At 27.1% G+C, this 72,089-nt stretch overlaps 3 protein-coding genes and 2 pseudogenes across 3 annotated transcripts; 3 read left to right on the top strand and 2 right to left on the bottom strand.

Annotated features, from left to right (window-relative positions):
• Positions 1-1,486: 1,486 nt before the first annotated feature.
• LOC112601028 lies at positions 1,487-6,599 on the top strand (annotated as a pseudogene).
• Positions 6,600-7,288: 689 nt separating this feature from the next.
• On the top strand, positions 7,289-9,974 carry LOC112601027 (ABC transporter G family member 20-like). The gene is made up of 5 exons (XM_025348422.1): positions 7,289-7,358; positions 9,045-9,221; positions 9,282-9,368; positions 9,439-9,583; positions 9,947-9,974. Exons 1-5 carry the CDS (start codon positions 7,289-7,291, stop codon positions 9,972-9,974), a joined length of 507 nt encoding a protein of 168 aa, XP_025204207.1.
• A 1,162-nt stretch (positions 9,975-11,136) lies between these two features.
• On the bottom strand, positions 11,137-11,257 carry LOC112601141 (annotated as a pseudogene).
• Positions 11,258-14,439: 3,182 nt separating this feature from the next.
• On the top strand, positions 14,440-20,264 carry LOC112601104 (protein RCC2 homolog). The gene is made up of 8 exons (XM_025348535.1): positions 14,440-14,970; positions 15,604-15,832; positions 15,893-16,024; positions 16,228-16,316; positions 18,855-19,133; positions 19,195-19,375; positions 19,507-19,685; positions 19,751-20,264. Exons 1-8 carry the CDS (start codon positions 14,806-14,808, stop codon positions 19,928-19,930), a joined length of 1,434 nt encoding a protein of 477 aa, XP_025204320.1. The 5' UTR covers positions 14,440-14,805; the 3' UTR covers positions 19,931-20,264.
• An 11,830-nt stretch (positions 20,265-32,094) lies between these two features.
• On the bottom strand, positions 32,095-63,396 carry LOC112601101. Its single transcript, XM_025348531.1, is given in 9 exon segments — positions 32,095-32,881; positions 32,883-33,017; positions 33,129-33,310; positions 34,239-34,692; positions 34,763-34,869; positions 35,415-35,513; positions 35,942-36,789; positions 36,867-37,100; positions 63,267-63,396. Coding segments are annotated over 9 exon segments (2,331 nt in total). The 5' UTR covers positions 63,382-63,396; the 3' UTR covers positions 32,095-32,724.
• Between the last annotated feature and the right edge of the window lie 8,693 nt (positions 63,397-72,089).

Raw genomic sequence — 72,089 nt, 5'->3', positions numbered from 1 at the left:
CAAAAAGGCAACTATAGTTCCTTGTCCATAATTAATATTTAAAAATAGATTAAATTATTATTATTATTTTAATAGAGCTCAAATTGCTTTTAATTTTATAATTATGTACCTCATTTTATACATACCTATGTAAATATAAAATAATTATTTAACTAACTAACTAAATTTATCGGGAATTAATTGACTCATACTTTCTGTTATTTAAATCCAGTTAATAAATTTTAAACTATAATTACAATACAAACTTATATACTATTTTAATTATTTTTAAATTTGTTTAATTTATTGATGTACAATAATTAAAAACATATTTTATCTAGAAACCAATTAAATGTGTAGATCTTATTAATTTATCAATGGTTAAAATAAATAATAGTTCATTAATAAATCACTACTTCAACCACAGCTTGTACAGTTTATTAATAGTTAGTACCTGCAGTATAAATAAATATCAAATAAAAGTATGGGTGAGAAAATGTTCTAAGTTATGTAACTTAATGGTAACTTTATACATTGAATAGAGCATAATTATGGAAGTTCAGTATTATATTGCTAACAAGCACCAATAATGACCCTAAATAACTTATTTAAGAGTACCTATATAAAATCAGTATTTATATAAGTCATACCAGTTATAGCAAGATATAAGATTATAAGATGATAAGACTTAAGTATTTTAATTTTTCTTTTTCTTTATGTTGTGAATAATTATTTTATTTTATTCAAAAATACTTTGGTAACTATTACCATTAGATATGCGCTAGACTAAATATAATAATAATTTATGACATGTATGACCATATTTATTTTTAACAACATTAAATAGGTAGCTCTTATACTAATGTATATACAATTTAATAATGCAATATTTTGCTTATGTTTAATATAAATATAATTTTTACCATTTAGTCAGTCATTCACAATCTAAAATACATATTTTAATAGAAGGTTAAACTTGCTTCTCACTGAAATATTTTATAAAAATTTTCTTAAGTTTAGTATATACTATATATATTATATAATTTATAACTTTTATTTGTGATTTATATTGATTGTGTTTATAACCTAGCCTTCACATATTTATTATCTATGTACGTACCTGTAAAATACTCAATATTTCTATGATGTATAATGTTTCATATTTATGATACTCTGAGCTTTCTTTCGTTATAAATACTATACACGATGTCTCATGGTAATATAACAATTTGTATCATTATGATACACTCTGTATATATATATATATATATATATATATTTAATATTATAAGAGATAATCTAAAAACCTATAATGGTACAAAATTTAACTCTAATTTAATTGATTGATAAATCCTATGTCTAAACATTTAATTGCTGTAATGGCACTATATCGATTTATTAAATTTTATGCCTCATCTATTAGCGTGTAAAGCTTGGTAAAAATGTTTGTAATGTTTAAATATGAAATTTAAAATATTTTATTTCAGCTGGTACTATACAATGGTAAATGAAGTCGTTTAAACCAGGAATATATTTATCTCAAAGTCCTTCGAAATGTTCTATAGTACTCAATAATGTGTTTAAAACATAATAACCGAAATATTTTTCAATGGAGTGAATTTAATTACACATAGCGGTAAATGTAATTGTATCTTTTGATACTTCTCATGAGTTATGTAGAAATTGTATCGATTTAATTGTATTTTACTATTTAAACGACCAAATCGACAATTAATACTTTATTTAATTGATAACAATTTTTTATTAATTGTTTTCAAAGATGTGCTATACTTGTGAAATTAACAGCGCAAATCTATGCTGCTTTGTTTAGTTGGAGGAGATAAAGTTGACAAAGGTCATATATGGTTCTGGCGTCAGCCAAGAACAAAAGCAGTAAAACCTTAACTAAATACACCGGTTATATGCCTCAGGTACTATATTAATTATAGTTTCTGCGGCAATAAGATAATATTATGAAATATACACAATATAATGTATAGATAAAATTATTACACATATATCAAATAATACAATTAATTTAAAACTTACAAGTTAATTAAGAATTTATTTTAGAATTATGTTTGTATAAAACCATGACGATTCTAGAATTGTTCGCATATTTTGGAAATTTGTATAATATTAATCACAAATTTATTCTGTGGAGAATCAGCTATTACAAACACATTTTTACCTTACCCCCAATTAATTCCACTATTAAAAAATTAAGGTATATAACTACTTACATTAAATTAATATTGATAATATTTTATTTCATATAATGATATGGCTTAATTAAATTATAAAATATTTAGTTTCAGTGAAAAACGAATGATATCATTTATGATAGCCGTATTTCACAGACCTCGATTAGTGGTATTAGACGAGCCTACTATAGGACTAGACTTATTAAAAAAAAATCAGTATATTAAATTTTTTAAAAAATGTTTACTTAACATAATTATTTGTTCTCTCTGCAGAATTTGGAAATACTTGTATCACGTGATTTCTACTTGGAAACCAACAGTAATTGTAGCCACAAATAATATTGAAGAAGCATTTTTAGCAACTAAGGTTTTAATTATAATTAATAACATTTTATAAACAGTTAAAATTAAATTATTTTTTATATATTTTAGATAGCGTATTTAAAAAATGGAAAAATTATATTTGAAAGAGAAGTAGAAGAATTATATCGAACGAACCCAAATAAGTCTATAGATGCAATCATAAAAGACCTTTACACCAGTTTAATGTCTATTAATATTGATGTACACAACATAATATTATCTACTTATACAAACAGTAGTTTTTATATTATGTATTATCATAAGTGTCCAGAAATGTATGCATTTACATGTTTTTATTAAATGATCCAAAAAGTGGCTTATGAATTTAAGCTATAGACTTAACTAAATTTAAGGATATATTTCCATTTTTTTATATAAGCATGAAATACATACCTATTTCTAATCTTTAAATTTCATATCTATAATTACTAATTAGGTATAATTAATTTTTAAAATGATTAGTTAAATCAATATTTCATTTTTCCTCAAAAAATGGTGATATGCCTTACTTGAACCTCAAAAGCCCTAAATTTAATTTTACAATTAATGTCGATTCTGAGTGAAGATAAAAAATATTAAAAAGATTAATTATGATGATATCCCTGTTTTTTATTGTTATATAGTCACATTATTTTATCTGAATGTTATAATTTCATCTAATGATTCTACGTATTGTCATGTTCTCAAAAGTTTTCTTACGCACAAAATTTAAACTAAAATAACGTAAAATAAATCACAGTTTAAAAAATTATATTAAATTTATTTTTATTTTAAAGGAAATTATGTTCCTCGCATACTTAACTTATTTTCAGAGAACGACTTTCGGCCACTAATGATAATACTAATTTAATAATGCATTTTTACATTATACTAATTATCAAATAATATAAATGCTTTAAAAAAAAAAGTAAATTTACAATATTAATTGTTTAATTTAAATTTAGAAAAACTCTTGGATCAATTCAAATCAATCTGAGACACCGCATAATAAAAAGGTAATGCTGTTATTTATACAAAAATAAATATCTAACCTTGTTACTATAGCCTTGGTGATTTTACGAGACACTAGCATACTATATTTGAAGCCAGTAGTATTTCAATTATTTATTTATTATTTTTTTTTTTACTTTTAACTAAAAAATATGTGACAAAGTTAAGAATTATTTAAAGTAGGAACATTTTAACCGTATTATCAACCAAACTTTTTAAAACGATTACGTCATTTACTTATACAAATATTAACAGACTTATTTACAACCGATATGAACAAAAACAGTTGTACAAAGATTGTTTAGTATAATAATGACTGAATAACAATTACAGATAACTTAATGTATGCTAATACTTTTAGTTACATAAATACTACTTTAATAGTAATGTATCACCTGGAATCTGAAGAATTATTTTCAGAACAGTAATAGATATTAATTAAATTTAAAATAATAAAAATTTGGTAACTTATTACTTAGTATAAGAATGTTTTAAATTGTACGTTTAAAAAATTACCAATTTAAATTTACCTTCTTTAATTTAGAAATGTACATATTTTTAACAATAAATATAAATTATATTTAAAAAATAATAACATAAAATTAAAATTATTATATTTTTATACTATTTTTATAATATAAAAACAAAATATTTTTATCATTCAATATTTCAATAAAATTTCTAAAATGTTACTCCTATTTTCTTTAAGTATACAAATTAATACGCTAGAGTACTAGACTGACGTTACATTACATAATATGTATACGTATCATTATCTTATTAAAGTACTTCCATACATTTTTATAACTTTATCATATTAAAAGTAACATGAATTCTTGTTTCAAGACTTAAATGTTAATACATAATAAAAAATTCAACATTTATCCAAATAAAATAATAAATGATAAATATAACTTATTATTTTAAGTCATTGTTAACAATTTCTGCAACTATCAACATTTTTAAATTGTTTAATATTTAAAAAATAACATGTGCGTTTGTATAATCGGTTCAAAATAATGTTTTAAAATAAATTTAACCATATTCTTATTATTATTTTATTACTTAAATAATAAAATAATATATAATCTAATATTTAAAAATATATGATATAATTATTACATAAAGTAATACATATTATCCATTCAACATTCATCGGTTTTATAATTTTTTTACTATTTATCCATTAAATTCTACCCTGATGTATACTATCTTATAACATCGTCTAAATTGTCTAATAATTACTATTTTTTTTTCAGCTAAGCATCTATAAAAAATTCTATCCAAGATCAAATATTTGGAAGTTCAAAACCATTATTATTCAAAATATTACATTTTTAACTAGAAATTTTTGGTATGTTATTGTAAGAATTAAGAAGAGTTGAAGTTGAGATAAATATATCACAAAATATTTTTTTTTGCAAGGTTATCTTATGTAATAATTAATTGACAAAGAATCGTAGATAAAACACTTGGTAACTACAAACTACATTTAGGCAATCGGCTAACGAAACAAAGAATTATATTTGTTTGACAAAAAATATAATTTTTTGTTTCTGGTAGTATGAGACGAGTAATATCTCTATAGAATTAAAATTTGATATTAATTATTGTATTCTACAGTAAACCAATGGTCATTTGTAGGAACTATATTGATGTATTGTTTCTATAAATCAAGAACTTTAATTCATTTAAATAAGTTTTTTGTCAAATGTATTTATAACAAGCCAATGCCACTATAACCACTAATCTAACCGTGAAGTTAACGTTACAAGATGACTGACAAGCATCCAACAAACTTATCTATATCTTTTCCTGCTTGACTTCCTTTGCTTACTGCTCACTATTAATCTAATCTACTCGTTAACTCCCTTGATCTATATTAATATACTAAATAATTTTCTCACTTTCTTTTATTCTATTTTAATCTTCAATTTGTAATTTTGTGACTTGATCTATACTTTTCTATATTTCTGTCTATTTTAAGTGCATTATTTAATTTTTTTATTTTATATAATTTATAAAGTAATGGATTTGGTTTTGATTAATCGTATCAAATAAATTCAAATAAATGTGCTATAACCCGAAATTTATACTCTTATCGTTTACAGAATACTTTATTATTACCGATTTTAAACTATATAATTTAATTATAGTTATAATAATATATCATAAATAATTATCATTATGCTATGCTGAGGAGAATAAAGAAAAAATAATGCTTATAAAACACTAACCGAGCAACTATTTTTAATTATTTTTGTATTCATGAGGTATATACATATACGTTTTTTTCTAACCTTGAACATATTTTCTAGGCTTGTCGCTAATTACTGGTTGTTACTAATAATAAATAACTCATCGCAATGTTATAAAAATACGATCATGTTAATTTTAGGATGTTTATGTTGTTATGCGTGATCCCAATACTACAAGTATACTTGCATTGTGCCTACTATGGAAAATATCCTAAATCCATACCTATTGCAGTTTATAACCAAGAAACTGATTGTGGTATTCTCCCATGTAAACATATTGAAAATTGTTCTTATTTCTCGTGTCATTTTTTATATGTTTTAAACCAAAACGGTGTTAAAGTAGTGAGTAAAAAAAACAATGTTTCATTAAAACTTATCTATTTAAAACCTTAATATGTTATAATAGAATGATTATGGTTCAGAAGTTTTAGCTGAAAATTCCATAACAAAAGGTTCAACACTAGGACTTATGAAAGTTTCTAAAAACTACACAGTAGCAATAGTTAATAGTATAACAAAAAGCTCGTCAAAAGAACGTGACGAACTGTTAAAATCGAATATACATTTTGAAATAGACTTGTCAAGTAACTTATACATAAACAAACATCATTGTCACTAAAATAAAATTTTATTTAATCAAATCCAAATTTACCTGGTGTTCATAGACTTCGAATTTGGGAAACATCTTAAACAAAGTATATTTAATGCTCATAAACTACATCTGATTGACATTTATAAACAATTCAATCTGTCAACAAAATACGCCGATATCCCATTTAAGGTTAATAATGATAAATTAATTTAAATATATTTCATACAGTGTATATATTTTATTTATTTATAAGTTTTCAGATATACGAATACAAAAATTTAAATCTCACTGAAAACACAGCATCCGAAATAATATCATGGTAATTTAACATTAATTTATTCAATTATTTATAATAATTTTTAAAACATAAAATTATCAATAATAAATATCAGAAATCATTGGTGTATTTTATGAAAGTTTGAGAATAATTAAAACCAACAGAATTATTTAATTGGAATGGTAAATATATCAAAGAGCCCCGATTACTTATTTAATATACTTGTTTAGCACATGAATGACTATAGTAATAAATTTGAATATTATGAACTAAATATTAGCTGTTGACACGAAAACTTAAGTGTAACGATTTTATATATCATATATATATATATTTAATAAGATTATTATTTTAATCTTTCCATTGTAAAATATTTATACTCCCTTTAGTTTCTATCCCACAGAAAATATTACTCCAATATAGAACTGCTTTCATATTATGTAATACCTAGTATCTTTTATTATATTATTATTGAGCATCAACATATTTCTTCTGACAGTAGATTTAAAATACATCGATTTTATTTTTTATTTTAGTATTTTTTTATTTTTTTTTATTCAAGTATTTTATTTCATTATAATTACTATTTAATTTTCATTAATTTAGTACTATATTTTCATCGGCGATGTTTTATTTTTCATTATTATTGAAAAGTGAAATTCAAAATGGATACTTGATGAGAAGCATGATTGCAGGTATTTAAGATTGAAATATATTTTCGGTATACTCAGATAGATTCTATAGGTTAAATAATATCCGAAAAAAAATAGATTTAACAAATAATAATTAGATAAATAAGATTTAGGAAAATCAGAAAATAGTAATTAAACTTAAAATCTCCGAGATAGCTCCAAGGTAGCTCTAAAAGTAGTTCGTACTTATTTTTTTAAACTTATTATTATTATACTATAACATTACAAGTTACAACATAAAATAAATGAACAATTTTATTTTAAATGAAATTTATAATTTAAACATACTAAGCATTTTTCAATAAAATATACTTATATAAACAATGTCAACAATTTCTTTAAAAAAATACCTACTTTTTCATTGCTGTATGTGTTATACTCGAGTCTTACAACTGTAATTAAATTTTAAATTTTAAATTTTAAGCTCCCTATAAATATATTTATTTTCAATGATATACTTTTTTAATTTCAACAAAAAATTACCAAGAAAATCCAAATTCTTTTATAAAGAATCCAGATAAAAAAAATTGATAATATCGAAAAAATTGAAATTTTTAAGCAATACCAAAATTTTCAAATAAAATTGATTTTGTTTTTCTGTTGTATCTACCTTATGTGATCAAAAAAGAATAACCATAGAAACTTGAAATTAAACTAATATTTTTTAAAAATTATATAATCCTGGTTGTGCGTACTTTATGTTTATTAGCTTTCGTATTAAATTGTATTTACTTTTAAACTAAAATGTCTATAAAACTTGAAAGCATAATACAAAGTTTTTCATAAGCTGATCCTTCGATAATTGAAAAATATTAAAAATACAAAATCAAAAATATTTATATATCTACAATATTTTAAGTTAATGTTTGACAAAATAGGATATTCAAATAAAAAATAAAGATTTATCCTTTAATGATTTTAATTTTTTGTAACAATTCAGAAATATTAATCGAGATAGTAATATTTTTGTTTATACATTGACATTTTCAGTATATTTAAATTAATTTTTTCAATCAATATTTTACATACACTATCAAATATTCAAATGACTAATAAATCCTTAAAAGGACACTAGTTTTTGACGCCTGAAAACATGTCTTTAGAGGATAGCTCTCATTTGGGCTGAAGGTACTCAACTGTAGTAATCCCACAAAAACTAAATTTTGTCATTTATAGATAACAATATTATAAGTGTTCCTATATTGAATAATTTGTATACGTTTACTCAGTGACTTATTCTGGGTTGTAAAATAAATTTAAAAAAAAAAAATCAAATATTCAATATTTAAAAAAATTACAATGTATATGATATAAAAAAAAAAACCAACATATAAATATACATAATAATATTCTCACCGTTATGTGAACGAAATTTGGTTTTTGTTCAATTAATGTACCCAAAATGAGAGTGATTATCCTGAAATACAGGTTTTAAGAAAAAAAATTAATACTTGTCACTGTACAGAGCTGCTCTAGTGGTTACAGCGATAGTGTTAGTGATATTTTTTCTCATACGCTTTTTCTAGACTTATAATATTACCAAGAATATGTAAGCTCCTAAACATTGTTTTTCCTTAGATATATTTTCCTTTGATTTTTTCCTTAAATAATATTGAACTGAAATAGTTACTATCTATATCACTTATTTTAAATTTTAAGCTATAAAAAATTTTTAAATTCAAATTACAGGAGTTACGATTTTTGAAATTGTATTGAGCTTTGTTATAATTCAAGTAATATTTTCAATAATTCAAGCATTTTCTTTATTTTTTCTGGCGGATTTTCTACTGTATATTAGCTGGGAAAGTTCCTTGTTACTAATTATCCAGTTAAATATTGCCATCGGTATCTGTGGAATGAGCATTGGTAATTATTATACAAAACGTTAATAATTCACGAGGCCTACATTTTTATTTCATAATACAGGTTTACTCATCGGTTCATTCACTAACAGTTCAATCCAATCATTTTATATAACACTGTTGGTGTGCTTAGTGAATATAATGTTGAGTGGTAAATGTTTGATAGTTACGTGTTAATGTTGTTTATTTTATTATTTAATAATATTTTCGAATGATTTCAGGTATTTTTTGGCCAATAAAAAATACAGAATTGGCTCTACTACCTATTTCAATCATATTACCATTATCTATGCCGATTCAAGCAGTTAAAGCTATATTGATCCAAGGACATAAATTTGATTCAAACGATATTCTTTTAGCAGGAATGTTTATTACATTTTGGACACTCATTTCTTTTGTATCATTAATTTTAAGACTAAAAAACAAAATAAACTTTATTATTTAATGATTTTTCTTTTTTTTTTAGTTTCTAAGTTACTTATATGTATTTGATTTTTTAGCTTAACATTACAATTTTTATAGTATAAATACATTTTTTTTCAACTTCCGGTAAGATTTCTAGTTAAGTCTGTTTTTGACGGGGGAGGGGAAGGAGAGGTAAATAAAAATGTTCATCTTTGAAAATACTTGGAGAAAACAAATATAAAAATACAAAAAAATTATTTAATGGATTGAATGATCAAAAATGAATTAACAAAGAGACAATATTTTCACCAATATGATTTATAGGTTCGAACTTCCTAATTCTATTCTGTGATATTATAATTTTGGTATGACGAAAATATTTATAATTAGATAAAGGTGGTAAAAATCAAATATTAAAAGTTTATATAATATTCTAAATTTTTATTATTTTTTATTATATTATATTTTACACCTATATGTATTAATTTTTAATTTATAAGACATCGAATAGACTGTTAGTTTAATACTCTAAGTTGAAACTCAATAGTATAAAATTAAAATTAAGATTAAGAGTTGCACAAATAAAATGTAAAAGATTATATTTTGTTAAAATGTATACATTTTTTTTCATTAAAGTATAAATGCGCATAAAAAATATCATTCTTTAGTATCACAGAGTATCTAATAAACTAATGTAGTAATTTATATTACTACTTATGCTTACTAATGTCTAGTATATGAAATGTGTATGTACTATGTAGTTTTGTAAATATAGGTACATAAAAAGTAACAAACTAAACCTTGTTTAATAAAATTATTACAATCACTAAGTCATTAAATGATATTTAATGTATTTTCAAAAAATGATCACTAATTTAATTAATAATTGTAAAAATCTAAATTTAAATGAATGCACAATTTAAGCATAAAAATATGTTTATCCTACTTAAAAAAATTACCCTACATAATATGTTATAGTTAGGCTGGCTTTATTATATAGTATATATAAGTACTTAATTGTCTGTTAATCTTAATTTTTATACTGTTTTATTCTTATTATGTAATTGTCAAGCTATCATAGTTTATACTAGCGGCTTTTATAATAATAAAAAAAAAAATAAATAAATAAATATGTTATAGTATTATATACGAGATCAGGATTTAAGAGACATATTAAGAGATGGTAGTCACTCTAGAGGCATCACTATTTTATGATACCTATATTTTTTTTATTATTTTTTTTTTTTTGAAAAAATATAATATTTAATCGATGACAATTAATATTTCTAAAGATTTAGGAAGTGTGAAAATTCCTGACACTTCTTAATCATCACATTTATGTAGTAGTTGTTTGTTTTTAAATATAAGTGTATTTTTACAATAATAATTACCGATTAAACTAGTTTAAAACATACATTTCATATAAATTATAAATAAAATAAGGCTTCTATTTTAAATATATGAGATTATAAAAATTATACAAAATATCCCCACTTCTTATTGATAATAAAAAAAGCCAACGGCACGTAGTGTTCCCAAGCGGTCACCCATCCAAGTACTAACTACGCCCGACATTGCTTGACATCAATGATCGGACGAAAACTGGTGTATTCAACGTGGCGAAACCATGTCAACTGGCCATATCTAAAAAATATGAACAACTAAAAAAATATTTTTTAATTTCCTATTAATGTAGATTTTAAATGTATAATTTTATCAATATTATCAGATTATCTTCAAAATAATTAATACATTAAATAGTACTTATGCCACATTATGACATGTTGTTCTGTGTTAACGACGTTAACGTTTCTTTATACTTAGGTATGCAGTTGGAGGGGGGGAATAAAAGCGTATAATATTTCAAATAAGTAAAACAATAAACCATAGTGATCTTATTTTTTTTAATTTTTCAAAAGTTGGGTATTGAGGAATATCATCTTTTTTCCAATCAGCTGTTCATATAATACAGCAGTAATTCCCAACCTTTTCTATTCTACGCCCCCTTAGTAGATTTTAAAAAATCTCGCGTCTCCTCCTATAAATTGAAAAAAATTGATCTCCTTTTTTCGTGTATTTTACAAATAAACTATACAATATTAAGAATGAGTATTTTTTGTTTATGATAATTTATCGGTTATCCGTTATTGATACCCGATAACGGATAAAAGGAACTGGTCAATAATTTTTTTTTCTTAACGTTCCAAAATAAAAATTGTATTTCGTAGTAATTGCTTGCACCTTCCCCAATTTAGGAACCAATATAATGCAGGGACGATCTCAGAAAAAATCGTGGGGGTGTAATCTTCAAATTTGCCGACTAAAATTATTTTGACCTTTTTTTTTTACTGTCTATAGACAATTTCTGGATCCTCCCTGTCATCCCCCCCCCACAAATAATTTTGTTAATATGACACTATAGGTATGTCATTATTCTAAAATAGTTAGAGTCTTATACAAATCTTAAACTTTTTTTAACTCTTTTCAAAAAAAATCAAGCTTTGAAGTCTGGAGATGTCATTGAATTGACCACGAGTATATTATGGGCGAATGTCTAACATTATGAATCATATTTATGTAATAAATTTTATGATATTAAAATTACCTTTAATTTTCGACAAATATTGATGTACGATATCATCATTGAGTTTAGGTATTTGGTATACCTACCCTACTTATTTATAAGATGACTTGTTTTGGACAAAGTAATTTTTTCAAGAATACTTTTATCATAGTTAGTCCCAAAAAGCTTAGATATTATCTTCTTAAACCAAAAAAAAAAGCTAAGTCATACAAGTAGGTATGTCTCCATAAGGTAAGTCGTAGATGAAACATCCAAATAAACTGATAATATTTTATACAACATTCACTTTTTACACCTATGTAGTGTATACAATTATTAATTTCCATAAATACAGACAGCAAGCAAACTGGTCGCAGAACATGCAGTTGATAAAATTTATTTTTCAAAAATAAGTGCTTATATTAACATTGTCTTAAAATTATTTATGATAACCATAATTATTATTACCTAATGTTTCTTATTAGAAAATAGGTATTACGTATTTCAGCTTTTTTTTTTTAATTAAAAAGGACTTTATTTAGTGATTTTGTCACGTGATCCGTAAACATCGATAGTTTTTACATATTTTTTATTTTAAAAAGTATATAACTATTATAATAGGCTTATACACTATACAGTCATATGCAATCTAAAAAAAATATTATTGGTTTGTTATATCCTCACTATGTGTGTAATTCATAATAATACGTTTATACATCGCGTTAACAATCTAATAATTCGACGAAAAAATATACCATTATTATTAGGAGTCTACTATTATAGGTGTTTATCAAATTTATCTCATCAATCATTATATAAGTTGTTTAAATACTAAAATCAGACCGATATACCGATCATAGTCTTAAACCTCGTAGTATATTATAGTATATTATTAATATGTTACTGTTGTTAGTTATTCAAGTATTATTAATTATATTATTACTTAAATAAATTTAAATGATCTATAAATTCCGGAAAAATGTCTCCATTTCTCCAGCCCAAAAATATTTAATATTAATGAAATACTAGAAAAATAAAATATGAGTGAAATGTTTTTGAAAAAATCGAGATAACAATGTCAACGAAGTGATAAGAAATTTCTAGACTCTTACATCATGGCATAATTTATGTGCTAATCAAAACTAAATAATTAAGATCCATTTAAAACAATTTAAAAAGAAGTAGCACAATTTTGAGAATCACGGAACAATTAACTTTAAACATTTTTATTAAAACTCTAATTTATATCATTTTAGAAGACTCACTTTAAAAATCAATAAAATTATCAGCACTATTTATTATTAACGTTATGATTATTTTAGACGTTTTTTCCAAAATATTTATTATATATATGAATGGTGGGGAGATAACAGACCCGAATAATGGCCGGCAGAGCTATAAAGTTTTCACATCTAACCCAGGTCCCCGGCGAAGTTATCCGTAACAAGTTAGTATCAAAAAAAAAAAGCTTGCTTCTAACTCGCAGAACATGCAACCCGATGCAGGCGCATACACTGCGTACCCCGTGTACACGAGCTATGATATAGGTTGCACGCTGTTGCAGCGGATAGCATAATGATATAATAACAATACTTTGGCATGAAAAACATCGAAAACGACTTTTACGGTAAAAACCGACTTCCGCGTCTCCCGCCATTTGCTGCTAATAAACAACAACAAAAAAGACCTTTCAGAGACTTGAAGTATAATGGTCCCTCCTCCCTTAAGGAGCCGACAAGCGAACAACTGCCGGGTCACGCAAATTTTCAGTGTCGCAGACTCGCAGCCCGCGATTGCCCCGGTATCCGACTCCCTAGAGAGAGAAAATGAGTGATTGAGTGAAAGAGAAAGAGATAGAGTGAGAGTTGATGAGCACAAAGACGACGAGCAGCGCACCGAAAACACGGTTATGTACGATCGTGATGGTTGGCGGGTCGGATTTACATTCGGAGGGGGGAAAGGGGGGGTGTTAATGCCGCTGCAGCTGCAGCCGCACCACCCGACCAACGCCGCCGACACGGTCCCCGATTTTTACACACGCACACAACAAACAATCGCCGCTCTCTTTTCTTTCTTTATTTTTTTTTTCCGTTTCTCTCGGACCGACGGCCGTCTCGCTCGCACCCGAGCCTGGTTCTCGTTCTCTCTCTTTCAGTTGGACTAGCATCGCGCGCGCACGCGTGGCGCGTCCCGTTCCGTCTCACTCGCTCCCCTTCTCCCTCTCATCACGGTGGACGACTGTTGTCGTTCCCTCACTCACTCTCTCCCGTTTATTCTAGCCGTCGTGACGCTGTCCGTCTCTCTCTCTCTCGAGATTTATTCTTTCTTTCTTTTTTTTTTTTACTTTTAATGGCGTCCGCCGCTACTATCATCGCAGCCGCCGTTTGACCCGATCTTCTCCCCCGTTGCGTTGTGTTTACAGCGTTTTGTGCACGCCACCCGAATTTTTCGCGCCACCACCGCACTTTTTGTTTGTCCTCGATCTATCATCGCTCTCGGCAAACGTCGCCAACTTTACTGCTGAAGAAATAGCCCCGTTCGACGTTCCCACCAACCAGCCGCTTACGCGTTCTACATACCCGCACACAGACGACATTGTTTTGCCATACGTGTCGGCGTCATGTCCGCTAAACGGCAGTCCAAAGGCAAAGCGAACGGCGTGTCGCGCAAAAAGTCCAAGATCGTCGAAGACGACCCGCCTGTGTTGAGCGAAGAAGATGACGATGATGACCGTAGGTCTGACGACGACGACATGGACGAGCTGGCCGAAGACAACGCGTCTCTGGTAAGTCTTCAAATGGTTATGCGCTTATGTGTATCACCATCGTGGTAGTTGCTGTAAAATGCGTTTTCCGCAGCTGTGCAGCTCCACCATCTGAAGTGCCGCTCACATGTCCGTAGATTGCTAACCTGCTCGATTGAGGTGCAAACGACCTTTCTCTGTTACACCCGTGTTGCAGTGTACGCAAGGTATCGATTGTACGTTTAAAATTGATTTTTCATCGTGTACAACTTACAAATGTATAACATTTATTCATTTGTTAGTTACACATTAACCGTCAGTACACTGCTATCAGTTGATTATGGTGTTGTATTAAGTACATTGTAAAATAGAATATTCCCTTTAGAAATTTATCACAAAACTAAACATTCATAACCCTTTCATTAACTTCAGATTTAAGTCCTTAAAATTGGTTACCTCATCAAATTTAATTAAACAGCTTCCAAACTATGGTTTATTTAACTTCAATGTAATTAAAATATTGCTTGTATTAAGTATAGGTATAGATATTTAAAATAATGATATTAAAAAGTAGGCAAAAACTGTCAATACATTAAAAACAATCTATGTTTATACATTAGAAACTATTGAATAAAAATTTAATTTTTTAAATTTTACTAAAATTATGTGTTATAGAGAGTAAAAGGTCCGGATCACATTGGCATTGTGCTTTTAACTGGAGGAACTAATTGGGATTTAAATGGCCGCAAGTCTATGCCAAAAGGATGCAAATCTGTTGGTAGAAATTTATATGAACCACACTTATTTGGACCACTGAAAGATAATCGTATCCGTTTGGTAGTGAGTAGCTGCAATTCATCACACACCATCTTTATAACTGAGGAAGGCAAAGCTTTGTCTTTAGGTTTGTAGTCAATTTGTATTCAATGATAACTCATTTAAATTTTTTAATTTATTCTTTTAGGACGAAATGAAAAGGGTCAACTGGGAGTCAAAGATTTACTTAGACGAGACATTCCGACTCCAATTGAAGGTTTGCCTGATCATGCTATTGTTAATGCTGCTACTGGCCGTGGACATACATTACTTCTCACTGGTACATTTATAAATATTTTCATACTTCTTTTAAATATTTCAATCAGTTATATTATGCACTTATGTAAAAATACTATTTGTTGTACATAAATGCAATATTACAAAATATGCTAGTTTTCATTTTAGCCAAAAAATAATTTCTTATTTGGTTAATTTGTTCTCTAGAGATTTTATTATGTTTGAAGATTTAATTATATGTTTAAGATCGTGGTGCAGTGTACAGTTGCGGCGATAATAAGAATAGTCAATGTGGCGTGAAGAGCAAAGACCCCTTTGTTACAATAGCAATGAGGGTCAGTAATATATTATTAAATAGCTATGTTATATTTAAAGATAATAAATTGAATAGTATCATTTTTTAATACAATGCTAACAATTTTAACTTAAATTAGTTGGGATAAAAAAATTCAATTTATACCCCATTGTTCTGTAAATTTTTCCATTATTGCATTTTTTAAATTTTTAAAATAAATTTAATATTTTATATTATGTACTTCGAGATTCATGAAAATCTTTAGATCTATATTTTAATTAGCCATTGATTACATTTAAATATAACTTTCACGACTGTAAAACTATTACTATTTTTATTAAGAGGATGCCGTATCCACGTGTGTCAACTCTGTCTTACATCCGTACAACATGGTAAATTTTCGTTTACCCACTTCAATAGTATGCTATTAGTTTTTATATTAGAGTGAATTGACTTAATATCAAACTTTTAGTTAAAAACATTATCTGTGTTCTTTCATTAATTTTTAATAAAAGTCGATTCACTAATATCAAAACTAATAGCACACTATTAAAGCAGGTAAACAAAAATTTACCATGTTGCACGGGTGTAAAATAGAGTTAACACAAGCGGGTGCGATGTCCTCTTAAACATAACAACTGCAAACAACTTGAATGATTGTTAATAGTCTTTTACACTTTGAATTTGGCAATTAATTTAAATGTTTATTAACACTATTTTTAATTATATTATATCTTTTAATATTTGATAAAAACAACAATAATCATTATATTAAATTGTACCAATTAATCCATCAGAAGTGTAGCGCTCACTCGATGAGCATTTTAGCCATTACTGACATAGTTTTATTTCTAAATGTTCGGTTTTACTTATACCTTAAGTCAATATTTCTATAAATAAATCAAACAATTTTATTAACAACTTTTGAAATAACAATCGTAATAACTTGTTAGTTCCAGTTTAGTGAATCACGTGAGGTATCAGAAAATAACAGATTAAAAATGTATTTCTGTTTTTAACTACAAGTATTTTTTAAATTTTATTTCCAAAGTTTTATATTTTATATGATTCGCTTACCTGCAATAAATGTTTGATTTACAAAAAAAAAAAAATTGTTATTATACTCAAAATACAATGGGTGGCTCATATGCACCTAACCATGATACCAATAATATCGCACCTTTTTACGGGTTAATATGCATGAATTTCAAAATATATTTTCATTTAATATAATATTAAAGATTTATTTTTAATAAAATATTCATAGAAAGCACAATATTTATATTCCATTCAATTAGAAAAAATTAGACATTTTTTATCTACCATTTAATGACATAAATAATAAACAAAAGATGAGAGAGTTAGTGGACAAAACTGGTATCTTCTATTTTCTAATAAAATATATATAAGATAAAATGAAAATCTGCATTTAAAATATATTATACATATGTATATATTAATATTTCCTTTCTTATAGTTGAATACTTTAATTTTATTAACTTAGTTTAATATAATATATAATACATTTTTTTTTAAATAACTTATTAATTAATGACAACAGGTAGTTTTGTTATTATTAGTATTAAATCAATTACAAATGCTAAGATAAAGTATGAATATTTATTGTAATAATTATATTATTGATTATAAAAACATATAGTTAATTTGAACTGTTTTAACATAATTAATATAATTAAACGTAAACTGTGCCTTAAGAGGATACTGCACTTCCATATGTTATTTCCGTTTTACACATGTGGCAAATTTATGTTCAGCAGTTCTAATTTTGTACAATAATAATTATTACTAGAGATAATTGTTCTATTAAGTTAAGTTAAAGACATTATGAATCTTCACTTGGTTTTTTCTATATTTTAAATTTTAAGTAAGTTAAATGAAAAAAAATTACTCAATATTTTTTATATTAATAACTTGCTTAAAAATTAAAATATCATTAAAAATACTGATAATATTCTTAACTTTAAGTTTGATGATGAGTCAATACCAATTAAATATTACTTTTCAAAACCGGAACTGCTAAACATAAATTTGATATACCATACATTTGTAAAACAGACCATGCATTCGAAAGTAAAACCCTCTTAAGAGGACGCCGCAACCACAGGTGTTATCTCTGTCTTACATACATACAACAGCAAATTTTTGTTCAGCAAAATCCATTTTTATATTATTAGCTTTAACATTAGAGTAAATTTACCTATTATCAAACTTAAAGGTAAGAATTTTATCTAGGTAATGATATAGGCTTTTATTAATATTATAATTTTAAAGTTTCAACATTTTATATAGCTATAACTCACTTTAAAATTATAATAATAATAAAAGCCTATACCATTACCTAGATTAAATTCTTACATTTAAATTTGGTAATAGGTAAATTTACTCTAATGTTAAAACTAACAACATAAAATAGATTCTGTTGAACCAAAATTTGCTTTGTTGTATATATGTAAGACAGAAATAACACATGCAGTGCAGCATCCTCTTAAGATTAGTTTTTGAACCTTAATAATGTTGAAACTTAAAAATATTCAAATTAAAAATATTTTTTTAATAGGTTAAATATAATGGACCACCAATTGTGAAAGTTGGTTGTGGTGCTGAGTTCAGCATTTTACTTGACTGTAAAGGTACTTTATATTCATTTGGTTTACCTGAGTATGGACAATTGGGACATAACACTAATGGAGAGTATATTGAGAGAGCTGGTGCTATTAACTTTGCTACAGTCAAACTACCCAAGCCTATAATGACTTTTGTGGAAAAAACAAAGAATAAAGTAGAAATTTTGCCTAAACCTGAAATCCGGGATTTTGCCTGTGGTACAAATCATACAGTAAGATAAACAAAATAAAATATCTTGTTTATTTTTTACAACTTGAATTGGTTATTTTTAGGTTGCTATTGATGACCATAAAAAAGCATATTCTTGGGGATTTGGAGGTTATGGACGGCTTGGACATTCTGAACCAAAAGATGAATTACAACCGAGACTTATCAAGTACTTTGATGTTCAAAGGAGTGGTGTGAAACATGTTGCCTGTGGACCTGCATTCAGTATTGCAATTAATGAATTTGGTAAAACTAAAATTCTTTGATATATTATGATACTAATAATAATTATATTTTTCATAAACAAAACATTGAATTATAATGAATATTTTGTTCATATTTATTTATTAAAAGTTAATGTTTGTTATTAAAAACAGGCGCTGTTTATTTATTTGGACAAATGAGTAGTCGAGGAGAAGCTAATATGTATCCAAAACCAGTACAAGATCTTCATGGTTGGAATTTACGCAGTATTGGTACATGCTCTATTGGGTTAGTTGCAGCAGCTGATGATTCTTGCATTGTTTGGGGTTCTGGAACTAGCTCTGGAGAATTGGTAATGCAATTTTTTTTTAAGAATTGCTTATAAATTACAATTTTTAACATACTGTAACCATTCAGGGTCTTGGAGAATTGAAAAAATCCAGTGCTAAACCATGCGAAATGAAGAAACTTGATGGATTATATATAGAACAAGTAACTTGTGGATCTGCACATACATTTTTACTTGCTCGAGATCTGTCAGAAGACGACAAAGATATTATTGCTTCCATGCCGGAATATAAACCTGTTGTAGCTTAAACTTCAGTGAAAAGATAAAACAACAAACAATATATATATTTATATATATATATATTTTTTTTAATTTGTATCTTAAGAACCAAGTGGTATTTAATATTTTTTTTTACTATATTATTATAATTTAATTTTTTTTCTACAATATTCGTTCCATTAGACTTAAGCTTTAATGTAAATGAGCGGAACAATGTCAATCAGAACTATGTTCCTGCTAGGTACACGATTAACTGGTCTGTTCTCAATATTTTTTTCCTATTATTATCATTTATTTGTCAATTGACAGATGTTATATTAGTAAATGAATAATAATATTAAATAACTTGAGTTTTTTTTACAATTATGGTTTTTATTTTCCCTTTCTTAATCCTCTCTTCAATGATAATTTTTTTTTTTTACATTAAAAATTTGAATTGTATGTGATCAAAGCAAATTTTAGTGTTTTGGCCTAATTAAATAATTTATTAGTTGACATAATATCAATTTCGAACATATTTTACATTTAACACTTACAATTTTCCTGAAACACGGTGAATTACTAACAAATAATTGAAGTAAGTGATATTTTAATTTTTTAATGTATTACTATAACAGCAGATCTAATAGTTTTATAACTAAATTAATTCATAGCTCAAATTTTTAAGATTATACCTATATAATATCTATAAATTAAACTTGTTTTTAGGGTTCCGTACTTCAAAAGAAAAAAACGGAACCCTTATAACATCACTTTGTTGTCCGTCCGTCCGTCCGTCTGTCAAGAGCGTTTTTCTCAGGAACGCGTGGAGGTATCAAACTGAAATTTGTATATGATACTCATGTCTACTGTCCCTGGAAGCTGTAGAAAAATCAACCTTCTAAGCCAACGCAATCAAAAGATACAGCCATTTAGGCCGCAAATTTTCGAAACTCGCACGGGAATCAAAACCTACAGGGTACTTCCTGTGAACTTAGAATCTTGAAGTTTCGTACGAAGTCACGTCTTATAGTACAGATATAGGAAAAATTACGAAAACCGTAAATTTTTAGTTTCATCATATAAAAAAAAAATATTTTTGACAATTTTGAAAATTTCAAAGTTACTACTCCTTATCTCATGAACGCGATGAGGTATTAAATTAAAATTCATACTAAATACTTAAGTCTATAATACCTATTCAAATTTAATTCTTAATTAACATTTTTGTACCAGATTTCTAAATAGTGACTAAAAAACTGTAAATAAATAACTTTGATAAAAAAGCTTGCCCTTGTTATATTATAAAATAAATGATAGATGTTAATATAAAATGAAGGATTACTGGAACGATAAAGATACCTTTGTCATTAATTTATGATCCTCCAGCTTTCCATATTTTTATGTTATAAATTTCATTTTGCAATAAAAATAAAAAAAACTTTTACTTATATACCTACAGGTTTGTACGGAACCCTCGGTGCGCGAGTCCAACTCGCACTTGCCCGGTTATTCATAACTTTATGACTAACTAAAAAGTGAAAGTATATGGCTAATATTAAATATAATATTGTATTATTAAAGAACAGGATATAAAAAGTATACACTATTATTAATTTGTAGTATATTTTTTTTCCTGGTGAAATAATCCAGTTTGATTATTGGTCTATGTTAAACATATGTGTGTTAATTTAACTGAATAGCTAACTAAAAAAGTGAAGTAACCATATAAATTGAGTGGATCACTTTAATGGATGTGTTAAATTTGCAATCCATGAAAAATCATTGCATATTATATAAAATAAATTTGAACATAAATGATCTATCATCCTATTATTATATAGATAAATTAGTATTATAGAATAATTATTACAATAATAACCAAGACTAAAATTTTAATAAACTTAAAGTAAACTAAAAAAAAAAAAAAAATAATATTTTTAAACATTAACTAACATAATATACTTGAAAATTATTATACCTGAATTTGAATACAGTTGTTGAACTTTTGAACTAATAATCTGAAATAAACAATAATAAAATACTGTAAAATTTAAAAAAAAATTATTTTTATTTTTGTTCTGTTTTTTAAAAGTGGTTATATTATAGATCAATATTTATAAATGACCAATATTTTATAATTTTAGGAATATCTGTAAAAACGAATAAATTGTTCTACAGCAAATAGGTAGGTACCTATTAGATAACCATTATCGAAAAATGTAGAAAATTATAAAACTTTAAAAAAATAACAACTACCAACGACATCTACTTTCTCACATTTTTTTTTTTTTTTTTTTTGGGGGGGGGGTCAAATTTCTATTAAATAATCTGTAAATATGTGTTTACTCAACATATTAAGTATAAAAGACGTATGAAGGAAAAATTCATCCAATGATAAAATTTCCATTATTATTATTAACTATGTAAATAGAACTTTTGACTTATATATAACTATATGAGTAATTTGATTTCTTAGTTACCAGAGAAACCAATATTGTTTATTGTTATGTAAGAACACTTATTTGAAATTATTTTATATTACTGAACAACAGTCAATTAAATTAGCGCTCAAAAGTGTATTAAAAAAATGTTGAACACAAAATATATATTTTTTTACATTTTATTATGCGCGCTATTACAAAGGCGATTGAATGGTTTTCCTATACCAAAACGTATGTACATACCTTTATTATATGATAACTGACCATTATTCGAGTTAAAAATTTAAATTAATAAGATATCAGCACATAAATACATAATAACATAATTTGTTTTATCTCTTTGACCCACTAAAAATAGCAAATTTGCGTTCAATAGAAGAACAGAATCAACCTCGAGTTGTAAGTTTTAGTATTAGATTGAATTTATGTATTATCAAACGCTATCCGTTCTAACTTAAAAGAAAAATATGAGCATTTTTTTAATCAGAAAATTTTACATACCCTCTTAGTTCACGAAAAAATAAATATTATAAAATAGCCAACGTAAAAAAAAACATTTTAAATAAAAAGTGTTTTTTGTATTTAACAACTTTAAATTTGATAATAGGTCACTTAGATACTATAAAGCCATCAGCACAAGGTTAATTCTACTTCCTAGTTCCTACTGAACCAAAATTTGTTGTGTTGCGCGTGAGGCGCAGAGAGAAAAAAGCAATAAATATATTATATTGTCATCTTTATTAAGCTTCTCTTAAGCTTAAAGTATCAATGGCGTGACAATGTGACATCATTATAAACATTCAGGGCCGGCGCTAGCTTTTGCGAGGCCCTGGGCGAAATATATCGCGAGGCCCTTTTATAAAAATGACGTCTAGGGTATTCCCCAAAAACATTGATGAGATTATGAGCTATGTATTAATACAAAATTATTTATAAGGATTTTATAGTGGTAATTAATTGTTATATTTTATTTATGTAATGTAAAAAGTCAAACAATGAAATCAAACTTAAAAACTAAAAAAATATAATATACATTTTATAATTGAATTTTCTTATACATACATAATAAAATAAATAAAATAAAATGTATTAGTCCTTAGATAGTAGATACTATAAAAGATATAAACAAACATAATCTACTTAAATAACAAATTGTGAAGTTGATTAATTAATATTTTTTTTTTGCAATACATAATTAATTCAAACAAATCAATAGTCAATGATCATTATAAAATATAAATATTAAAAAGTTTTTTTTTCTCGATTTTTGTGAAGCGAATGTTTCAATAATATCGTTGTAATCGAGAGACTCTGCTATTTTATTTTCAATTGAAATCAATGCTAAGTTTGACATCTTATCTTGCGAAATGGTATTTCTCAAATAGTTTTTTATTATTTTTAGTTTTGAAAAACTCCTTTCAGCAGTGGCTGACGTTACAGGAATTGTTAAGATAATTCTTAATGCGATACAAGTATTTGGAAATGAACCCATCATTTTTTTCAATAATGATAGCACTTCTAACGCCGTTTTAATATCATGAATAATATTCCTCAAAATAATTAATTCTTCATAACACAAATTCTTATTTTTAATACATCAATTATTAGTATTGATTATTAATGGTTTATATTATTATTAGTGAACGAACTATTATTCACGCTTTATTATATAAGATATATTTAAATATTTTACTTATACACAAGTTTCGATCCGCGAGGCCCTCATAAAAGCGCGAGACCCCGGGCAAGGGCCCTGCTCGCCCCCCCGTTGCGCCGGCCCTGTAAACATTGTGATTTAAAATACAATGGCATTGTTCGCTTTTTTCAGTGTCACCCAATCTGAACTGCACCATGTGGTTCACGGAGCAACCATCAACTTCGTCCAGTAATCTGTGGACATTTCCCCTGACGAAACTGTATTCCCCTCACAGACATGACTGGATCTCGACCACTTCCCAAGTTTTGTTACAGCAGACCAAGAACATTCGGATTCCATCGTCAAATGACCGAGATTTGATTCAACCGTATGACCGACCATCACCTCTGTCGTTCGATGTAAACAATAAGATTATATCGTCGTCCGATCCGTTTTTGACGCCGCCGTCCAACGGCCAAACTGCAGTGATTCCGCCACCCGAACAGCGACTGTATCCGTCGTTCGACAACAAAGGCAAGTACTTACACTCGTTCAAACCGTCGCCGATTGATAAGAGCCCTTCTCGATCGTCCGATAATTATGTACGGCTTTCATCGTTATCTTCGTTCGGCGATGAATTGAGGATTTCGACGACACCGTCGTATGTCATGCAATTTACCAAGTTTCGTCTATCCAAACACGAAGAAGCCCCGATGATACTGTTTGACGGTAATGGCAAAATGCACACTAACTACTATCCCCCCGCCGGGTACCGCAATAATGATAATAGTCAGAAAACCTATGATGTCGATGGGGTCCGCCGGTATTGGCCCAAATGGTCGGTAATCAACAAATAATAATTACGTTTTCAAGTCGTATAATAGTAAGTCTTATTAAGTCTTTTCGTCATTTTTACGGAGCGTTTCGCATCCATCCACGTAGAAAATGTTCTTTAAAAGCTCTCTGTTTTCATTTTACTAAAGAGTATACGATAATCAAATTTTAGGTACGCGTGTAGGCGGTCATGTAGAAAATGTTAAAACCTGAGCTGTCACGGGACGCCTGGCAGATGTGAAACATCAACATTATTTTGTAATAGTAATATGCAGAAAAGAACAGTTTGCGATAGGAACTAAATATGTCATAATGATAAAATAAAATATTACGATTTTTTTTCAGATAATGATGACTGTTTATTTAATAAACATTTATTTTCATTAAATACAAAAATTTACGAATTTATTTCAAATCGTTACTACTTAATTCGTTTAATCAGTGATTTCGGTAATAATGACATTCGATGTTGCCTCTGACGACGGTATTACTGTGACAATTGGTCGATGGTAACTGAAGTATGTTACAAAAGTATTGGACATAACATTATCAAGATATCTAATAAATACAACATCTATTGTTGTTCCGTATCTGGTGGTAGGTTCTCTTGGATTGAGATATAAATGATATGATAAAATAATAACTATAATACGTAAAAACTAACTAATTATAACACTGTCTCGTTCCATTATATTTGTAATATTTTCACTGTCACTGTCACTCATATTTCATTAGAAAATAATATATATCGTTATTACAACGGTCCGTTCAAAACAACATAATATACAATATACATAGAAGTAAAAATATAATCAACGTAATATACAATCAATTTATTTATACGCAACAATATAGGTGTTATATTATACGTTTATAAATCATATAAAAATAGATAAGCCGATACTGCGCACATAGAGAGGAAATCGCCGAGCTTCGGAGAATTGAGCCGACGAGCTATGAGTGGAGCGTCGCCACGCCACAGTCGATCTCACTCACAGAGTAAGAATATAATATAGTCTCACTACTGTACCGCACCATAAGATGTTTCATATCAAAAAGTCGTGTATGGTGCGGCTCAACAGCTGTTGTGTGCGTTAAATCGTTCGAATTGTCGTCCGAAATCCGAATGGAACTAATTACTAAATCGAAAATCTTTTAGACATCGACAACAAATGTGATATGTATTTTGGCTGTATTTGCACTTTTTGATGTACCTATTGTTGAATGTGAAAACTTGGGAAAGTTAAATGGATATTTAGGATATTTAATAGAATGTGATGTTCGTGCTTTCTATGCGCCGTCGTCGGCGTAGAAAAATTTCGTACGTTACGTTGAGCTAATGTACTGTTATGAAAATATATTTTACTGCTATAATAATTATTTGGTTTTTAATCGATTTCCTAACGCATTTAACTACAACAAAATAAAAAAAATAGTTTGATAAGAAGTCGTTGATTTATACGTAAATACCTATCTTATTTTCGTAAAAATTTAAACTTTACACACTCTTTACTTTTTTTTTTTGTTTGTTTGTTTACGATTTATATTAAATAATATAGGTTATAAGTAAATTTTATGAAAAGAAAAAATAATGATAAGAGAAAGACATAAGTAGAGAAAATATCTATTGATATCACTCTATAAGTTGGTGCTTGTAGATCGCGTATGTACTTGCTGAATTTACGTTTTGTACCCACATTTCTGTAGACGCAGTCTTGCCCATCAAGTCAGTAGTTACGCTGTGGTACCCGACGGCGCCGGAAAAGGCCCAGTGCAACGCTCGACCCCTGTTGCCAGCGACGATTGTTAAGGTCATCGGCGCGGTGTGTTCCGATGTTCGTTCCTCGCAATTCCTGTAAATTGTAACTGAAATAGATATTGCTACAACATTACCACATTGTGTAATAAATAATATTATAATCAATCATCATTCGTTATTACCGAAATTCGCGTATACCTAGACACCTAGTCACCACCAAGAATAGATCGATTCGGAAAGTTTGCACATGTGCCTTATCGCAACAAGTGCATGCCACTGATCAGATCCACAATCCGCGTAACATGTCTATTGTATAACCATGGCTGCACAGTCGACGAGAGGTCAGTAGACCGATTATACGCCTGCCAAAGTCAAACGCGTTTCGGTGCAGTGTTTATACTTTATTCCCGACGATCAGTGTGCTAAGATGCCGAGTATATCGATTGACCGTGTCCGGAAAACTCATGTACGATGCCGCGAATATTTGTCGAAGGCCCGAGACAACGTGTAACAGGTAATTATTATTCTGATAAAAAAGAAAAAAGAAACATCACGACACTTATTACGAATAAAAAACATATACTTCGAGTTCCGAGACAACAATTGGGTTTGCAAAAATATTCACATTTTTCCTTAAGACGCCGATGCCGATGTCACTTTGCCCTGGAAAATAAACTTATAGAAATAACGATACCGCCCTGTAGAATCGACCTGATTTGATAATTTGTTTTTTCAATTGATGGAAATAGTCCGTAGTTTGCATCAGTTTTTCAGTACAGTCAAATTTACTTACAACGATCTTTAAGGAACCTAGAGAATCTGATTGTTATAACCGAACTTCGTTATATCCGGATTCCGGATTATAAAAAGTAACTACACATAAAATATAAAATCAACCAAATACATCGCTTGGAATCGTTTTACCCGGAATATCGTTATACAATATACAGCATCGTAATAAGCGAATTCGACTGTGTTTTATTTTTATTTTTCTCGATTATTTTGAAAAATAGGAATTTATAATTTTGACTTTTTAAATGTACCAAAAAAATACTGGCAATACTACAACTAGATTTAATTTAGTATAAGAAACCGTTATCAAAGTTGATTTTTCTTACTATTTATTATCTTGTCGTTTATACAATGTTGTAAGATTAACAAAGTTGAGCATTCAAAAGTTTAAAAAGTTAATTTATAATTTAAACTTTTAACTTAACTAATTACTTTTAAGTTTAAATAAAAATTTATTTTTCTTATTGCACAAAATTATGTATATGTATAGCACCGAATAATATTGGAATTAAAATTCATAAATAGTAGTAATGTACCTGTTTTTAGAAATAATTACAGTAAATGAGGCTTATAACTCTAAAAAAAATCCAGAATATCACATTAAATCTTTATAAGAACCAGCTTACATCGATATCCAAAATTATTATTTGTACATGAGATGATTATACCTGTATTGGAAAATTCTGATTTAATCCAAGCTATAATTTAAGTATATTGCATATTTAACTGAATAGATATCTACTCACCACCAAAATTTGGTTATGAGAAAATCATTCTCTGGCGATGGCACTGTATGTATCACCGATAGTTCCTGTATGGGAGTGCAGTGCACCAGTGCAACGCTTGGCACTTGTACAAATGTTTCGGTCTTGCAAATTGTAGGTTATACTTCCTATTCCCTAGCTGGCCTAACTATTACTCGCCAAGATATTTTCTATCCTTTGGTTGCGTCCCAAAAAAAAATTTTACTCCTACGCAAACGTTGCAAACATAATGAATATTTACGTCGTTGATTGCATTTGTATAAATTCATACTTTTCAGTGGTACCTAAACTATTTATTTTTTAACCAATTGTAATTGATTAAAGTAATGTAAAATTACTACAATTTTATTTTTGTATGAAATATAATATTACATTAGTGCGACTTAAAATAATTTACATAAATATATTACTTATGTCTTATTGTATTGTATTATACACAATAGTTTTCAAAATATTTGGATCAATTTTAAGCTAGGTATTGTTATTGTACTACAGAAAGTTGGTATCGAATCAAAAGTTAATAACACAATAATTTATGATCAAAATAATTGCAAGTTTTAACGTTATAACTTATCATTTTATGATATATGCGAAATGCGAATAGTTTTTGGAAAAATTAAGTTCAACCTTTCGTATTAAATTATTTATAATTATACTACTATAGTAATATAATTAATATATTATATCATAGCTTATATTATAATATAGTCTAAGTAATTTACTATAATATATAGGCTGACAGGACATCTTCGCTTAAAATAATATTGTCTTTCGTAGTTTCATATGCATTATGTTGATTTATTATAAAATTTCAATTTTACACATCCATTACCTGTTAAATGAAGAGATAAATTATTAACTCGACACCTACACTACTACAAAGTAGGTATCAATTACAGAGTGCTGAGTGGCACCTAATTGTTCACTTTATGTCTATAGAATAATTCTTATTATGAATCAGAAAATAGTTCCAATAATTTTAGGAATCTTTAAAAATTTTAAAGTAATACTATCATTTATATAACATACATCGTTTTATAACTATAATATTTTCAGCTCTTCGAGTTCTTTCTTGTTTGATAAATTAACTTATGATTTTCAAATGAGTATACACACTTACATAATTGTTTTGAGTTTAGTTTTAAAATTTCGATTAAAAAATTATTCGTCGAGTATAAATAATTTAGAATTTAATATAAAGCTCCTCATAAGTTGTTAATTTTTCGATTAAAAAAATTTGAAAAACATATTGTTATATTTTTAGTAAATATTTTAATAAAATTCATAGTATTCATACTAATCGTGAAAACTAGCAAATTATTTTATTGTTAGTAATTCATAAAAACTTTTCATATTACATCTAAGTTTTGAAAATTTAATTCAAGATTTCTCATACAAGAAGTATCCCATACTATTACCATAAAATCTAAAACAATATATTATATAATAAATATATTATTTAGGCATTTTAAGTTCAAATTTGGATTATTGAAATTATTTATTTGAATGATAATTAAAGATATAAATTATATTATTAATAATTTTACCACACATAATGATATTTTTGATTTATTTTAAGATATTTTCTATTTATACTATAAATCTACTTTTGTTTTTTACGATACTTACAGAATTATGTTATTAAATTTTGAGTTATAAATTATTTTAATAAGATGTAAATAAATATTATAACAGTTCAATACTAATAATATATTAAAAAATATTTCCGGAGTTTTTTATAAACCTACTGTAATATTAAAAGTAAAATAAATGACTTTAAAAACTACGGGCTGATAAACTGTTTTTCGTAGGTATACAATGGTATGTGTCGTAACTCGTAAATTATATAGGTATCATTGGATTCAAATTTAACAGCAACTCGCTCGAGCAGAGCGATAACCTAGGTAAATAAACAATTTATGACTGATTTAATTTTTAATATTTATTGACATAAGACAATAAGCATGGTCAATTGCACCAAACTGAAATTGCCGTTCCACTGTCATACATATATTACGGTTTATTCTATAGTGAACTGTTTTTGCGGTTCTCGGTGTCTAAATTGATAAAACGGTTCAATAGAACTCAGATATAAACCATATATACCAGCTGGTGTTTAATATCACTCATTAGTGACGGCTATCGAGTGTCCAGCAAAACATAAGCAGGTACCTAACCACTAATTAGCCACTGGAGACGTAGAGCCTAATTCTTCCTCTTTATTCTGGGTATAACTTACATATTTGTAGCTACATTGCTACAAAATAATATTTATTTTAAAAATAATATTTTGTAGGTATTTAGTGTTTCTTTCCAACAACGTATTACCTATTCCCTTAGTACCTATCCAAAACTCAAGAGTATTAGTTACAAATTAGTAGGTAATTAATGTGTCATATGAATACAATAATATTCTCTTATTATTACTTCATTTCAAGTAGAAGACATGAATAGAACACGATAGTCATCACTGTTCACTACATTAATACGTATCGATACGTTATTCATGTTCTTGGATAAAAATCGGGTATGTAAATATATATATATTTACAGTAATTATTCCGATCACTACTTAACGGGACTTTCCATGCATTCACTTCTGAAATAGGTCGTGTTTTTCAATAAAAAAATCAGTTTTAGGCTAGGATCACACTATGCGTTTTGTCGGTTCCCGATCAACCGGAGCCAAACCGCAACACTCTAAAATAAAATAGGTTTAAATATAAAACGCGTTATCAGGGCCAGACTAGACCGATTTACGGAACCGATTAAAAACCGTCGGGAAGCGACCGCAACGTGTTGCGGCCCAACCGTCCGGTTGCGTTTCGGGATGTAAAGCACAACACATGCAATGCAATTTGTCCGATCACATTTGTGCGGATTATCGGTAACCGAAATTGAAAATTTTATGAATAATTAATAATCATTTTTAAATTTAAATAATTAAAAAACTTAAAATATATTTGTAATATACATATATATATATATATTATATTTTATATATATTATAGATGTATATTATTATTTATTAGCATAATTAGTTGATACACGTTTTAAATAAAAACAAATAATTCTAATTACACAACCTTTTTATTATTTTTTTACTTATAATACTAGATACATTTCGTTTAAATAAAAAATCAGTTTAAAATTTAAATTTAAATTAAAAACGATTTTCGGGCTTTTTAATCTCATTTGTATGTATTCGGTTACCGATAAAACGCACAGTATGATCGATCGTCCCGATTGCGGTTAATCGGGATAGTATTTTTCGGTTGCCGACAAAACGCATAGTGTGATCCTAGCCTTAGAGGAAGTGACAAAAAAAATTTGTTGTCTAGCAATGATATCATATTTATCAAGTTTCATTATTTTAACTAGTACTTGACTTCATCTAATATTTTTGTACAGACATATATGCAGGGGCATATTTAGGGCTGGGGCATCGCACCCGGGCGCCAAATTGTAAAGGAGGCGTTGTGCTAGAAAAATATTATTAAGAAAAAATAAGATATTATTAGGCTAAGCTTTTTTTTAATTTAATGATCTTTTTTTTTTTGGTAAACCACAGGAGAAAAAAAGAGCGCTAAAATCGTAAATACACCTCTACATAATATATGATAATATATACTTTGAATTAACTTATGTATATTATTGTTATACATGTATATATAATCATACAATCTTACTCCATTTGACAGTTTTTACTTTACTCACGGTACCATTGAATTTTATTCTGGAAAATTAACTTTTTGCTAAAATCTGTGATAAAATATTTCACCATAGGTAAATACATAATCTGTAATAATACGAGTACATAACCATACATGGAGATTTCAACTTTATTACTACAAATTAAAACAACATTAATTAAATAATAAGTTCCAATTTTTTTTATTGGTCAATACAAAAGTTAAAAATAAACAAAACATAATCAATTAACTATTTTACAAGTGTTTAATATATTTAAAACTAATATTCAAATAAATACTTTGAATAAATGCAAAGAAATAATGGAGAATGACAAAGATCCAAAATAATAGTAACATTTAAATATATAATATTAATAATATTATAATAGTTAATAATACACGAAACAAAATCGTGTTGATAAATATTATTTTTGTTTGTACATGTTTGTACACATACTATTTATAGGAACAAAACACCCAAGCATAATATGATATAATGATTTTCAGAATTAGAATCTCGTCGTCGGTCGAGTCAAAAACATAATCTCAATTGAACAGGAATTTAATTAATAACAATTTATTACAAGCAATGAAAATACAATATGTGAACAACGAGAGCATAAAATGTTAAATAGGTGGTAGGGAATGACGACCAATGTACATTTCGTTGACTTACAGATTACCTATGCTGCTTAGTTGTGGTGGTAGTTCTTACATGTAGGGCGGGGGCGGGGGCCAATTGCTTCGGCTCTGATAAGAGTTTTGCATCAGAGGGTATGGAGGTGGTGGATGATGCGGGTGCGGCGATTGCGACGGACCAGCACCGGCGTTAAGCCAATCATTACTATCGGCTGCGGTCGGTGAATACCAACCAGTTGCGGCTGCAGGGGTGGAAATTGCACCACCACCACCACCACCACCGCCTACGCCACTGCCACCGCCACCACCACCACCGCTGCTGCTGCTGCTACTACCCGCTGCCGGCTTCGGCCAGTCGGGTCGGCTTCCGCCGTGCCCGGCCCATTCCTAGCTGGTGCGCTGTCTCTTGGACGGTCCGCTCGCAGATTGGTATTGTTGAATTTGTTCGTCTTGCTTGGATACTAATGTTTTTAACTGCGGCAACACGTGGGTGATATCTTGAAGCATGGCCATGGGTGTGTCATCCGGGTACATCGATCTGAGGCGTCCGTTTTCCCGCAACACGGCCAACTGTTCACTGTCAAACAAACAATACAGTTAATAAATTATGCGTCAACTGATTTCATTCAGTATTAGATAAACTGCAGGAGAAATTTTAAAAGAAAAATTATCTTTCCAAGACACTTACGAATTTCCACTGAATAGTGTCGTTTTTAAGTATTTGTGCAAAACGTGCGCGCATCTTGGGACAGTGCACGAAGGCAACACCATTTGGACTAGGTCATCCAAGGTCACCATTAAATCTGAATAGATATAAGGTTTAGCGTTTATGCAGTGAATCATTCTTCCATGGAGTGTTGCCTTTTGGATCTATGTTAAAAAGTACGAAATATACAGATTATAATAATTTAAATATATATCATATTTTATATATTAAATATGTCTAAATAAAAGTTTTTTTTTTAATAGTACTTCTGCATTCAATTTAAAAACTTGTGGGCCTGTTATTTATTGTTCTATTGCAATTAATCAAATAACAAATATTAAAACAATTGTAAGAATTTTAAAAATATTCCATAAATATTGAGTTTAAGGAATAACTTTATTATTTAAGTATAAATATGGAACACACATTTAATTTACAAAAAAAAACTACACAAGGTTTATAATCAATGTTTCATATATGTGAAACGAAGTAAATAAAATTATAATATTATTAGTTTAAAGTTCAAGCCATATTTCTATCTTAATATTTATTTAATGAATATTATCAAATTATCTACACTTACAAAATTGGCTGAAGTTGATGCACATGCTAATTTTGTAAATAAAAATATAATTATTTAGATTCTGAGAGAATTATTTTTTTAGTTTTATTTCTAAAAATGCAGATAAAAGTTTTTGCTTGGTCAAAAAGCATGAAAATGTAGCACAAGATCCTAAATAAGTTATTCTTATAGATATTTAAAGATATTTATAGTACATAACCTGACTGATAAGAATTGTTTTTCATATACAATGAGGCAATGATATAATATCATAAAAGTTTTTATTTAAATAATTTAAATGGAAAACATCCATAAAAATATGCCAATCGACACCTAATTTATAGAAAAATGGTACCCATTTATCTATTTTGTTTAAATATACAAACACTCATAAAGTTATCCAATGTAAAAAAGATATCTTGAATAAAGAATTTTTACTTCATAATGTTTGAAAAATATTATTTTTTTTACTCTAGATCCTACAACTTAAGTCAATCTAACAATATTAAAAAATAAAAATTATTATTTACCTTGTATGCAGCATTATTTGATGAGTCATGTGCCCATGACCGTTCGGGTATTCTCGTTAATTCCCATCCAACGTTAGGGCGGAGAGAAGTCTCTTGTTGTACAGCTGGAGGCACAGGACTAGATGGTGGAGACGATAAGTCAATGATTTCAGTAGCTGGAGTAGTTGCAATTGGCGCAATACTCCTTAAAGCATTGCGCTGTTGAGTGTTGGTTATACGACCATGAGTCGGTTGGCCATTATATGGCTGCTGAGTTTGAGGAGTAGTAAGTATTTGTTGTTGTTGTTGTTGTTGTTGCTGCTGTTGTTGGGCTTGACTATTGTTAATAGCACCACGTTGACTATAGAATTGTCGCATTGAATTTGAATGCGACATCACATTGCTATTAGCCATTGCATTATACATGGTTGTCATACATTGGCTATTAGGCACGTTGGAATATGACACATTATTACTAAAAGCAAAAATATTGTTGTTATATTTTGTAAGATATTTAAAAATTTAATTATTTTGAAAACACTTACCCTATTACTGGTGCTGTATTATTTCCACGAACTAGAGGTGGGGGTGGTGGTGCTACACTGTGACTCACACCATTCATTGAATTATTACCTTGAGACATTGTTGAACCCTAAAAATCCAATGAAAACACAAAATTAAAAACTGTTGATTTACTAAAAATTATGTATATATAGCCCACAACATAATGATAATATAGTTTTAAAAATAAAACCTACAATTAAATACAAACTTTTAAAATTAGTATCACACATAATGCAAAAATCAGTAGTCCATATATTTTTTGTTATTTGAAATTAACTTTAATGAAGCATCAAATAATATTAGATTATACAATAATTTCAAATTTTAACAGCTAGCCAAAAGTTATTTAAAAATAATTTCAACACAAATGAAAAAACACTATTTACTTTATTTTAAAATTATTATTCATTAATATACCAGCATACTACTCTAAGTATACAATAAAATGTAAGTTTTTTAATATAATTAAACCATGTAATGAATTACTGAAATTACCAACTGAGGAATAGTAGTAATTAGATTGTAAAAATTTAGAAAGTTTCAGAGTGGAGCTTTGAACTACAGATAATTAGTCGAGTATTACTATATAAGAAATGAGAAGGAAAAAAATTAAGAAAGTTTAAAAATAAGTACCGCATTATAGCATTGGGCAGCTATACTTTGATTTCTGGACGCAATAGAATAGCCACGTGTTGTTTGTGAGAATTGAGCCGGAGTGCTATATGAATTAACCTACAAAAACATTAGTTGTTTATTGTGAATCTAGGATGACATAATATTATAGAAAAAAAAATGGTTTATACGAAATATACATGCTCGACACCACCACTATTTATAGTATAAGAAAAATAAAATAAAAAAAAACTAATAAAAACAAAAATGCGAGTAAAAATTAAAACCTTTAAATGATTTTTTTCCGTTTATAATAATATCATTACTTTGTTAAGTACAAAATGTTTAACTAATAAACCTATTAATTTATAGACCCATTTTTTAATAAATAATAAATATTAAGTAACACTAAAAAAAAATTTAAGCATAAAAAAATTATTGATACATACCTAATATGAATTGTGTAAAACACACACAAGCAACAATTTTTTTTCATAAGAACCAGAAATGCAAAAGCAATTTAATAAACTGTGTATAATAATACATACCATTTGATTTGGAGGCCATCCGTTTTGGTAAGTGTTCATCATTACTGGCATATTCTGTGGCATCACTGATCCTGGTGTTGTCATAGAGTGTGGAATAGTATTTTCAGTAGGAGGTAATTCAGGGGGGGCTCTGATCCAGGAACCTGGTGGATTAACATGGGTAGATTTTTGATTTGTAAGGAGTTGTGTATCAACCACTTTAGCTGGCCAATACTCCTCAAAATTTGTTTCAGGTGGAAAGTAATTCTTAATGTCATCGAGACTAGTCACTGTACAAGAGTCACTAGCAAATAACTCATTTCTGATACCCTGAACTTTACAACAAAACTTAAGATAGGCCAAATTCCAATTTTCAAGTTTTACAGCACGATGCTTTAAGTTTTCGGTTTCACCTTCAAAGTAGAATAGCGGAACATATTTTTGATTATCTTTAATGCAGTATGGTACAACAGATTCAGAGTTAATACGAATAAAACCACATTTTTCTTTGCGACCAGGAGTAATATTGCACAGCAATTTTTTATAACATACTTCTATGAAAGTATAAAACTCGTGAACATCTTCTAAGCGCACAATATAATCTTTGCCAGGAAGAAATATTTCTTTTCCGTAAATATAATCAGTATGTTTTTGATTAATCTCATTTAATAACTTTGCTTCACATTCAGTAATAAAGTGACTTCTCACTGATGTACATGTATAAATATCTGCATGTAAATAATGTAAATAGTTGCTAAGAAGCTGAGTTTCAGCCATCCGTACGGATACATACTTCATTTCTTCACCATTAATTAAACGAATAATGTATGGTACATGGTAGCCTGCAATTAGTTTCCAGGAAAATTTACCTATATTGCACAAAATAACATTTATTATGAAATATCCTTATAAGAAATTTCAAACCATGTATTTTCTGATTGCTTACCTCTGACGCTAATTACGTCTTCACAATCTTTGGGTAATTTTTCTTGAATAGCTTTTTGCGGAATCGGTGCATTAGCCACAGGAACTGGCCTACCAGCTCTGTTTATATAAACATTGGCCGGAGAAGCACTCTGCTGTTTTGCTGCGGCTGAAGCACTTTTTTGATAATTCTCTTTCATTTTCAGAGCCATTGCATCGATTTCAGGATCATCTTGTTCATCTTTAACACTTATCCCTGTAATTTAACCATAAAATTATATTTGGCTTTATAAAAAGGCTAAAAAATGTGGAATTATTTAAGTATGTAATTTAAAAAATATTCTTATCATATATAATTTTTAATCATTTTGCTTAAATCTACTCCCTTACTGAAAATCAATTAATAATATAATGTCTAAGTATTATACTTTAGAAATTATATTATATATATGAAAAAAAAATAGTGATCTTAATAAAATATGAACATACATTTTTAAAGCTTGTAATTGTGATTAATTATGGTATAGATCAGTTTTTCTCAACCTGGGGGTCGTCAACTTATTAATTAGAGTTACTAACATATGATTTAAAATTCAAATACTAAAAAAAAAAAAATTTAAAGCTCAAATAATAAAATAATGAAAAAATAAAATCAATAAATATAAAACACTGTATTGTGTACAGTACTATTATAATAATTAATAATAATCTAGGCGAGTATACAAAAAAAATATATGTAGTAAGTGATCACTAAAAAAATGGAAATTCAAAAAGGGGGTCGCCACTGTAAAAAAGTCGAGAAATGCTGATATAGATAACAATACTAGTATAGACTTATAATTCATAACTAATAATTTTAGTTTTTCAAATATTCCATTTCTACTTGAAATTTAGGACACTCCAAGACAAAGTAAAAGAAAACAGTAAGATTTTTGAAAACTGTATTAAAACTTTATGAGAGTACAATATGAATTAGATATGCCTAGATTTGTAAAACTTTTTAAAGAATAGAATTTTATAATCAAATTAATATTGGATTAGTCTACTTGATCGCATGTTGCTTTCACCCAACAAGTCAGATAGAATTTTTTTTATTTTTAATTACTCACAAAAAAACAATACTAATACTAATAATAAGTTTTGTTATAATATAAGAATAAAAAAAAAGAGCTTAAGTTTTGTTCTATGTACATTTTCAAATACTAACTAGATAAAATTTATAATCTACATCTACTTAGGAATACACTACTGTTTTAAAGCTTTTTCTTAGTATTAAAAAATTACAACTACTAATTTGCTAACTACATAAAAAATAATAATAATAAACCTAGTGATAAAAGACTAATTTAATAATAATAATATGTATACACATAATGCAATAATTAATATAATAATATTATGTAGGTATACAAATATTATTACAATACAAAACAAAAATTAAAATATACTAATTTTTACCCTTTAGAGTTTAGTTATATTACAGCAAAGGTTTATAGTTTTTTTATTTTACATTTTACAAATGGAGTTTCAATGAGAATACAATTTTATTATGATAAACATAGATTTTAAATAAAAATTAGCACTCGAATTTATCATAGCATACTTAGATAATACAATATTATAATTAACACAAAGACCTTTAATTACTACAGATACAAATTAAACAAATTTAAAAATAGAAAAATCCTATATAGTTATAACAAGACGGCATAATCCAGTGAAAATATTATCAAAATATAGTAAAACTGACGAAAAAAATGTCATTTTAGATACTAAGCGGAGTGATGAATGCATTATTGAATATACTGATTTTTCAATATCTTAGATTTTGTGTTTGGTTAAAAGTTAAAAAATTAGGACAACCAAAATTTTTTTAATTTCGACTGTGGATTTTGCTGTAAATTAAAAACAATACGAACTATTTATAGACAATTATTAGACATTCAGAGTTTTTAATTATGTTTAGTATTTTCCTTTTAAATATCAATAAAACAATTTATATGCTCGGACAAAAAGCTTAAAAACTCAATTCAAAATCCCTCACAAATTATGTATACTTACAATAAAAAAAAAAGTTTAACATAAATCTATATTTTGTTTTGAACGTTTTAAGAAACATCAGTATTTGAACCGATTATGAAACTGCGACAACTGAGAAAAAAGTATAATATACTTATAATATTATATTATATTGGTACGGCGGTAACTAATTCTAGGTAGGTAATATATTCAAGAATACAGGTTACCGATTAACTGATAACGCTTCAAAAAATGTTTGATTACTGCCTTTTAATACTATTAATACCATCCATAATAATAAAAACTAAAATTATAATAGACTAATAAAACTTTTATTTACGATTTTGATAAATGTGTTAAGTAGATGAATATAAAAAAAAATACGAGGTAGGTAAGTTCATAATGAAAATAAAATAATATAATGTAAGGATTGTTTTCAAATTTATAAATTTAATAATTATTATTATTATAATGTATTTATGATTATAAAAATATTTCAGTATTTTTAAATTACCTATGAATGATTTTCTAATACAATTTAGGTTAGTGGGACGGATATAAATGATATTGTGTTTATTTTATATTATGGAATGCCATTCAAGAATAAAATCAAATCAAGGAAGACAGTAAGAAAAGTATAACTTTAAAAAGCTATTAATTAATATAAAAGTATATCAATGATTCATGCGGAACAGTCATTAATTTGATAAGTGGTTTTTAACTGGTTATTCTAATTTATTTTCTTATCATATTGAAAAAAAAAATGTTACGAAAAAATCATCACGGTAACAAATAATCGGGAATAAAAATCTAATTAGATAATGGTGTTATGTCCCGATTTGGTCGATTCATGCATCAACGTAGTAATGAATACATGATGTACTATATGTACAAAAATGTTTTACTTAGGGTAACTTAAAATACAAAAATACAATGTGTAAATGTATGGGGAGTCGGTAATAATAACAGTTATAAAAAATGTTATTTAATATTAATAAATATAATGTTATTATTATTTAATACTATTCAATATTCATATAACCACCAAATGATCATACTTCTTTCGGGAATATATTAACAATACAAAAATACGGCAATAATATACGTGTAAGTGTGGAAATCGTTCTGAGAACTATTGACCGAGATAAACAATTGCCCACAACGTATTCAAAATATCACTGGATAGTATCAAGGAATATATTGTGTGAGAAATTTGATGTCAATGGGTGCAATAGTTTGCAAGTCGACGAGCCCCGCATATACATTAATTTATTATACATATTTATAGTTATGCATAATTAATAGTATAATATAAGATTTTTTTTGGAAAAACCAAGTTCAACCTTTTGTATAACTAATAGCAATTAAAATATCTTTAAAATTATGAACAGATTTTTTTTTAGAATGTTGATGTATGTATTTTAAACAAAATCCTAATAAGCAATTATCAACAAAATGGAGTACTACCCAAGGGGATTCAAACAACGTATACTAATGGATAAATAAACCGCGTTTGACACAACTGCTGACCCAGCAAGCAGTCTGTTGATCGGCTCGATTCTTCCGACGAATTTGGCGCGAAAACGATCTACAGTTTCTCATATCGTGTTATATTATTATATTTTGGTTCATGGTAAACACACAAACACGTGTGTGGCGTTGAGAGGAGTAGGGGTGAACGTGGTAACGTTGTATTTAAACATTTGGACGATTTTTTTTTCAACGAACGGTTGAAAATAATCAAACGTTTTGAAGAAGCAGCGTTCATTGAAGTATAAGAATGTCATAGTATAAGTCTGACGATACAATAACAATATTGTGTCGAATTAACCTCGCAATAAAATACAATTCTTTTTATGGTGCACACGCACACGAACACACACAGTATAAATGTATTTGTATTGAGTCAAGTTACCACATTGTGAAAAATAAGGATATAAACAGGACACCTCTACTTGCATTAAGAACGATGTATTATTATGGGCGTAATAATATTAACCAGAAAACCACAAAAGAGCCCAAATAACGATAATTGTTAGAAATGCTCGAAAATTAAATTCAATATTGTAAGATTGTGTTTCCGTACGCGCAGATAAATTAAACTATGTTTAATAAAACACAAAATTTCAATCAACAAGTCTTATTGGAATCATTCCGGCTTAGTTTGATCGGCGATAGTCGTTCTGAGGTTTTATGAAAATCGTTTCGATTATAAAATTTGTTCAAAATAATATTCATGTAAATATTCAAACGCATGGAATAGGGCCGCCTTCAGTAATGTCCTGAATATTAAATCCCAACTATAGCCCTATAGGCACTTTAGTCAGTTCTCTGAATTACATGGATGTAACGATGTCGTACAATTTAATACATGGACGACAAAACAAGCGCGCGACACACACACGACACACACACATCCCCACCACATCATACCAGTGACCAGTAGGTACATTAAAGGTGTCGGACGAAACGCGATAACGAAAATCTTGAGATACACATACGTATGTGGACAACAAAATAAACAAGTTGTGGATAGTTAAAACACGTGTTTTTAATAATGTCGGGAAATCCCGAGCGATACACTGCGTCGCTTCCAGAGTTACGTTTTCGTCATAGACCATCACCTGATGGTAGTTATGATTTCAAGCAACAAAAAATGTTATAAAAATTATAATTGAAATCGATCGTAAACCAAACTTTTTAACGTTGGAACATTAGAAAAGCATAATGTAATACAAACATTTAATTTTGGTCTTCACAATAATAATACACAGTATAAAAAGAGAAAGAGGAGAAAACGGTTCACTAAAGAACCGTAATAAATAACGATGGCATGAATTCGTGTGCTCATTTTTAATGTTTTTAAAATTTAATAAATCATAGGTACAAAATTTCTTATCGTATATTATAAATGAATTGATATACAATTACAATATAAATATAATTAGTTTAACCAGCTAATAATATCACAGCATTATTTTCTCGTTGAAATTACTTATCACCACATCTCGTGTTATCCGTTTAAACTTTAAGTGTATGATACAGAGTTTAAGCGGGAAAAAATTTAAGGGGGGACTAGTATATCCATATATTTATAAGCGTTCCATAATATATCATGTATGTATACGATCAAAATGTATGGTACTAAATAACCTAAAAATTAAAAATATTGGTATTATTTCTAACCGATACAAATTAACGTTTTTATTATTATGTGGTACGATTGAGCTTAACTGAAAAAAAAAACAATTTAAATAACTACTACCCAAGTAGTATTAGTATTAATAATACTAAAAATATTATATAATATGCACATCCACCACATGTCAATAAAATAATAACAATAACAAACGACAATAGGTAATAAATAATAATTATCAAAGTCATGTGAAACAACGATAACGTAATTCGACCGAGACCGGCGAAGTTAAAACATACGATCGTCGCACGTTACAATCGTTGGATTTTAAATCGTATAAGTTACCTTCGTTTGCGGGAACGCTGATAACAGAAGCCATTTTTTCAAATTTTCGTCACCGGTAGCTTGACTGTCGGTGGAAGGGGTGAGCGAGGAAGACGGGACGACAAAATAAGTTATTCGACAAGAGTAATAATAAACCGCGTTAATGGCATTTGATGATAATCGGGGAAAAAAAAAAATAAACGTAAACCGTTAAAATACGTATCGCACGACACGTACTGTTGATAAAAACTATTCTTCAACGAACGACGGCGTGCGCGCGACGCTATCGACGGCGGCGACTGGTCAGGGAACAACGGGAACCGTGGAGAGCGACGTGCACGAACGGCGGCACGAGACGAGCTACGGCAAGCAGTGTCGACGGACGAATTGCAAATGCACTAGAACGTCTCGAACGGTGTCCGCGACCGGCACTAGATCGGCGGACGGGTATTTCCGCGGGGTGACGGTGGGAGGGAGCGGTGCGTTCACCCACACAACGGCGCGACGGATCCGCGTGTGCGTGAGTTTACGTCCGTGTGAGAGCGCGTCCGCGTACGAGTTTACGTGCCAGCCGGCGAGTTTGTGCGCGCGTGTGTGTCGTACCGGTGCGAACGACGTGCGCGTGCGTGAGCCAAGTGAAATCGTCCGAACAAAGACGGGAACCAGTCGGCGGCTGCCGTAGCCTCTAAGCGAGGTACGCGTCGAGACCGTAAACCCCGCGGACCGCGTACCGCACCCGGCCGACGGTGTGCGCCGGCGGCGGGGCGGCATCCAATGGCGCCGGCCCGTCGCCCGTTTGCGCGTACAACCCATTAGCCGGCGACCCCGCCGAGTGGTACCCCGATTAGAGGCTGCCGACGCGCCGAGCTCGCAAGTTCAAGGTTTTATCGAATCGTTTATGAAACCCGGGAACGATAGTAATTTATTATTATTTCTTTGAATACCGAACGGCCGACCGACGCCACCACGGACACCGCGCCCGGCCGATTCCCAGCGATCGAGCGACACTAGCGCTGCACGTTGGCTCCCGTCGATTCCCTTCCACCGCTGTTGAACGACAATAATAATAGCGTTACGTTTAATGAGATTGAACGACGTTGTTCATTCGTTGATCGTTCCGTTGTTCGTTACCGACAAGAGAGGAACTGCGATGGCTGCGGCGGCGGCGGCGTCGCGGTTTGATTCATCGAATTCCTTGTTCCGATTGTTCCGAACCGGTGTAGGAAAAAAAATCCTATCGATTTACCAATACGACACACCGCGTTCGCGCGTACCGCCGCACCACCGCTACCGATCTCTACACCACACCACCCACGACGGACAGCCGCTCCGCGCCCACCCACTTTCACCCACGAAATCGCATTATTATTCGTTAATGCGTCCGTTTCGGCCGCCGTCGCCTTTTCCGGCCTATATCCGGGATGCGCGACAATTATTATCCAAACCTCATGAAGGGCGGTGGGCGAGCGGGCAGGCGCGCTGGGTATCTAATTGAACAGTCGTTATCCCGTTCGCTGTGGATTGTAACTCGCGCCCTAATGTCAAAATGTCCCTTTACTCTTCCCCCTCCCATCCTTTTTTGGTTTTGTTCGATTACTCTTTTCGTGACGGCGGTGGCAATTGTACCGCGACGGGAAATTATTGTATAAACAAGCACATAATATTGTTATTATTACATGTCGTTATAATATAATTATAATATACAATAATGACATGGTTTGTGACGAACAATTATTATTATTACGATACACGTACAGTGTACGCTGAATTATTGTAGGTTGGTACTTGGTACACTGATGCCGTCATACAATTGCATAATACATGATTATTATTAATAACTACCGAGTTACCGGATTATGCGCTCATACAATTGAATGTATATTATTAAATATACAGTCGTCGTTCCCATGGTAACGTTAATAAAATCCAAATGTATAATAATAGAAACCAGATATTTTCCGCGGTGTAAGCGGCAGATGTTTGTTTCTGGTACCTACCAATTGTTCTCAATGAAAATCGCAGCATTGTGGCATATTCTTTTTTTTTATCCACGCGAATTAGCCCAACAATCGTATGTATGCCGGGCTATTTTTTTAAATTTTTTTTTGTTGAAATAAAAACCGTAACGATAAAAATATTTCCCAGAAATGGCGGTTAAATGATTTCATCATTTCGTCCGTTCTCGGCTACGACATCAACGTTTATTTCAAATACAAAGGTTTTCAATGCGATTTAAACCATTTTCCATTAGTTTTTGGTACTTAATCGGTTTTTATAGCTCAATCATTGTTTTGTGAATCATATTATAATCGTTGTTAAATGTTATCATTTTGTTTACATTTCATATCTGAATACTCCCATAATATATTTAATCATTAAATATAATAATATCTACAAAACGAACAATAATAGTTGTCCTTAATAAATATTGTTATCAAAAACAAATTATTGATTGATGGGTGAGTCATAACACGTCAATGTTCCATCATTCCAACAAACTAACATCATAATTATTTCGATAACACCATTAAACAGTAAACACTAATGGGTGCGGTTAGTGGATACAGAATGCAGATAAGAGTTTTAGTGAATGTGCCGATTTGAGATGGTCAGTCCGTTGAAATGTCCAATATCGACCAGTAGACTTTAAAAGCTTCGAATATATTAGGCGATTTACTCGCTGCTCATCAACGAACAAAATCATGCAGGACTGAACGTGTAGCGACTTGTCTGAAACATATGGCTCGCACGAGCTAGTTTTGACCAATCACTAATCACTTTCACGTTAATAAGAGAGCGATTACACTGAGCGATTTTACTCGTCAGGGAGTTAAATAGTCGTCGAATAACGACAAAAGTAGGCTGGACGTCAGCCTTATTCGCTGGCGAATATTCCAACACGCAGCAAAAAATCGACTGGACCAATTATATTGAGCGAGTTTGTAGCAGCGAGTTTATTCGCCAGCAACTAGCGACTAGAATTGTTCATTATAATCGGAGCCTTTAAGTCATCGAATACATACATCGTACGTGTCATGTAGTATATCGTGTCAAGTTAAACCTAGTCAAGGTTATGATTTACGAATTACTTAGATAAATATAGATGAAAATGTGGTGTAAGTATGCGCCCTACAGTCACCGTACGCATCATAAAGTACCATTTGAAATGTGCAATACGTGTTTAAGTAGATAGGTAGTAGAACGCGTTTTGCATTTTACGATAAATCGCTTTTACCGCAAATTAATTAATTTAGTTTGTTTCCTTGCGATTAATCGCTTTTGATCCCTCCAAAATCGTAAATATCGCTCGCATCGCAAATCGCATTCAGTGGGGCCATACCTTAAAAGTGCCTACGCTTGCTAGTTGCGATGTAAAAAGGCTGAGAAACAAAATAATATTGTGATCAAAGAAACTGATTTTAACGAGACATTATCGATTCTACAACAGATGTTTCGCTAAAATGTTGTGGTGTAAATTTATTGACTTTAAATTACTCGGTATACTGTTCGGTATTCAAAAAAACAACTTGTTAATAATGTTTATAAATAATTATAATATATCAAAGTCTTAAGGTCACAAGGTTGGAAAAACAATTTTTTTATCTAAGTAATAAAAAAAAACATTTTTTTTTTAAATTTTCATTTGTTATGTTTATAACAACTTATATATATATATATATAAAAAAAAATGTTTATTTTTAAAATTATAACATTACTTTGTTTCAAGTGTAATAAATAAAGCTAGTATTTTAATGACTAAAGTATACACTAAAAAAAACCAAAAGATGTATTTAGATGAGCGAAATTAAACAAATATTTTCAATATTTGACTGAAGTAGGTAATTAGGATTATCTATGCAACACATATTCAAAAAAGCTTAAAATAAACAAAAATGAGTTTAAATACACAAAATTAACGTAGGTAATATTTATAAAAATGCAATAAAATGCAAAAGTCATTAAAACCATAGTTCTAGTAATAATATGTAATATATACAATGATATCATTTTTATATTATCTATACACCACGGTTATGTACAACCAAATTGTATAAAAAAATAAAAATGCTTTTTTACTAATTGAAAAAAATAAAATGAAAATGAAAATGTTTACACTAAATTTATTTTTTGACAATATTGATTTCTTTATTTTGTTTTTGTTTAAAAACGAATAACGGTAGATACTTAATATTTTCAATTAATGTTTTTACAAAAAAAAAATGTTTTTACTATCATCTTCTCTACTCGTATGTTGCGTACCTGGTGTTGTCACTGACACGTGTGAAGGTATATAGCGTCGATGTTGGTGAACGGTGATGAAACAAAGGAAAGGAGATGGGGAAAAAAATAGAATAAAAAAACAACTGGGTTAGGATAAAAAGGGTGTTTTATTTGTTTAAAAGTTTAAGGGGCACGATACAGCGGTGCATGGAAAAGACCATCCGCGTACCGTGTAGTGGATACCACTTATTACTCTAGTAGGACTGGTTCGCGGTGTCGGCGATTAAGACGTCCGACGCCGTTGTCGTGCGTCGGTGTCGTCCGTCGTTGGCTGGCGGTTGGATAGAGAAGTGATTCCGCGGATTTCCACGTAAAGGCCGTTTGAATTAAAACGGATATTACGCGGGACCGCGTCATCTACATACTATAATTTTCAAAATTGTTGACTCTTTTTAAGCTATTTATAGTAAATTGATCATTTTTCACAAGTATCAAAGAAAAAAATTATAAATAGGTAAAAATAACACGATGTTTCCAATAATTTATTAATTTAAGAATTAAAAAATATCAAATATTTATATATTTATACATGTGTATAAATGCATATATATATTTTTTTAAAACATTTAAAGTTAAAATTTTGACAAAATTTTAAAAATATAAAATTATAAAAATACATTGGCACAATTTTTTTTTTTTGTATTAAAGTTAAAATGTTTTTGTTTAAAATCGTCAAAATCATGTAATTTTTATTGTAAAAAATAAATGAAATCTTCGATTTTTATAGCTAAGATTTTAAAATGTAATACCATGTTTTTCTTAATTAGTTCATACTGGACCTAAAAAATCTAAATAATTATATTAATGAACATAGTTGTTTTGATAGACATTTTAAATTAGACTTAAAATTTGTACGTATATTATGAATTTTACTTTACGGAATGACGATTTTTTTTAATTATATAAATATAATAAGCTTATATTCATACAATGAGCCTATTCATATACTGTCTTACGGTAAACTGGAGTTAAATTTACACTTAATAACATAATATGGTATAAAAAAATTAATTCAACGAATTGTATTTTTACTCGTAATAATAAAATAAATGACAGAAAAACATAAGATTAAGTATACTTAGTTATATAGTCTAATGAACCGTCACCGCTCAGAATAATATGTGCAACAATATTTCATTAAATTCAAGTTGAACACACCCATTACAGTGACCCACTCGACTATTACTTTACAGTCACAAATAGCGATACTCATTTGCTTACATTTTTTTTAATTTATGTACAATATACTTTTTTTTTATTACCATTAGGTATTATTTATATATGACCATGACCATGCTATAAGGCCTATAAGAATCAAATATAAAATATTGGAAGTTTTAAAAATTTAAGCGGTATAATGTAAAGTTGTTACATTTTTGTAAGTGTTTGTAAATGTTTTTCAGATGTCTTTCGAAATTCTTTGAAAGCAAGACTCCTGTTGCGCCTATAAAAATTATTGAATAAATCTATATACAACAAATAATAGTATAGAAATAATCTTCAAAATTTTGAAGCTTATATAGCTTACACATTTTGTAAGGACATTTTATTATTTTTGAAAAATGATTTATATATGTTGTAAAGGTCATATATATGGTTCGGATTTGAAGGAAATATAATCAATAAAAAAAGCATTTCAAATGTAAAAAAGGCAAAAAAGACATTTAATTTATATAAAAAGGCAATTCATAATTATACTACTTTTTATTATACTAATTTTACAATTTAAAATTAGTCCATCGGTTGAAAAAATATTTTCACTGAATTCTGAAACATACTTTTTCAACTTGGAATTGTGATTTTGTTTAACTTTTGGCATAATTAAAAAAAACAGAATAAAATAAACGCGTGGGAAAATTATTGAACGACAATTATTGCGATCGACAAATGCGGGCGGACTGACGAACAATCTTGAATCTACGCATTACGAACATATCTTAATCTTTAAATAGGTGTACGGATAATTTTATGGCCATACCAAATACTCGATAAGACGATATCGATTATAATACGCAAGCTGTGTATAAAATTATAAAATCAACTGAAAAATTAAAAACAAAAAGGCATTTATAAGTAAAAAGGCAAAAAAAAAAGATCCATCGTCTAAGAAATTAAATGAAACACATTTTTGTATAAAAATTATTTTTCTATTATGATTAATAAAAGAAAGGCATTTGCCTTCAAATCCAAACCTTAGTCATAATATATAAAAAGATGTACAGTAGAAACTCGATTAACCGTCAGTTTCTGTTATCCGTCATCGGTCACCGTCAAAAAAAAAATTAACAATGCGATTGCGATAAAATCGTCGCGGTACCTAACGCGGCGACTATCATGCGTATAAAAATAGTTTATAATATCAATGCAATAAATGCGATAAATGCGATAATTTGCAATGAAGATGACGGATTATTTTGTTTAATATTTTTTAGAATGGTATTCTTTAAGTTATTACATATTACATATTATTTACATTATTAGTATTTATTATTTATTACTTATTATTATTTTATAACTATTATATTTATTTTTTTCTGAAAATTACGTTGTAAAATACATATATACGTTTATTGAAAAATTGTTTTGTATTATTGTATTTCTGTTAACCGTCTATTCGATTAACCGTCATTGTCCCGGTCCCGACATTGACGGTTAATCGAGTTTCTACTGTATTATGAATAAATACTATTATAGATACCTTTTTTTCACGTATAATCACTACAGGGGGCCGAACTGTTTTCACATTGCTTAATACCATATTATAGGTACCTATAGGCAGTATTATATCAATATCACAAAAATTGCACTCACCAATACAAGAAAAAAAAGTTATAATACAAAACATTTTCAAAAATTGCCGGTCGTATGTCCATGACAATTTTGGGAACCTCTGGTACCCACTGTATACACCCTTATTTCAAATTCTTTTATCTACCTGAAAAGTGGGCATTGAATAATCTAATATTATGTTTTACTAACGTTACAAACCGATACCCGAACATGTTGTTATGTATATTTAAAATAAATTTACGAATTCCAATTCCCAAGCGGGGAAACATTATATTATAGGTATAATACATATAATAATATCCTATAAATAAATCAAAGTAATTTGGAAGTATATTTTCTATACAATTTATGTTACTTCATTATCAAATAACAAAAAAGAGGTATGGATTTTTACAATTTTTTAAACTATTTGAAATATTACTTCACACGTATTTATGTTTTAAATTCAAATAACTCATTTTTTTCTCTTAATTATTAATATTATTATTTGCTTTCTCAGAAATAAAATCATTGAAATATTGTTATTTTGTACTTGATATAGCCTCCTAAAATAATTTCAAAACCCTATTATTGACTATGTATAAATCATATTATATTATATTATATTGTGATGACTGAATAGAAAACTATTAAATATTGTTATTATGGGCGATAGTATACAAATTTTTACATTTGTGTATATTACGGTGGGTAGGTATATTATGTATAAATATATAAATATAAATACAAAGGAAAATATTCTAAGGAGATATACGTATAAAAATAAATCAATGAAAATATAATAAGTACACGGGATATAGCATTCTACAAACCAGATACATTTTATGGTTTTTTTCCGAATATATTTTATTACAATTTATTATTTAGTACACATCTGGTAGGTATTCACTATTTATACATAATAAGTAGAATACAACTTAAACGAGTCACCAATATCAATAGTCGATTTTAAACATCGAAGAAAAAATAATAGATGTAACAAAGTGTAATATTTGAAATATGTTTCAAGTTTTTTTTTTATTGTTTTTCGATACTTATTGACAATATTAATTGAAATATCTACTTTTAAAATACTTTTTAAGTTTATCTACAATTAAGATTTAAATACAAATGAAATTTTCATTTGTACAAGATTATTAACGTATACAGTAGTAATAGACAGTAATGTCAATGTTGTAGAAAGATAACCAAAAAAAAAAAAAAATAAGAAGATAATAATAATTATACTTTAAGTATGTATCTAGATTATAAATAAAATATATTCAATTTTGTCTATTTTATCTAGAAAATAATGATAATTTAAAACTTGTATTTGAAAAATACCATACATAAATTAAAATTTTTACATTTGTAAATACGTGTATTTTAAATAAAATTACCTGTTGTGTTTGCGTAGATAATAAACAATAAACTATAAAAAAAAAAACTACTGAAGTATTATGTGTGTTTACACGTAATAAATAAATATAAAATAACATGAAAATAAAATAGAATAAACAGACTATAAAAAAATAACTTGGTAAATTTAACACCTTTTCCACAAAAATAAAATTTTTTATATAATATGTGAATGAAAATTGAAAATCTTTTCACAAAATATTATCAAGATAAATTATCTTAGATAACTATTTTATTTAAAGACATAGATAAAAGATACTTTAAATTACTTTTATCTAGTTTAGATTATATTATAAAAAAATAAATATTTGTATTTAAATAAAGTATCTAGATACAATTGTCTAGATATTGCACAGTATTGGTAATATAATACAGTTGTGAGGAGACAGTGGCAAATTCTCCCGATTTTTAAAACTAGTAAATTTTTACGGGTTAACATTATGTTTAGGTTCCTGAAGGAAATGTGTAAACTCTTTCGAATTAATATTACGTTTATTTCAAAGAAATATTATATACACTCTCTCAAGTTGTTTTAAATGTACTGCAGATATGACACTAGTGAAGTTAGAGTTGGCACAGTTAGTGATAGCTTTTCTTAGGGCTTCGACATTGATAAAAAAAATATTGTGTATAGCATAATACTATCAAATGTACTGAGTGTATTATATATTTTTGGTATGGATTTTATTGGCGCATCATTATTATTATTTTTTTTTTTTTTGTTATTCTGATATGAATATTGAGTTTTGTAAAATAGGATATTTACGAATTTATGATGTTATTAACAATACTAAAACAATATTGCACAACTACCATAGTTATATGTGCTCTTGTTTGTGATTGTATACTGTCGAGCTTCTTTATTTAAGTTATATACCGTACACGAAAATATCAGTTAAATATTTTGTCAACAAAACTAGTGTCGACGTATATCGTAAAGGTAGGTCACAACACACATGTCACAATTTTGTTGTGAATTTCTATAAAAATAATAATTTGTCGTGCACAATAACATATTATTCGGATATTTAAACGTGTAAGTATCATTATTACGAAATATTTTGGTCATATAAGCAACATTGAATTTTGGATGAAAAATTCTTTAGATGGAGAAAAAATCAATAAAATATAATTTACACATAATTATTGAAATAATTTGAATAACATAATTTAAATCAATAAAAATGTAAAATATTGAATGTAAAATAAAAATAAATTATTATTATTATCATAGCATTTTTGCAATTATAAAATTAGACTGAAAAAATAGTAAAAAAATGCTATGGAATAACAAGTAACAACGTTTTAAATAATATTATTGGTTATTGAGTTAAAATCGTATTTTTTTTAAATTAGTTTTTATCGATTTAAATAATATATTACAATTTTTATAGCATATAAATACTTAACAATTTATTTTTCAATTATTTCAATACTAGTTTAAAATTATATAAAATGTAGAGCAATTAATTAAACTTATTTATATTGGTTATTAACCTTAATATTAAAAATAAATAAAAATACTAATAAAAATTTTTCCATTGAAAAACTGAAAATTGGAATTCTAACGATTCTATAAGCAGCTATGGTATAATTTTAGATAAAAAATCTTGTTATACTACCGGATTACTTATCTTATTATATTTTTATTTGTGGTTATAAAGTAGTGGTACCAGGTCCAAAATGGGTCAAACATTTCTACCGGGAAAATAAAAAAAAATCGGCCACATAGGAAAACCTATAAAAACAACCTTAAAAATATGTATTTTTATACAAAATGATTGTATATTATTATGAGAATTTCAACACTTAAATTATTTATTAAAAATTAAAAAAATTAAAAATTTATTAGTACAAAGAAATGTCATCATTTTTATTTAAAATACATATGTTTAGACTCCAGAAACACATTAAATACATATAAAGAAATTTGTTAAGGTTTGAGCTTTTTTGCGAAATTGTATCGATTATGATTTCATTATCCAACGCCATCAAAATATCAGATTCAGCTAACATAAGCATAAATTATGCCACTGGACAGTTTTTTAATACAATCGCATTAGAAAATGTGTATGTCTATCAACAAAGTAATGAGCCTTAAATGATTAACCTAAAAAAAACGTCCCTACGCGTGAGTTCAAGCGGCCCACAGGGAAACTCCCACCTGCCCAGTCCGGACCTAAGTGGTACTTATTATACGTACATGTATGTAATTTGTGTAGTTTTGATATAAGTATCAAATACTGAGGTTCGTGGCATTAAAGTTTCACGTATATAAATGATTTATTACATTTTATTAATGTCGTTTCCGTATTAATTTTTCGTTAAATTATTATTATTAAATATTAATATTATTATTCATATTGAATAAATGAAAACTATGTATGGTTATATATATATATAAATACTTTCTATATAATAAAGTATAACATTGTTTAATAATTAACTACACGAATGAATTATACGTCTAAAATCGTTACCTTTACAGAAGATAAGGTACCTACTGGCTAATGTCTACTGGGTATTTAACATTTAATAATTAAGTAAATAAATATTGCAAGCATCAATATTGATATATTGATATACGTGTAAGTACATTAAAATACATTTATTTCAATATAATATGAATAAAAATTAAAGATAGTATGCTTAAAAATGTTTAAAAGCAGTTGTTCGGCCATCATTTATGTCAATTGTTTATTTGTTATATATTATAGTATATATTTTATAATATAAATTGATAATTAAACAGTGATCTATGATAGGTACCAAATTATATTTACAATAATAATTAATAATATGTACGGACGAGATATTTTAATACGAAAGTTTAAAACGTAAGTTAATTGCTAACTATAATTAGTGAAATAATTAATAACATCGTAATACTGACTGTACGATTATTATTTTTGTATAATATTACACACTCGTCACACGTGAAAGTGCTAAACACAATATTATCGGTCTATGGTTTTTTACATTTATCTGCCAATCGTTTACTTATTGGATATTTTACATTTGTTGGCGCTATAAATTATAATAGAGGTCATATAAAAACTGATCAATTACAATATTATTAATGAAAATTTGAATACATACCAATTCGTTTGATTTTTACTCAGTTATTTATGTACTTATTTGTTAATTTAATTATATACAAATCGTGTTTGTTTGTCACCTGCCTTAATGGAGTATACAATCTGTTAATTGAAATTACCATAGCATGTTAAATATATATTTTTATAATATATTTGCCGTGTTATACTTATACAATAAATTATTTTATTATTTTAAGATCAATTTTATTTATCATTTATTTTTACGTTAAGACAACATTAGTAATCTGTATAGTACTGTAGTCTATATTAATACTAATACTAATATTATTTATAATCAATGATCATAACAAACAGACACTTGTTTTATTACATTTTACTCAATTGGAATATAAATATGTAGATACATAATATGTAAATGATGGATAACTGAATAAATGAAGAAATACCTATATGACATTCCAATTTTTGGATTATTTGATACAATATTTTAAAATATTAACTGCTTTTTAAATTTTACATCAAATAATTGTATAAATTATAATTTATAGACTATTTTAGACTGCCACTTTAGATTACATACTATATAATCAAAAATATAATAGTGTAATTGTAATACATATATACATATTTTTGTTTTATTTTATTATTATAAACTGATTTGAAACCCTTTGAGAAATATTTACAAATTACATAATTACAATAGTGCAATTATCTAATTATTAAATTAAATAAAAAGTAAAAAGTAAGATATTTAATAACTGTGGAACAAATTAAATAATTATGGTTTGTTTAATTAACATATTAACATATTTATTACAGTTAAATTAGTATAAATATATTAAAATTATAGATATAAAGAGAGTTCCTCATTAACTATAAACGTTAATCGTTTAATGGGCTCATTTCTTATTTCATTACTCAAACAAATAGGAATAATATTTAAAAACATTTAAAATATTATAAGGAATATGAATATAATATTCTAATGTAATTTTTTCGTTAAGTAAAAATGCTTGTAAATTTAATACAAAGCTCCTTAGAAGTTGTTAATTCATAAATTAAAAAATATAGAAAATAAATTATTTTTTTTTATATTAATATTTAATAAGCCATATCTCATTTTACATGTCCTAGTAGTTTGACGTTTAGAAAGATGTGACTTTACCTATTGTTATTTTTATTAATTATTTTAGAAATAATCATAGCGATTAAATTTCATTTTTTTACGTATTTAAAAGTATTGAAATCAGTTTCAAAGTCTAATAAAGCTACAGAGGTAATTTATATGTATATAATATTAATAACTAATTTACATTTTATTAATGATCACAAAACGAGAGTAAAAGACATCAGTCTCTCAAATTTTGACGAAGTAAATAGTATACTAAATAACTTATAAATTGTTCTGTATATTATTGATAAATGATAAATGATAATAATTGATATCAAAATTAAGATGACCAAATATATGATACATTGATACTTATACATTCTACAGAACTTGATCATTAGTAAACCATAGTTATTGCAGAAATGTTGAATTTTATCAAACATTTATCGCATTAAAAAATAATATTTAAAGTATCATATACAATTAAAGAAATATTATTATAACTCAAACAAAATATTCTATTAAGTATTTTAATCTTTAAATGTTTATACCATTTTACCATTAAATGAATGATACATTCTTAGGTTAATCTATAATTTTATCTTTTCAATATTTTTATAATAACTTCTTTTAACATGAATGTGTATAATTATAATTTTTTTTTAAATTAATGAAATAATTGCAATTGTTTTTTATATGTAATCAAATGCCTATAGTTTAAATAAACTGAGAGTTATAGAATCTCTTTTATTTTAGATTTTGAGCAGAGCAATAAGTGTATTAATTTTAATTTTAGAATAATGATTTTTTTTACAGTCATGTACGTTAATAATACATTAGGTCGTTTGGTGTCGTATAAAATACTTTTTTTTTTAATTGGCTTAAATTATTTACTGGTAAATTTGTACGTGTAATAACGTTTTTAGTTATTTTGTTATAATCCAAAAATATCAATATTAGAAACTTTTATTTCCAAATATTTTGACTAATATTAAGCTATTTTTATAAATTTAAATTTTTTAAGTTTTTTTTCATTAATATCAATAGATAAAAAGATTTTATTCGGCATAAAAGCTTGAAAATTTAGTATAATATTCTTCAAATATTTTTAGCAATCTAATAGAGTTATTAGAAATACGATTAATATGCACAATTTTTTCTTAACTTATCAAATTATATATTAACGAAATTTCTTATTTAAATAAAAATAACGAATAATAATTTAAAATAAATTATTCGAAAAGACATGAAACTTTTCTCTGCTATAGCTATTATTATTGTTCATGAATAAATAAATTAAAAAAATTATTTATATTAATTTTTAAGATATTATCATCTTCACACCAGTCTTTACTCTACGCCATACATTATACAGTATGTTAGTTAAACAGGCAAATTGCTAAGACTTACAGTATTACAATGATAACTAAATAAAATATAACAGCTAGTTCAGTTAGTAAAATAATTTAAAAATAAATTACTCTTTGAGATGTCAATGTTTTAAAAGTCACAATGTTATTATTTGTATCAGTATTGCGGTTGTATTGAAGAGTGAGAGCTAGATAAATAAAAACTATAACCTTAAAGTTATAAAACATTTATATTTAAAATTTTAATTTCCAAAATGGTTCTTAGTAAAAACAATTGTTATAAAATCAAATAATAATAATATTTTAGAGATAACCTTATATCCGTTTTTGAATACTTAAAATATTTCTTGATTTATTTTTACTTAATTTATTTTACTTATATTAAATAACCATAGATTCTTTATTATGTAATATTTAAAAAAAACAAATATGATAAATATGGATTCGAAATAATGATTACTATATATTTTTTTTTTTTTTTTGTTACTGATTTATTATTTAATGAGTTATTAGTATAATTCCAATTAATGCAATTTTTTACTTGAAATCACGCACTAGGTCGAAAATCAAAGCATTCTTATTATTATGGGACGTATATAAGAATAAAAAAAAAATCATTATTGAATCAATACTATAGTATTAATTATATAAAATAATGGCGACCGTATGATATTTATTTTGGTTAAATTTATTCTGCAGACAGATGATTAAAAACTGAGATTACTATAGTAATATAATTTATATAAAACAATTAAATACATAAAAATAAGATAATTTATTAACTATTAATACTAAAAAGATAAAATTACCGATGTGTAAAAGTATATAAAAAAAAAAAAAAAAAATTATACTATTCTTAAAAGCTAAAGATCACCTTGGTTGCAAATAGAATGTATAAAAACATAATACCACCGCAAAATTAATTTTGTTCCTCTAAATATTCTATTTTTTTAATAAGTAAAAAACATTGTTACATATTATGAAAAATAATCAACATATAGTTAAAATTAAAACTTAAGAAGATTACCATCAATTATGTAGGTATTGAATGGTGCTATTTTTAATTGATGAATATTCTTTAACTCTTAGTTGGATTTTAGGAAAGTTGATTTGAAAATCTCAATAAGTCGAGGGTATAATTTAAAAACAATATTGTTTAATATTATCCTGACCATATACCTAACTTATATAATTGTAACCTCATGAATCATTTATCTTTGTATGTATATACCTAGAGATATGAGATAAAGTGATATCTAAATATACCTAATTACTTGTTGCTTAAAAACATATGATTTACATTTAAATCGTTAAAAAATAATAATAAGATATAATGACTTCAAAGTTTGAATCTGAACATTGTATTAGGTACATATTTATAAATTAATCATACAAAATATTTACGATAATATATTATATAATTGTGATTAAGTATTTACGATATTTTTTAATATCTGTAAAAAATACTTGTATAATACATTTTGTATTAAATTGTGAAATTCAAGTTTTAGTTAATAAAATTGATTATTTTATATATTTTCAATGAAAAATAGTTTTAAAATTATCATGGTTTTAAAGATTTTCGAACTTATAAGTATTTTCGATACATTTTATTTATTTATCTTTAATCCGAAAATTAAATGTTTAAACATTTAGGCCAGGCATTTTAGCACAATTTTATATACATATAAAATATGTATAGTATACAAAAAAATAAAAATTATATAATTATCTTAAAATTGATCTTTTTAACATTTTTATTCGGTATAAAAAAGTAATAATGGACTGTTTTAAGTTTTAAGATAAGTATTTTTTATATTACATCAAAATAACAAAATATATCTTGTGGATAAATTGATAGTTTTTGAGTAATTATCGAATATTGGCAATATTTGAACTTTAATTGTTCATAAAAAAACTTACAAATATTTTAACTGGAATTAAAAAGTAAATTTCAGTATAAACTCATATCATTTTTTATGAGTAATTGAAATTAAAATTTTAATGATATTTAATTACGTGTAATTATTTACATGTTAGATAATAATTTCTTTCTATTTTTGTTATTTTGTTTTAATTAAAAAAATATTAAGAGTTATATATTTATTAAATTATTATTTTCTGTAGATACACTATAATTTATGTTATAATAACTAATATATAGAACTAGTTTAATTATCCGACTTCGCCCATGTGTAGTTAGTGCTTTCTCAAAATGACTGCAATGACAAATAAAATAAAATTGTGAATAAAAGATCACTCGTATGAGTATTTGGTGCAACCTTGTGAAAAAAAATTTGAAAAATGTTAGTGTCGTCACAAAATGGGATCATAAAAAAAGGCATGTCCTTATATATATATAAATAAATGATCATTTTGTAAATAATTAGTTCAACCTACGCCTTATTACAAATCTTCAAAAAATATGTAACTAATAACTATATATATATATATAAAAAAAAAATAAATACTTAATAAAATATAAACTAACCGATTGTCTCCGTTTTCGTTACATATAATATATACATAGTAGTCGGTACTAAGTGATTTATTATCGCTGAATTCAAATTTGAAATATTCAATGACGTGATACACTTAAAAATTACGATACTATAGTACACATATAAAACAGGATGATTTACCTGATATTTTATAAAAATAAATGTATCGAATTTTCCTGTTTTTGAACGGATCCGTCAAATTATATTATTTTATAGAATTTGTTTAGTTATAATATGTTTCTATATCTAATGATGTAGGAATCACAGCTTAACGAATCGCATGACATATTTATACGAAGAAACATTTGAATATAATATTTATTATTTTTGTTTGAAGGGTGTGTTATGTGAATTTTTCGAAAACTGAACGATGCGTTTCATAAGATCAGAAGTTATACAAACACGATTAATACGCGTGACTAATTTCTCCAGAATGTCTGTTGCTAAATATTTACCAGAATACTACTATTCACTAAAAATATTATACGCAATACTTCATACAATAAAAACGTCAATAATTGTAACATTATTATGATTTTTGGTTATTATAAATTGTAATCGTAAACTCGCTGGATTTTTCAGTCAATATACATTTTTTATGTGAGCTAAGCCCCAATTTTTAAGACTCGCAATTTACTATTTTTTTGTTTGAGAATTATTTAGCATTGATGCATTAAACTTTTTACGTACCTAAAGGAAACAGGATACGATATAAATACACATATAATATATTATATGATATTCTCATCATTCACTCAAAATATTTTTATATTTTTTTATTTTCATTTATTTGAATAAAATCATAAATAAGTATTTACAATATATTTATTTGTTTAAAAATCACATATTAATTACACAAATAAATACTAATCTCTATATAAAATGTAATGAGTATTCAAATTAAGTTGAATATATTAATTTATTTTACAATTGTATACAAACGTCCATACGTATTTATTATTATATAGTTTAGTAGGTACCTACATGGTATTTCGTTTGTAATTTTTAGATGACAGAATGTATATTTGAATGTTGATCGATTAATAATGAATAGTGTTCTGTGTGTAGTTGTTCATGAAAGGAATTGGGAAAATAATATTGAAGTCAAGTTTACAATCATCATCTTCATTACCTGTTATTTACGGACCGAGTATACAACACAATACACAAAGTGATCACGAAACATGTGCCCAATACATTTAACCCGCAATCACAGACAGCGACATGAGCGACACATAAATGGTTCGATAATTTGATTGACATTAATTGTTTAAAATTGAACAGACGGCAATGAACTTTTTTAAAAGATAATGTAATTAGAAAACAATACTCAATTTAAACTTTAATCGATGTTTATTGGTGTACGAAAAAACTAACAAGTATAAACTATGGAGTCCAGAGTGTATTTTTATTTAATCATGCAAAATGTATGCGTTTTGGATCTAAAGATCTTGCTAACTTATACTATACAGAAACTAGCAAGAATCTAGGTAATAGCTACCCGTTTGTGGTAAATGATATAGTAAATAATTGACATTTGACACCAACAATATATTATTATGACGAACATAATGTGATACAGCATATTATAGAGATTGTATTATTTAAGAATAATATTGAACTTTGATCACTAAAAACAGTTTTTTTATTAATAAAATATTTACTTGCTAAAATGGTTCAGTATCGCTTCTTGTTTGATTTATATTTGTAAATTGTTATGTATATTATAACATTGTCTACGGTTTACGTGTTTCATATGATTTGTATTTTTGTTAAATAACAATAAATGAGATAAAATTTGTAAGTATAAAAAAGAAGAAAACTTTATTTCAAAGATATATTTATGTATTTCATTTATGAATCAATAAAAAATGATAAAATATGAACTTGTGTTGAACGCAAAACTGATAAGTACTAAAGAACAAGAATTTGACACTTACGGAACTGAAAGCCAGTAATTAAAAAAATTTACAGATATGATTTTAAACGTAAATCCAAAAAAGGTAGTATCAGAACGTGTTTAATGTTAAATTAAGGAAAATGAGATTAAAAAACTGAACATAATCATAATTCTAATTACATGATAATATGTTTTTAATCTTATGTTCTCTTTATTAAATACGTTCTGCTTGCTATCTTTCTTGGAATTTGGATTAAGCTTATGATAGTAATCTGTTATTAATTTACATATTATTGATGTTAATAATATGACGTATAATCATAGATTATGTGGCTTAAAAAAAAAACACTTGCTATAACATAAAAGTATTTATTTAATCGTTTAATTTTACATAATCATAATTTTAATGTTGATTTTTATTATAAAGACATTTTAAAAATATTAACGTTAAAGGACATTACAAGTCACAACATTAATTTTTTTTTTTTAATTTTATGTTTCTTGGTGTATTATTGTAGTCAAAATAATGAAAAACATTTTGGTAAAATCTGAAGTTAAAAAAAATGATTATTTGACGAAATATAAGAGTTAAAGGATAGCCGTGTGACGTCATAGAGTCGATGAGTGAGTAGCTGCTCATGTTATAGAGTAAAAGTAGTCTGATTTACACAATGATTTTTATTACTTACGATACTACTTCAGATTTTTTTTTCACAATCATAAGTAATATTTTTATGTTTGAGACGATGATGTGATTTAAAACTTAATATATTTTGTTATTAAATACATATTTAATATTATAAATTATTGAGTTTACAACTCGTATCGTATTGCCGCGAATGTATTTTTACGAAATGTATTAAAATAGTTTTATCTGCTATGAAATAACTAGAAAGTATATCAAAATTATAATCACACTAGGGCCATCAACACGAAAAAAACACTTAAGGTTATAAAAAAAACAAGATAAAAATATATTTTCTGTAATGATTGAAATCGTATTAATCTAGACATTTATACACGTGAAACATACGCCATCTCAATAAACAATTATGGTCAAGTGTAAGACCCACATCGTATTTCTTATATAACTACATACTTTAAATCAAGTAAACTTGTTTTTAGTGTTATAATGACGTTCTTTAAGACAGCGGTTCCTAAACATTTTAGACTCGCATCATTTGAAACCGAGGTTTTTATAAAATGTTATAAAAATGTAATTTCACTCGGTTGTTGTTTAAATACAAGATTTTTAAACTACAGAGATACTACTCGGCGCTACGATGCCCTTGAAAAATATATTGCGGCGTACACTTTGGGAACCCTTAATTCGCTACGGAATGTTTTAAAGTGTCCTACTGGCTACTACCCAGTACCAAATGTCCATTCTTCAGGTTTCCATTGTTCGAAACCATTAGGCAGAATGAATTCCTCAGCTCTTAACAATGACCATACACGCTCAGGTTTAAAACTATATATGAACTATACTGAGAAATCGTTTACCGTCAGGGGATTCGAATGTATTAAATACAAACATTGGAATCCGGCGAAATCACTAAAAATCGATGGCGTAGGATGAAATGTGTTAGTCGTCATTGAATGCTTCAGTTTAAGGATAGGTACAGTTTTTATGGCGTGGCAGATGTCTTCTGCTCGAATCATAACCTTTTATACACGAAAATGGAAAGACCGTTTGAACGAACACAATACATAATAATCATTTTTATTTGGTAGTGTACTTCTACATGTTACGCGGTGTATACATTACTCAGTACTCATAGTCATAATATATGGTGTTATTGAATATGCACCGTCTAAAAAAATTCCGTGATCGAACTCGTTCATCGTACAAATCAAAACTACTTTAATGTTTTGTCTTTTCACATTAATACGTAAAAAATACTCATATCCAAATATAAGAACACCTTACTAGTTACTACTATTCTTTCAAACATAATATGTCAAACTTACTTATTTCAAGAAACAAGAAGTGTATCAGAGAGGGACCCATCGTCTACCGTAAATAATGAATGTTAAAAACGTTTATGATTATTTCTATGAATTACTAAAAACTATTAAATCAGGACAGTATAATATGTATAATTTATTGACTTAAACAATTTTGTGGTTGCAAAAATGATAACATTATAAGGAATATCTTTGAATGTTGGCACATAAAACGAATAAGGTTAAGACCCCCCCCCCTCTACAAAAATTAATATAAATGGTCCTTATAACCACCATATAGTAATTATTCTAGTTTCGGATTATTGTATATTTAAAATAATAATTCATCATTATTCTAAGCTAAAGCGAATGACGTGAATCAAATAATTAACATGTATTAGTTTCTAATTCTCTATAGCTTGTCTCTGCTCTTAAAAAATATTTTATCTTTTGTCATGAAATGTTTTTCTTTTATTCTGTAGTACACAATATACCATACTTAGTCAATATAATTATTGATAGATTTACCTGTTTTACGTTTTACATTGAATTAAATAAATATACAATAGTAATAGTTACTTACTTGACATATTGGTAGTTGTTGAAGTTACTTCATTATTTTGATCTGTACGTTTTATTCTTGCAAAATTTTCATTAATTATTATTAACTTAATTGGTGGAACAGTTTTATCTTGCATTATTAATTTATGATAACCGAACTAGATTTAATTAAACTATTTTTATGTTACTAAAATATTATAATAACATAATAGAATTAATTTTAAATTATAATTGATAAATTAAATATAAGTTTTTAAAAGAAAATCTATTATTAAAAAAAATATTGATATTTATAAAAGCGTAATATACGCTTCGACAGTAGTTCCAGTCGCATCATCGGCAGACAATTGACTGACGGTATACTGCTATATAAAACTCCTTATATAGTTATCAGGTTAGACAACTTATATTTGTAATATTCTGAATAAATTAAATTTTTAAAAACTTAAGTACTTTAAAACATTTTAAATATTTTCTTTATCAGCAATTTTAATAGTTTTACGATACAAACCTTTATCTAAGTATAAATAAATATATTAAAAAAGTATTATTTCTTATTTTTTTTTAATTTTAGATTTCTGAATATTAATTATATAAATAGAAATTTTTTTTTTTCTAAGAATATTTACAATGTATAATAAGAAAATTAGAAAATACAATAAATAAATACACAATATCTGCACCACTTTTTCTTAAGACAGCATGGATGATTTCTAGGAAGCGAATTGGATGTAAGATCAGTTATTAAAGGATTTGAATGAGATTGTAATTTAGAGTAAAATTTTTTATGTTTTTTGGCTAATTGATTTACTGTTTCTATCTTTAATTCATTTTGAAATGTGGAATTGGATACATACCATGGGACAGAAGATATAATGCGGAGAGTGATGGATTGGAAGGCTTGAAAGGTATGAAATTAGGAAAGGTGTTGTACTTCCCAAGAATTTTTCTTTCCAATTCATGCTTTCACATCCTTTTTCGCACATAGATTTTCTTCCATCACTGTTTTTATTGATTCGTTTGGCTCCTCTATGCATGTCCTGCTTATGGAGTCTTCACTTTTTTAATACATAAAATAATTAACAAATAATAAAAAAATTGTTGTTATATTTAATAATGTATTATAATAAAGATCATATTTATATGAATCGTAGAAGAATATTTAATTTTACCACTGCCAATCAGACCTTTACATACTTTTGCTTACTCTTTTATGTTTGACAGTACAAACATGGAATACGAATAAATATTCAAATTTTTACAATAGATCTAAATCTTTTATTTATTGATTGTTTACTTTTCCTGTTCTTAAGGTCTATAGCTTTTCAGATTATTTATCCCATACTCGTGTTTTATGACATCCAAAACATCATCAAAGATTGGCTATCTTAAAAGTATTGTGCGAATTCAGCATGTGATATTTTTTAGTGATTATAGTTTTTAGGTGATTAGCATGCTCATTATCTACACTATCTGGGACGCAATATTAGCCGTAGACAATTTTTATGGTGAAAATAAACTGGGTAATGTATTTAAAAGATGAGATATGATTAGATTACTTTAGCCTTTAGATTAAACTCGAGATTGTGATCAGTATTAATTTAGTGATATTTCAGAGAATGCTATTCATATATTATAGACAATTTTAAAACCACTCTTAAATATTAAGTGCTGTTTTTTTTTATTTGTGTTAGTTTACATGGTGATAAAAACAATATCTAAGATTATCCAAACTACATTCAGAAAATGAAAAAATAGCAAAAGAATGTAAAATGATAACATCTTGAGTATAAATTAATCTTAAATATGTATTAAAGTTTTTTTTAAATCCGCTTTCCTTGATTTCTTATTTTAATTCTACATATTATATTCAATTGTATATAATATATTTCTGTTTTTAGCTAGTGAAGTGTTTCATAGAACAACTACGCAAGCCAGCAGAGTTTATTCACTGAGTGCAGTTCATGAAGGGGTCAAGCAGCTCACGGACTCATACTTTCACCTCTCAAACCAAATGAATACAGTGTAAGTTTTATTCATCTTTATATTACTTCAAATTTGTTGAGAGTTAAGAACCAAAGGTTTATACTCGATAAATGTTTACGAGGAGTGAAAGGCCAATTGAAATGGACCTAATTTTAGAAACAATTGAGTCAGATAATCAAATTATAATCGACACGTTTAACTCATTGAGTACAAGCAAGTCGAGTAATGATATAGCAAGTACCTAAACCAAACAGTAAGAGGGACTTAACTAAAAAAAAAAATAAGTTATCTAATTTTTATTTCTACTTTGAGATTTATTCCCGTATTCATCGGTGGAAATGAAACCAATTCAATATCATTCAATTACAAATGCGATTTCGTATTAACAAAATTACTAGAAATTTCTAAACCTGATATACTAGGTAGTGGCAGTATTTATACAGCTTAAAGGGAAAGCATTAGATAAAGTTAAGTACAGGGAAATTACAACATGGAAGGAATTGAAATTATATCTCATAATTAGTGCATAACACTCAGCTCAGTACTTACACGTACAACTAAATTCATGATGCAAGGTCTAACATAGTCAAAAAATTTTACACAGAGAATAGGAAAAACATAACATCATAGGCGTGTTAGATATCTGTGGCCCATGACTTATATAATAAATAAAAATTTGATTTTAATATTACATCAATATATTTAAATTATATAGGTATATTTGTAATCACATTGACAAATTTTTCATAATTGGTTCATTAGAGTCATCACTCATCGTGATAACAGTAATTGTTCCCAAGTAGAAAATTTTCATGATAAATCTAACCGTGATTAGGTACTACCAAATATTAATCGTAATCACAGTGCAGTTATCAATGTAACTTTATTAAGGTTGTAGATAATACCACACATCGAAATGTACAATACGAATAACGAATTTACGGTTTTTTTTTTTTTATTATTATCTAGTCTTGTCGCTCATTATGGTTGTATTACGTAAAATTATTTAACTATTATATACATTTTATCTACTAAATAATGTGCTCATATTATGAGCAAAAAAGAGAAAACTGTGATAATAAATGGTTTCTTTCAATAGAATAAAGTTAAAACTGACATCACTAAAGGTAAGTAAATTATATATAAATAAAATATTCAAGAGTCGATAATTATTATTGTTATTGTTATACTTCTATTTTTCTTCAGACATTTTTAAGTGGGACCCTCCTGCAGACGAAGTCTGTGAAAACTATGCATATCATGAATTAACGTACGCACTAACGGTAAGCAAAACAATAGAGCAAAAATAATCGCGTACACAAAAAACTAGCACGTGCTTAGTATTTTTACTTCAGGCGTTTCAAAAACAGTACAGACAATTATAATATAATATACAGACATAATATAAAAAACTTCAAAGAAGCCGTATTAATTGCCACGGAGCAAGAAAAAACTTCGCCAAATCGAGGTACATTTATATAGTAAAAATAACGATAAACATTACCGAAACAATTTTGAATCTAATTATAAAGAACACTTAAATAAGCCCCTTGATAAATAGATAGTTTAAAGATAAGAGTATAATTACATGTTTTCATTTTGATAAAATTGATCATTACAGAATGAATGTAGAGATAAATTGTAAAATTCAATATTGTATTTCATAATTTTCCTACACCTGAGGTAGAAATTTAATTTAAATTAAATAAAAATTAATAAAATATATATATAATATGTTATTTTAATTTTTATTTAATTTAATTTTTTTTTTTTTACTTCAGGTGTTGCATTATTAAAAAACAATAAAGCAATTATAGATGTAATAAAGAAGTATTAATTATACACAAGCTGATAAAAGGGGACGAAGTTGAACCGGTTAACAGCGTGCACTATCAGATGAGATACCAGAAAACAATGAGCATAAAAATTAGTAAACATTTATAATTTTTTTTTTTCTATTACGGCCCACGGTCGATTTTGATTTTTTTTTTTTGTTAAAAACCTAATAATTTCTTTTTTTCTAGAATGTAAGGTGTTTATAAATTTGTTTGAAACATGCTATAATGTTTAGTGGCATATCGCTTTACCTTTTCATGTTATTATTTATTTTAGTTCAATAATTTTGTTTTAGAACGTAGGTCTTAAGTACGGTATTTTCACAACACCACGTCGCCAGGATCAGGCAACTGATGCTGCCATCATTGGCTGCATTTAGCTAGCACAAAAACAAAATGTTAAATTACGTGCCACTGTTCTGGAGAACTTCAGAAATTGTTTAACAGTCATCTTAGTTCTAAAGAACTTATATGAATCGAGGACTTCGTTACAGCTGCATCGCCGCCTATATAAGTAGTGAGTACCTCCTCAGTGTTAGACTAATATATACTCTTCGATAGAATATTTATAGATTCTGTCAAAAAACCTTAATTTCATATTTCAAATTTAATTCTTAAATTAAATAAATAATTACTTTGTTAAACTTTATTTCAAGTTAACATAATTTAAATCAATCTCAATCTCATCCGACATAGTGACGTTATCAGGCTTTCGTCGTAAGCATGCAATTATCAAATGGTTAGAGCACAGACTGGTTACTACAGTACATATTAAATAAAAACATGGCATGTATAATTTATAGTATTGGGTATATCAAGAAAATACGTAGGTCTATACAAATAAAAAAATTTAAAAAAAACCTTATCTGACAAGGGTTGACACAGCATTCACATTACATTATTAATATGTAATTTATAACGATTAGAATTATTTTTAGGCGTAAACCTAGTAAAATAAATTGCTATAATAGTGGATCAGCATATCAAAAGAGTTAGGAAATACTGTCATGTGTAATCCGGGTTCAGGGAATCGTTAATACCGCCGCCGTGATGCAGAAGGTTATTCAGAACGCTAGAACAGAATAGACGTTGCCGTTGTTACGGAATTTGGGTTGCTACGACATCATTAAGCAATGCGGAAGTTGCCATGTTTGGCATGACGCATCTCTTAGCAATTTAAGGAAACGATTATTTTTAGGCTCTGACCAGAGGGTAAAGAGTAATATAATATTGTTGTGTTATGTAGCGGAAACCGTTTTATTCGTCCTAAGTCTAATGTATTATTTGAATAAAATAATCAATCCCAGATTAATTATAAAATATCAAAAATAGTATAATAACGCGTATAAAAATGACCACTTATTATTTAGTTACAAAAAAAAAAAAACCTTTTATAATCTGAAACTTATAAATACGCATTTCTCCATTACTTCACCATAAGATTGCAATCATCTTTTAATGTAATTTACGTCTAATTTCTAAGATATTCTTTAATTTGAACTCATAAATATCTATTTCTCAAAATATTCTTTACACAAGTGAATAATTATACAAAAATAATTAAAGAATTACTTTTAAATTTAAATTATGTGTAAAGTGATGAATGTTTATATTATTTTACAGTGATATATTTTATTTTATTGTTTTTTTTTTGTGGTAATTAAAAATTTAATAATAGTGTAAAAATTTGAATTTTCCACTGTGTGTTTATACTTTATATTAAAATTTTTGAATCAAGAAAATTTTAAAATATTTTGGTTTTTTATCCTATTTATAAACATTTAACATTTTTGACTTTTTAGAATTTTATTCAGTTTTTCAATCAAAAATTATATGATACCATTCTCAATTGTGAGTTTAAAAATTGAATACAAAATTTTTTTTAATGAAAATTTAATATTATTTACAATACAAAATGAAGTATTCAAAATATTTTTATCCATTTTAAATTGTTTATACTGCTATGAACTATTCATATCGCTATATTATGATACATCTGTATTGACTTAAAATGTTAATAACAGTTATGTATATAGTAATATTTTATGAAGTCATAGACCAATAGTTACATTATTTTTTTATGTGATTTGTTATTGTCAAAAGTTAGGTCAACTTACTAAATTACTTATAAAAATTAATTTATTTATAAAGCAATATACTTGTGTAATAAATTATCCTAAGACATATAGGTTTATAGATCATATTCATACACAATTGTTTTTTATTGTGTATAATGAATATTGATTAATCATTGAATTCATATAACTCATCCATTACGACAAAGTAAACTCGAAACTTATAGAGGCATACATAGTGGCTTTTTACGTCTTTTAAACTTTTAATTTGATTTTTTGTTATTATATTCGTTTTTTAAATTGATATATTCATTATATTTCAATTCTATTGATGTTTTGATAACATTTATTATTATAAATTTATTAGTTATTATATTTATATAACATATTTAATATATTAGGTTAAAATGTATGAATAACAGAAAAACTTAAATTTAACCAGTAAAAACTTGTATCTATAATAAAATAATTAAAAAGAAACTTTGAAATAAATATTCTACTACAATGTATGAATATTAATTTATCAAGAATCAAAATAAAAATTGAGGGCATAGGTGAAAATTCATTTAAATTTGTAGTATGTGGGGAGGGGGTGGTTAATATTTTTAATATAAGTACATGGTAAAGAAAGAATCTTTCTTGAAAATTTCAGAAAAGTATATGACAATAATCTTGGAAACTTTATACTTTTGTTTTTTAATGATATAACAAATAATATATCTCTAATCTTCTTGATACTCATTATATGAATTTATGAATTATGTTACTAATAAAGATTCATAGTTTAAAAAAAATATTACATAATTTTTATGGGAAAAAATTTATTTTAAAAACAATTAAGGTTTTGTTAAATGTATACCTTCCCACATGTTCATTGTAAATAAATAATTACAGATTGTATGTTTTAAAATAACATTATTATTTTTAAGGAGTTTTGTATAAGCAATATTCAAAGCGTCTTACATAACGTGTTTATATTTTTGTAAAGGCGTATTCAATGATCTTTAAATATTTTTCTTGTATACATTTTTCCGTAATTATGACGGATAAAATTAACTGTAAACATACCTCAAATTAAATAAAAATCACTTTAAAAAAAAGAAAAAAGATAATATAAGCTACTTCTCTTTAGATTTGTTTTAATTATTTAATATAAAAACAGCAATACGTTAGTGTGAAATTATATTTTAATTATATGATTTCCAGATAGCAATATTTTTAAATCCCATACTTATCATAATTATATAATATATTATGTACATTATTTCTGTATGTGACATGTCTGAATATCACTGAATTCTTCCTAAACGGGTATATCGATTTTGATATCATTTTTTGTATATTTGAGTGGGTTCTTGGATAGTTAAAATTTGTTATTGGACACGGATGTATAGCGTTGCAATTGGATTCTAGAAAATTATAACATGGTAATGTCCTAAATAACACTTGTGTGAATCTTAGATGCCAATGATCTCAGGAACCACTCATTCGATCGTTATACGATTTTTTAAATAAAAAAATACATTACCTACGGAACAGGTTTTAAGCATAGTTCTCATCCATCGGAGTATTAAGCAATACAATATGATTTATAACTACAGTATAATAATAAGTTATTATTATTTTTTTTTTTACAGTAGTTAAATTGTCAATATTGTACATATTAAACTTATAACGTTAATTTGTTTGTACTTATTTAAGCAGTGTTAAAATTCATTTAATTAATGAGTCTGTAGTCCGTACACAATATGCTATTAAAAAAGATTACGCACTTTTGTACTTTCACAAAGTATGTTATTAAATAAATTAAATTATGCTATTCTAAAAACAATTGAATATTTGCATTATTTCCAATATGTGTTGTCATTGTAAGCAATGATTGTCAATCATTAATCAATTGTGCATCTGAATTATTGGCTTATATTATAATATTTGTTAATTTTACCTTTTTAACATATCAATGAGTTTTTAAATAAAATATTATTAACTTTGGATTATTGATATTAAATTATTAATTCAAAATAATCAAGTCATCATAGCAGGAATATTAATATTAGTTTTGCATTAACAAAAATATTTAAAGTGATTAGTTTTAAATTTTTTTGAATAACGTTGTACAATTTTAGTGTAATACGTTTGATTATTACACAGGTATACTATCTTTTTGTTTTATCTCAAAGTTTTCACTTTTATACCGCAATTTTTTATTTTTCAAATTAAATTCTATAAACATTTTTTATTATATATGCACGTAGTCTTTCTTTTTGACAGTTCAGCCATTCTCGCAGACCTCTGTAAACTCGTTGTCTTGTTTACCAAAATAATGATAAATCGGTTATTAAACATTCATTTTATTTTTATACCTAATTATTGTTGTTAAACAATATTTTTGTACAAAAAATTTCTTTTACGAATAAAATAATAATATTCATAAGCCACTATATAGGTAGGTATATCGTATAAATTTATAATGATTTCATAAAATTTGTGATATTTTTGATATTTTTGTTAGAATATGTCATTAATACTTTTTGTGTGTGTGATTTCGATATATTTTTTATTTGGTCTAGTGTAAATATTACTACTTAGTTTTTATTAAATTAATTTTATAAGCAAGACAATTATACTGCCCTAGTTTTATCGAATAGATTGTTATTTATTAATATCTAGTAGGGAATCTATTAGATATCTACTCGAAATTGTTCAATAATAATATTTTCTGTGATGTTTATTAATAATACTTAAATTTCACATTAACTATTATCTCATTTGAAGAAAATAACTTAAGGCCCAATTTAATCCCAAACATTTTATTTTTATACCTTTGTCCTCTTACTCAGTTAACAATAATTAATCCTTGAATTATTATAACGCCTGATCGGCGATCGGTTTCGCTTAGTTGCTCTGTGAAGTATCTATAACATTAAAAATATATATATTGTTTGGACA

Source organism: Melanaphis sacchari, unplaced genomic scaffold (assembly GCF_002803265.2).
Source record: "Melanaphis sacchari strain LSU unplaced genomic scaffold, SCAv2.0 Contig74_pilon_pilon, whole genome shotgun sequence".
Classification (NCBI taxonomy): Eukaryota; Metazoa; Arthropoda; class Insecta; order Hemiptera; family Aphididae; genus Melanaphis; species Melanaphis sacchari.
The sequence above is the reverse complement of the archived record's forward strand: the minus strand, read 5'-3'. Positions and strand labels throughout refer to the sequence as shown.

Coding starts and splice junctions, on each gene's coding strand:
- LOC112601027 (XM_025348422.1), top strand. CDS start 7,289: ATGTTTTATTTTTCATTATTATTGAAAAGTGAAATTCAAAATGGATAC. Junction 9,222..9,281: donor TATCTGTGGAATGAGCATTG/GTAATTATTATA, acceptor TTCATAATACAG/GTTTACTCATCGGTTCATTC. Junction 9,369..9,438: donor AGTGAATATAATGTTGAGTG/GTAAATGTTTGA, acceptor GAATGATTTCAG/GTATTTTTTGGCCAATAAAA.
- LOC112601104 (XM_025348535.1), top strand. CDS start 14,806: ATGTCCGCTAAACGGCAGTCCAAAGGCAAAGCGAACGGCGTGTCGCGC. Junction 14,971..15,603: donor CCGAAGACAACGCGTCTCTG/GTAAGTCTTCAA, acceptor TATGTGTTATAG/AGAGTAAAAGGTCCGGATCA. Junction 19,376..19,506: donor TATTGCAATTAATGAATTTG/GTAAAACTAAAA, acceptor TATTAAAAACAG/GCGCTGTTTATTTATTTGGA.